Source organism: Euleptes europaea, chromosome 18, assembly GCF_029931775.1.
Source record: "Euleptes europaea isolate rEulEur1 chromosome 18, rEulEur1.hap1, whole genome shotgun sequence".
NCBI classification, from domain to species: domain Eukaryota; kingdom Metazoa; phylum Chordata; class Lepidosauria; order Squamata; family Sphaerodactylidae; genus Euleptes; species Euleptes europaea.
In genome coordinates, this window is record NC_079329.1 from 673,996 (window position 1) to 728,259 (window position 54,264).

Here is a 54,264-nt window from a genome sequence, read left to right on the forward strand (position 1 = left end):
ACACAGACACTCCAGGAGAAGCGGTCTGAACTCGCTTTCACTGCCCTGAAAAATAAAAGCTGCTCTGTCCTGCTCTTTCCATTAATCCCTCCCTGCCATCTTCTTTCCTCCTCATCCTTTGTCACCCCCGAAATAAAATGCCTCCCACAAACGTGTTTGAGCCCCCGCTCCGCTGCATCTATTCTCTGTCACTTGATTCCCTCAGTTTCTAAAATGTTTGCGGCCCCTCTCCCCTTCACACATTTATTTATTTGACTTTTTAAAAGATTCCCGCCCACTCAGGGTCTTCTGAGCCCCCCCCCATTTTCCCCTGCCGCCTCCCTCCCCTCCCCCGCTCATTCTCACCTAAATTCCTCAGAGGTTTTCCCGCCTTTTCCTCCCCCCTTTCTATCCAGCCTTTGAGATTTCCCCCATTTTCAGGCCTCCTAAGCTCCCTCTCTTGAGTAGCCTGAGGTGACTAAGGGGAACCATCACATCTGAGAGAGACAGATCAGTCTGTCACTAGAAAAGAGTAGGAGAGAGATCTGTAAAAGAAGCAAACAAAATGGCTGCTCTTATGCTTCTTGCCTAGACATACACACCCGTCTCATGCTTGGGCCCTGCCTAACACACCCACACTCCCTCTGCCCAGCATGCCCAGCAGTGTTCATGGGCGATATCTCTGTATTTCTCTCCCCTGCGCCGGATCCCTCCCTGGGAACGAGAGAGGTGCCCATTTCAGTATCCCCTCAGGTATTAGCGTGAGGAGCAGAAGGAACAGCGGCGATGGAGCGCGGGCCCATGTGTGTACTGTGGGGAGTCCTCACGAAGGAGCAATTAATGCCCATGCTGTCTGCCACAATGGGGGGCTGAGGGGGTACTAAAAGACTGTCTGTTAGGAGGAAATGATAGCACAGTTCTCTGGGGAGATACTTGGGCTAGTAGGATTCTCAGCCTCACCAACCTTTCAGGGCTGTTGTGAGGATAAATTGGGACAACCCCCCCAACTGCTACCCTGAATTCCTGGGAGAAAGGGCAAGGTACAGATAGGAGGAATATATAGGATTCGTAGGGGGCTTCTCCCTCCCCCCCCCCGCAAAGAATGTACTGATATATTGGAAAGGGTATTCTGTGTAATCCAATGGGCACCGGGGTGGGTCTGTAGTAGCGTTCTGGTTTCCTGTGAGTGCCAGCTACACCCTGTGGGGCAGAGTGGCCTGCCATACCCACCTGTTGTCCAAACAACTATGGATTCCAGAGGCACGGGGAGGCCGAAGACACGTTCCAGAGGCTCAGCTGTGATAGCCAAGTTGTCCTGAAACCAAAATGGCAACCAAAGGTCCTGAAGACAGGGAAGGGTCTTCTGGGGCATGTGGCCTGTTTGTCTGACCCTCTGTTGTTCGTTTTAGGCTAAGAGGAGAGTTGGGAGTGAAGCAAAAGGGGAAGACCCAAAGAGGAGAGAGACCAGCGAGTCTTCACCAGATCCGTCCAGAGATGGAGGAAGGCAGCGGCACTCTCATCCCTTATGCAAAGTAAGTTGGTTGGGTTTACCACAAAGAAGCTGTCAATTTTAGATCTTTGCAAAGTAATTACTACAGGATAACTTATCAGCCAAAAGGGAGGCTGCCAGCCAAGGAATCAGAAGGAGACTGAGACTGGGAAGGGCAGCCATGACGGAACTAGAAAAGATTTTTCAGTGTAAGGACGTATCACTGGAGACCAAAGTCAAGTTGATTCATGCCGTAGTATCCCTCATTACTATCTATGGGTGCGAAAGCTGGACAATGGAGAAAGCTGAGAGGGGAAAAAGTTGATTAGTTTGAAATGTGGTTTTGCAGGAGAGTGCTACTGATACTGTGGACCTCCTCAAAGACAAACCAGTGGGTTCGAGATCAAATCAAGCCTGAACTGTCCTTAGAAGTTAAAATGACCCAACTGAGGCTGTCATACTTTGGTCATATGATGAGAAAACAAGAGTGACTGGAAAAGACAATAATGCTAGGAAAAGTAGAAGGCAGCAGGAAAAGAGGAGACATGAGATGGATTGACTCAATCAAGGAAGCCACGGCCCTCAGTTTGTAAGACCCAAGCAAGGCTGCTAAGGATAGGACCTTTTGGAGGACATTGATTCATAGGGTTGCCTTGAGTCAAAAGCGACTTGACAGCACTTAACACACACACAATTTAGACACGCTGGGTGTCAACAGTGCCTTCACATGTTAAATGTTGCAGACACCGCACATGGGATACCATTACCATCCTTAGATGTGGATTGGGGCTTGATGGGTCTGCTTGCTGCCTTCCATGCAACAAGAGGCATCACTTCCTTGGCTCCTTGCCAGGTGCTAAGGGGGAACCCCATTTTTTTGCCTTTTGGAAAGCACCCTGGGCTAGTGGGCTACTGATGTTCAGGCACGTGTCAGCCACACAGTTCTTCCTGGCACTGGAAAAGAAAAGCACGAAGGCTCATAAATCAATAGTACATAATAGGAAATTATACACTTCACATCTTTTATTACAAGGCAATTCCAGCATTACTCCATGCTGTTGCCTGAACACAATTAAACACAATAGCAAAAATCCCCTAACTATCTAAGACAACCTGACAACATAAATCATACAAGGGAAAAGAATTGCAATTCGGAAACAACGCGAGAAGGTCCAAGTCAAAGACAAGCAACCGCATCTCTGCACCCAGTCTTGACCTCGAAGGTTCCAAATGGTGCCCAAAGGTCCAATTCCTTCTAGGGTGCAGAAAGGTCCAGGGGAGAGCCCCAAGGCAAAACAACACAACTTGAAGAGGAGAACGTGTAGCCAGCTGTAGCACGTTTCGCTACACTTCATCAGCTCATTCAAAGTTTATTGGCTCCTAATGCATGTCAATTTCATTTTTACTGCATGCTGTAGGATGCCTTCTGAAGGTGCAATAGAAAGCAAGAGCCCTTGCTATATGAAAACTGTGGGAACTATAGTCCCCTTGATAATACAGAAGCTTATTAACATAAGGCTAGTAGCCCAACATGCTACAGCTGGCTACACGTTCTCCTCTTCAAGTTGTATTGTTTTGCCTTGGGGCTCTCCTCTGGACCTTTCTGCACCCTAGAAGGAATTGGACCTTTGGGCACCATTTGGAACCTTCAAGGTCAAGATTGGGTGCAGAGATGCGGTTGCTTGTCTTTGACTTGGACCTTCTCGCGTCGTTACTGAATTGCAATTCTTTTCCCTTGTATGTTTTATGTTGTCAGGTTGTCTTAGGTAGTTAGGGGATTTTTGCTGTTGTGTTTAATTGTGTTCAGGCAACAGCATGGAGTAATGCTGGAATTGCCTTGTAATAAAAGATGCAAAGTGTATAATTTCCTATTATGTACTCGTGCTGCCTCTTCTATAAAGTATCCTTAATACTGGCACAGGTTATATATTTAAGATTGGAAAAGAAACAGCAAAAAAAACATGAAGCAAAGGCTGAAGAGAAGCCCAGCGCAGTTCTTTTTATACCACATTTGGGCTGCCTTGCCAGCTTTGCATTCCTGGGTGTGGCAAAAGCAAGATAAGGAGGCATTTCTGATAACTTTGCCTTCTTTTGTTTCTCCCGGGAGGTAATAACTTCACTGGCAGCCTCACATCTGAGAGCATTATTGCCTGTCCAGCTTCTGTATTTGACAGGGAGAGTGGAGTTAATTTAAAATCATAACTTGTAAAATATAAAGCAGGCCCGCCTTAGGCAAATAACAACCAGCAGGTGGCAGAGAGAAACCAAGCAATTTGAAGGCATTTGTACCAAGCAATCCGTTTATTTTGGCCAAGACATAATCTTATCCCAGGCTAGCCTGATCTCGTCAGATCTCAGAAGCTAAGCAGGGTCAGCCCTGGTTAGTATTTGGATGGGAGACCACCAAGGAATACCAGGGTTGCTATACAGAGGAAGGCACTGGCAAACCACCTCTGTTAGTCTCTTGCCATTAAAACCCCAAAAGGGTTCGCCATAAGTCGGCTACGACTTGAAGGCACTTTATACACACAAGTTTGCTTTTTAAAATCATCCTTGGGAAACCTGCCTTGCCCCCAGGCGTGGTACGGGATGATATAGCCAACTGAGTTAAGTCAGTCTGTCTGTCCCGAATCCATTGCCCATCATTTTCATTGGGTGCACCCAAGTTTTTTGGAAAAGGGAGAAAAACTAATATTTTTTGACTGTCACTGCCTCAGTCATAATTATATGTATGTTCCCCCTTAGTTGTCTTTTTTTCTAAATGGACAAAATCCCAGTCTTTTTAATATTTCCTTATAGGAAAGTTGCCCCCACCCCCTATTCATCTTGGTTTGCCTCTTCTGTATTTTTTCCAGCTCCGTGATATCCTTTTTGAGATAGTGACCAAAACTGCACACAGTATTCCAAATGAGGCTACACCATAGCCTCATACAGAGGCATTTCAGTATTGGCATTTTTATTTTCAGTTGGGTTCCTAATAACTCTCAGCATGGAGTTTGCCTTTTTCCACTGTTAACGCACACTGAGTCAACATTTTCATTGAGCGGTTCCCCATAACCCAAAGGTCCATTTCCCCCTAAGTTTCAGCAATTTCAGAAACCATTCACATATATTTAAAGTTGGGATTTTTTGCTCCAATTTACATCTCCTTACCCTTACCTGTAGGTAATATCTTCAGCAACAAGTTTGCCCCATTGTTGCCCACTTACCCAATTTGTGGAGAGATCCTCCTGGAGCTCTTCATAATCAAGTTTTCACCATCCTGAATAATCTTATGGCATCCACAAACATGGCCCCTAAACCGCTTACCACCAATTCCAGATCATTATGAATAAATTAAACAGCACTGGGCCCAGTACCAATCCTTGTGGGACTTCAGTGTTCACTTCCCTCCATTGTGAGAACTGTTCATTTATTCCTGTTCTCTGCTTCCTGCCATTTAACCAGTTTTTAATCCATAAGATGACCCATCCTCTTATGCCCTGACCGATAAGCTTACTCTGGAGTCTTTGGTGAGAGATGTTGTCTAAAGCCTTTTGGAAGTCTAAATATATGATGTCTACCAGATCCCCATTATCCACATGCTTGTTGATCAGCTCAAAGAATTCCAAAACATTGGTGAGTTCAGTCTTCTCCTTGCAGAAGCCATGCTGATTTGCTCCAACAGGTCTTGATGTGCTTAATAATTCTTTTTTTTTTTTTTTAGTAACGTTTCTACTAGTTTACTTGGGGCAGACATCAGGTTAACTGGCCTATAATTTCCTGGATCCCTTCTGGACCCCTTTTTAACAATCAGGATGACATTTGCTACTCTGGTACACAGGCTAATTTTAGCAACAAGTTTCATAAACTTGTTTGTAGAGGAACAAATTCCATTTGAGTTCCTTAAGAACCCTTGGGTGAATGGAATCTGGACCCAAAGACTTACTGGTTTTTAATTTCCCCAGTAGGTCTACCATCCTAAATCATACACATAAAATATTAATTTATATTAGGCACAAACAGAAAATTGGCATGGGTGGAAGAATGGGGTGGAGGAATGAAGAGAGGCAGCATATAAATTTTTCACACAAATAAATAAATGATGAGACCCAGCCTTTCCCTTGAGAAATAAATACAAGTCAAAGTCTTCTTCAAAGATTTATTTGAGATCTATAAGAACATTCTGTGTGTGTTTACTTACTTAGGGTTATTAAATTTAACAACCTAGTGCTAAATTCAAGGCCTGGGAGGATATGCAGGGAAGCCATTACAAGTATTTATGGTGTTTGTATAATTGCTTATCTTCCTAGAGGCCTTCCCTGACTGCACCTGAAAGCTAAACTCATCATACAATGATGTGCCAATCAAGTTTTTAAAATTAACTTTGCATTCTCTGTATGAGCTGCAGAGTGATCACGTCACAATCCGTGGCAACCCTGCCAACATCCACTGATTGTAGAACAGCCACTGCCCCCGTGACAGGCCCACATAGGCACAGCAAACCCTCCCTGACAGATGCAGAGCAAGGGGCTGGTGCTGCACGGTTCCACGGCCTGCTAAAATGCTGATGAGGTGCTTATGCTGTGTGGTTCTCTATAACATGCGTCTTCTTCCTCTGCTTTTCAAGGCGGTCCAAGTTGGTGAGCAGATATCCACCAGAAGAGGACCCAGACTTGGTCAGTGCTGACTGTGCCCATAGCGACTTTTGGGACAGGCTTGTCCAACAACAAAGGTACTTCAGTGTCACACCAAATCGTGCACCGTGGGCCAAAGTAGAGACCCAGTGCTTTGGGAGATCTCTCTCAAAGCTTCTTTTCTTTCCTTCCCAGTCCCGTACTGTTGGATGACAGCTCGAAATTGCCTTCCACACACCAGAAATAGTCAGGCTGCTTCCGTCGTCAGGTGACACAAGAATGCACAGAACCATGCAAATAGATTTGCAAATCCTGAACCACTTGCCAGGCCACTCTGGGAGCTGCAGGTTTTCTGCAGCAGTTTGAAAACCTGTAGTCAACATTTAAGTCCAACCATCTGTTTGTGACTCTCTGTGCCACAGCTAGCACTTCTTAAAGCTGAGGATACCATACCTCCAGCGCACCCATAAAACCTGCCTGTGGGTGCTTATTTCGCATCCTGAGAATCACAAACATAATTTTTAGGAAAATTCTTGACTTTTGTCTGTATGCATAAGACTTCCAGGGTTCAAGATAGTGGGTTTTAGTGTTCCTGAATAGTTCCTCAGGTTATCAGAGAATCCCTGTGCAAATATACCCAACATTCCTAATGTATGCAAGTCACAGAATCCAACTTTTCTTGGAGGATGGCTCGGCATGCAGAAAGCCCCCCCCCCTCGGGTTCAGTCCCTGGCATCTAGCCAATGGTTCTCAAGTAGGAGGGCTTTTTCTGCCCAAGTCTTTGGAGAGCCACTGTGGAGGTGGAGGGCCCATAACCCAGTAGCAGTATGGAGTGCATGCTGAGGGTCCCCAGGCCAGCCCCTTTTATCTCCAGCTGAAGGCTTCCAGGAAAGACCCTTTTCTGACTGAGCCCTTGGAACGTCACTGCCAGCTGGAGGAGGCAGGATCGAGCCCACCGGACCAAGGTTCTGACGGCATAAAGCTATTTGAGACATTTAGCAGCATTGCAATTGCATTGCAATTGTGTGCGTTTACAGCCTAAGCTTGTGAGAAGCCTACAGCTGCTAAAGCCCCCCCTCCCCCCCCAGGTTGTGAATTTATATTAACAAAGGATGGTATTCGGATGAACATTTATCTTTCAGCTCCCACTGGATGGAAGAATACCGTGAAGCACCATCCCTGCTGGTAGGTTTTGAATGGACACCACACAGCTCTGCTTGGAATGATTTGCTTTTCTTCAGTGGAACTAATTCCCTGTGTTAAAAAAGGAAAATGCAGTTCAGGGTTGTCTTGATTGATAAACTCTTTCTTACTTGCTCTCTGTGTGTGAGTTTTGCTGCAAACCTGATTTTCTTTCTGGAACCTGATATATTTTTGTTGTTTAATATTCCTCACACACCATGAAAACAAGGAGGATAATTATTTTACCTGGAGATTCCCAGACACGCTCAGCTTATTAATTAGGGTTAATTTGCTTAAAAGTTGGTTGAGCGGGAGGAGGGCAGAGAACTTGGTGCCTGAGGCGGAAAATCCAAAGGGCCGCCTCCTCCCGCTAATTAACGTGGCTCACAATCCCCTAAGAAGCACTCCTGGCACACGGAGTGGGAGTAGCACTTGGCCCCCCCTGGAGGGCTGGACCCTGGGAACAGAGCCCTGCCTGCTGGGCTGCGCTTTGGGCAGGCATCTGGCCCTGCTCGTTGTTGTCTTTGGAGCAGGGTCAGTTTCCATGGGTCACCCACCTCATCACTGGGTAGGAACATCCCCTGCAGACACAGACCGAAAGATGGGGAGGGGCCATGGCTCAGTGGTAGAGCATCTGCCTGGCATGCAGAAGATCCCAGGTTCAATCCCTGGCATCTCCAGTTAAAGGGACCAGACAAGTAGGTGATGTGAAAGACAACTGCCTGAGACCCTGGAGAGCTGCTGCTGCAGCTTCATGTGTTCATGCAAGGCAGGGCCTGCCTGCGAGGCTGCCTTTCCCCCCTTGCAGCCCCCAGTTTCCCCTTCTTGACATGTGTCTCATTCCATATGGCTTATTCTTGCTGCTTCTGTGCCAACAGTCCCACCCCCTCCCCCTTCTCCTGTGAATAACATTCTTGCTGCCCCCACAATTACAGGAATAACACAAAAGCCACACGTGTAGCAGTTCCCCCCCCCCCAAGTGACGGGGTAACCGCAGAACTGCAAGCTCTGTCTTGTTTTGTTTTTTTGTTTTTAACTGATTGCTTGGCAGTTCAAATTCAATTTCTGGTCGTCTGGCTTTGGCGGGCTCTCCCTCCACGTTTCCCTGAGCAGCGGGGCATTTTACACATCACGTCCAGTTTTAATCTGAATGGCATATCATGAAGATTTGGCCCTAGAACAAACTAAAGCCCACGTTCAGGGCAAGGGTTCCTCCTCCTCTCTGTTTCTTTCCAAATTTGCTTATTTAAAAGATTGATGCCCTGCCAGTCAGCCTAAAGGTTTTCAAAATGGCTTCCAAATAAAAACCACAATGAAAACAAATCGGTAAAGCAGGCCTCAAAACAATTAGTTAATCAAGCACCATTCAAACGGCAAAGATATGCGACTCGGTCTGCAAACATGGCTGTTCTGCCATCCCTGTGCTGCATGCCAGTCTCTCAGGAGGGGTGCCAGGCCAGCCCATCTGGAAGGGATGACTGGCATGATGACCGACCCTGACTGGCATGATGACCAACAACCTTGGTCTTGTGTGGATTCGGCTTCACTGTACTGGGCGGCATCCAGTCCATCACAGGTCATGAGACAAAACTTTTCCAAAACAGAGCAGCTTTCTTGAGTTGCCACTCCTTTCCCACTTAAACAGGCCTGTTCTGTAGGGAGGAAGCAGGTGAATCTTGGCTTTGAAAATAAACACAGTTCTGTGAGCTGGAAGAAATTCTTGCAGCTGGGTTTACTCCTCCTGACTTGGCTCCTCTAGACTTATCATCTCCTGGCAGGCACACATACCCCTTAAGCGTTAGGATTTCTCCACATTTGGTTCCCCGAGGCTTGCACTATCCCCTGAGAAGAAGGGGGAAAAAAGAAACACTCTTGGCTCTTTGCTGAGTTGAACTGAATTCACTAGGGTGAGGACTGATAGGCTTAACTGGTCCAAGAAGAACCCCCACCCACCCCAAGCCCCCACCATTCACTCTCCTTCCTGGATACATGCCATGGGGGGTAGCTGGAGTCAAGAGAAGATCCTGATCATAACCATCCACCTTCTGTACCTTTCTGTTTACAAGCCACATTTTGCAGGCTGAAGAAGGCTCAAGGTGTGTGTGTGGGGGAGTGGCACCTGTTTTGTGAAGGACGGAAAGCTCTGTTGACCCCCTAATAGAAGCAGTGGGTCAGCAAGCCACCCACATGGTTCACAGTATACATCCTACCCACACAGGCACATTGAGAATTCATTAAACCCAGAACAGACATGGGGAAATGCCACAGGAGGCTCAGGGAGAGGATGGGTGGTGTGATGTCGACCAGCGAGGGGGCATTGGGCATTGGGGGAGTGTGGAATGAGGGAAGTCAAGGGGGCAGTGATGTCCCTGGAGTGGGGAGGGGCAGAAAAAGGCAAAGATACCTCTGACTGCAGGTATCCCCCGTATGATACAGGCTCCAAAGAAAGCCTTCAGAGCAATGATCCTTCCTCTGCCTAATTATGGCCAAAGGCACACCACTGCTTTGAGCCGCATGGGCTAGCAATGCTGTGGAAATAATTCCCGAGAGCCATACTCTTGTGTGCTCCGAACCTCTCTGTACAGCAAGGACAGATCTTATTGCCTGGTGGTTGTCACTGGTCCTTTGAGAAATGCCGTATGAAAAATGTGTGAGTTGCATGAATTGTTGTCCCAAAGGGTTGTGCCCCCACTGCCTGGCTTCTTTGTGGGGATGGGAATGCTGGGCATGCATAGCCGTTCATGCACCATGTGCTACCAGGCACTGCTGTTTCACACAGCCTGCAGCTGCTGAATTCTTGAAAGCCTCAGTCAAAGAGCAAACACCTTTTTGACTTTTAAGTCCACACAGAAGAAAATCAGCACAATATTCAGCAGGTAGAGCACAACTGAGGTGGGAAAGTTCTGGCTGGGGCAGGCCGTACTCGCCCCACAAGCGCTTATCCTCAGGCCTTCAAGCGTCTCCCCAGTGTTTCAGGAGCACTCGCCCACCGGGCGGCAGGACTGGCTAGGGGCCTTCACTGGGAGGGTGCTGCTCCTGAAGGGCAGCCAGGAGCCACTGAGAATGGCAGAGAGGGCACATCTGGGAGGGTCCTGAGTTGGACGCTGGCTCTACAAGAGCTGCTGTCTAAGTCCGAGGCCTCAAACATGGGCCAGATGGGAGCTGAAGGCAGCTTTGTGCAAGGATCCTTTGCGTAAGAGCAACTACAAAATGTGTCCCTATTTCCCTCTGTGAAATGTTGGAGGGTGTGCAAATGTTTTCTTCCCCCCTCAGATGTCTGGCTGTGTAGTTCAAAGGCCTGCTGAGGTAGAAGGAGACCCTTTCCCCTGGCAGGTGATTTCAACAGAGCAGAAGCTTCCGCCACCCAAGGAACTGTGTCGGAGGAAGAAAAACGGGGCCAAACGGCAAAGGCTTGAAAGAGGAGGCGTCTTGTCCGTTTGTTATCATCTGGAGGAACTGAAGAGACGGCAAAGCAGCATAGATGAGTAGGACAAGAATCCTTCTTGGCCAAAGGGAAACGCAGGGCAGACCCAGGCACCGCTCTCTCTGCAGGGGAGGAGTGGAAGGAATGCAAGCAAGAGAGTTCCATTGTCTGGGACAAAAAATACCCCCGTTGCAAAACTTAATAGTTTTATTCTGTGGTTGGGTTATGCCCCAAATGCTCATTTCTTTACAGAAATAAAACTGCAAGTGGCAATGGGCTATACTTTGGGCACAATTGTTTAGTCTTGCGTAGGTGACAATGTGGTAAAAAAGAAACAGTTGTATAGCCACTTTGCTAAGCGTTCTGTCCAAAAAAGTGCTGTGGGGGTGGGGGGAGATCACCTCAGGAAATTGGTCAATGCTGTTTTTGATGGTTTTGCTTTATTTGATTTGTAAACTGCCTCGAAATCTCTGAAGAGGCAGCATATAATCTGTTTCTAAATGAAATTTCTACATAAGTACACAGAATGGTACAGGCCTAAAGGGAGGAATGGTCTTGCTTGCCCGACCACTCTTCCACACAGAACCACAGTGACTGCTGCAGATGAGCTACCTGAAGTAAAAATGGCATTTTCCCAGGAATTAAACATTTCTGTTTGAATGCTGGGGAAATTATTTCTGTCAACAGAAGCTCTGCACTGAGGGAACGTGTCTGAATGCCACATAGCAACTGAGTAATAATATCTGAGCTATGATTGAGTCGAAAATCTTGGCGGTAAAGGCCCTCTGTGCCCACACACCTGCTCTACCTGCTGTCTGTTTGCAAACCACCCATTCCAGGCTGAAGAGGTCTAAATGGGGTGGGTGTCAACCCCAGCCATTCCACGAAGGAGACCATGGCACAAGCACAGCTAACCCGTACCACGGAGCACCATGGAGCCCCTTCCACGTGCCAGAATCTGCTGCCCAACTCTATGAAAAAGAGGACCCCGTCTTCCAAAGACACAGCGATGAGCAGGTAAGCTAGGCTTATGAAGCCACAAGCAGCGTGTGTGTAATGGGGAAGGTTAATATTGCAATCCAGTAAGCATATTCTGATGTGGGTAACATTCAAATGCAGTTAGTGGTTAGAAACCTGATGGCGGGGGCGGAAGCTTCGTCCACTGTTAACAGTGACCAGAGCCAGATCAGCTGCCACCTCCTCTGCCTTTCATGATTCCAGCTTCTTCAGAGGAACCGTCTTCTTCTGCCTCACCCACCCTACCAATTCCTCTTGCTCCTGCCTTGCCCATCAGAAAGAAAAAAGCAGCTTATATCTCCTTAAAAATTGGCAGACTTACTGAAGCAGAAGCTTTAATGAACTCCTGGCTCCATCCACTGTCACATGCACAACATAGATTCTCAGCCCACAGAATATCTACATTGCAGAAGGGGTGTGTGTGTGGTTAAAAGGCTAAAGCTACAGGCGAGGGCTTTGGCTCAGTGGCACAGCATCTGCTGGGCATGCAAAAGGTCCCTGGTTCAATCCCTGGCATCTCCACTTAAAACTATGCGAAAGACCTGTGGAGGAAGGGCGGGATAAAAATGGGTAGATGCTTCACAGGCTGTTGTCCCTTTGCAGTGACTGTGGTTCACTTCCCTGCAGCTCCTCTATACCGAGAGGAATTCCGGCATGGGAGAGCAGCAGAGGATCCTTCCAGGAAGCCCGGTCTTCTCCTACCCCATGGCTACCTTGGGCAGATATCCGATGGCGGCGGCCTGCGTGCCTGAGGAAGGCTTTGGAGGATTCCAGCTTCAGTCAGAGGAGTGATCCTGCGATGCAGCCAGACACCAGGGCAGAAAAGCTCCTCCCAAAGAGCTGGCGGTCTGTGTGGGAGGGAGTCTGTTACAGACATCCCTTTTGGGCTGCAGTCGATCTGGGCATACAGAAGTAACCAAGGGAAATGGGCAGAAATGGGAACCTGTGATGTGGGGGTGAAGGCCCTGTCACCAAAAGAAGCATGTGCCTCTTTGAACCCTCCCCTTTGCTTATTTTTGCTGTGAAACCAGGCAGGGGAGAGGGAGCCCTTTTGGCTTCTTGACAAGTGTAGTCTCACTTTCCCTCCCTCCCTCCCTCTTTGTGCCATCAGCCAACCTTCCACTGTAGGCTGCAAAAGATGAGGCGGGGGGGGGGGAGAGAGCCAACACCACCGGAGACTTCACGAGGGTTTCCATAGTAATGCAGCACCCGTGGCAGAGGAGAGGCGCCTGCTGGTTTCTCGTTTGGTACTTCCCTCCTCCCTCGACATGCAACGTAGGTGTGTGCTTTGTGGTTCTCAAACATTTATTTAGAAAGAAAGAAAGCCTTGCAGGCAGCTTCTTCTGCCCTGACATCTTTTATCATTATCTGTAACTCTTCAGTCATAAAATAGATGACAATGTACACGGACCCTGCAGCATCCAGGCTTTGGAGGAGCTGAAGAGACTCCCCTTCCCGTATATCCCCCAACTGGAAGATCCACTTCTTGGCTTGGCAGCAAGACCCTCTGCCCTGGGCTCTTTTCTGGCTGACAACAAAAGACCCAGGATACCACATGGGGGGGTCCTTTTCTCCCCCCAGTAAGGCCCCCCTTTGAAGAGTAACTGCAGCAATAACAGGAGGATGAGCAGGGCAGCCAGTTGGCTCCCTCCAGATTCAGCAAAGATGGTTGCCAGCCCCTTCCCTCTCCCACCTCGGTTATGTAACCCCACTTCTTCCTCATCCACAAGAGGGATAAAACACTTGAGGCTGCCTTTAAATGGCGTGTCTGTGTGTGTGTGCCTGAAGTGATCAAAGGTGGTGGTGGTGGGTCTTCATCCTTCCACTGGTGGCTCATACCAGCGACCGGGCAGTGCCCAAAGCCCTATGGACACCCTGACTCTGTTGTGCTTCCAGATTGTATTTGACACGTTGCAGTATTTTAATAGGGAAAATGTTCCTACAAAATAGTTACTGTGGACTTTTAAGATATTGTTCTGTTAAGCTTTTAAATTCTGAAATGCTGGTTAACTTGCCATACAGAAGATTTGAGACTTTAGCTGTCGCCTCAGGGGCTCGAGTTCCTTATAAGGGAGAGTGTGCCACAAATCCTACTAGGGCTCTGTGGTCCCCTGTCTCCAGGGAAAGGGGTTTCATCCCCAACACACCCAGGAAGCAGTCTTTTCAGCTTCCCTTAAGAAACTGTGCTCTTTTTTGGGGAGGAGGGTCAGATCCCAGGCCTCCAAGCTCCGTCAAAGAGTGCGTCGCCATTGTTAATATGTTTGTGTGTTGTGGGCTCCGTTTACAAGAGCAGAAGGGAGAAATAAACCCGTTTCAGTGGCAGCTTTTCTTATTAATGGATCCTCTGGCGTGTGGGAAAGCTTAAAAAGAGGTCTGTGTTGTCTTCTCATGAACACATGTTGAAGTAATGTCAGTGTGCATGAAAATGTATTATAAAAGGACAGGGCATAAAAACATGGTTTACAGTTAAATTAGAAAACTTTTCATTAAACGTTTGGGTTACTATTTTATTGCTCTCAGTATGATGGGGAAAACAGGCCCAAATCTCATCTGTTCCATTTGCTTTGGTAAGAATATAAAGAGAGCCCCGCTGGACTACAGTAATCCAGGCCCTCTTTTAGCCCAGCATCCTGTTTCCCACATGGCCCGCCAGGTGCTGCTGGGAAGGCCACAGCGGGGAATGAAGGCACCCCCCTCCCCCGTATTTGTCAGATAGGCAGAGATATACTGCCTCTGAACATGGAGGTTCCACTTAGCTATCACGGCTAATGGAAGTCGCTAGATTCTCCCCCTCAAATTTCTACACATAAGAACTTCAGAAGAGCCCTGTTGGATCACACTAGTGAGGGTCCATCTAGTTCAGCATCCTGTTTCAGTCAGCAGCCAGCCAGTTCCTCTGGAGGTCCAACAACAGGGCACAGAGGACATCAATCCCTGTGCCCTCTGGCCGCGCATTCCAATTTCAGAGTAACCCCCTTGTAAAGCCATCTAATGACTTCTTGTGGCAGAGAATTCTTTACCTTAAGTAAGCGTTGTGTGAAGAAGTGCCTTTTGTGGTCTGTCCTGAAGGAACTCTCTTAAGGGGGGGATATTTGGGGCCAGCTATGGTGGTTTTGGCTTTGGCGGGTGGTGGTGGGGGTTTGCACCATTGTCGTCAGCCCCTTGACCCAGGTGGAAAGGCGGGAGAGAGGTAAAGAAACCGGGGCGGGCAGGAAGGCCGCTTGGCAGCAGGCGTCCCAAGCGCCACCCTGCTGAGCTGCAGAGGGGAGCCTGGTGGGCCCGCCACGCAGCGACCCTGGGCCACGCTGGGCCCGGCAGGCAGAAGGCGGCGGCCCAGCAGTGCCCGCAGGGGGGAGGGGGCAATGCCAGGGCGGGGCGGGCGGGCGCGGCGCTGCCGGCCGGCCCGGGCACTGGGGGCCGGCGGGGCAGAAGGCCGCAGCAGCTTGCAGCTGCCCGCCCGCCTCCTGCCGCCGCCGCCGCTGCTGCTCCTCCTCCTGCGCGCTGAGCTCAGACGCCGCCGGGCCGGGCCAAGGCGAGCTGTCAGCGGTCGGGGCGGAGCGGAGCGGAGCGGCGCAGCAGGGCAGGGCCGGGCCGGGCCGGGGCCGGGGCGCAGCCGGGGCGGGCGGCGGCGAGAATGGCGGCCGGCGGCGGCGGAGCGGGAGCGGCGGCGGCGGCCCCCCCAGGTAGCGCCCCCGGGCAGGCGGGCGGGGCAGCGGGCGCGGCGCGAGACGCCTTGGCCGTCCGTCGGTCCACGGGCGGGGCCTGGCGTGCAGGGCCGGCGGGCGGGCGGGGGCACCTGCGGGCGGGGCGGGGGCTGCTGGGGCGTGGCCGCGGGGGTGTCCGGCGAGCTGAGCCGCCTCGGCCAGGTGGGCAGGGACCGAGGGCGGGGGGTGCGCGGGATGGCGGCGCGGACAGGTGTGTCTGTGCGGGGGGCTGGGCGCAGACCTGGGGGCGAGAGGCGTGGGGGGGGCTAGAGAGGCTGGCTGGGGTGCGTGGGTATGGGGGGGGCTCTTATTCTGAGCCTTTGATTGGCGCGGGGGGGGGCGAGGCCTGGGGAGGCTGGTTCCCGGAGGCTGCCTTGGGGGGCTGGGGCAGCTGGGGGGGGGCGCGGCTCATCTGCTTGGGCGCGCGGAAGGTCGCCGGTTCCATCCCTGCCATCTCTAGTTCAACGGACCCGAGGCGTGGAGGGGATGGGAAAGACCCTTTTCTGCCTGAGACCCTGGAGAGCCGCTGCCCGTCTGAGTAGACAATATACTGACTCTGATGGACCAAGGGAGGGGGGGGTCTGATTCAGTAGGAGGCATCTTCACGTGTTCATGTGTGAAGCTGGCCACAGGGGCCAGGAGGCCAAGGTGGGCTCCTGCCGCTGCCCAGTGGTGTCTGGATGCATCTGTGTGTGTGGGGGGGGGAGAGACCCTGTTCTTTTGTGACACCTCCCAGAGGGTCAGATCGCCTCAGCCAGAACAGTCAGGAGAGCAGCTACCTGTCTGAGTAGACAATACTGACTTTGATGGACCAGCTTCATGTGTTCAAGAGTCTTGTGGCACCCTGAAGGTGGCCCAGCATCTTGTGGCAGAAGCTTCCCTGGGCAGGGGGCACGTGCCACCTTTGGGCAGGGGGCACGTGCTGGTCAGTCTCTCCGCAGCGGACTGGTGTGTGAAAGGGTAAAGTGGTGAAGTCAGCCTGTTGGTGGGGGCCCCCAAAAGGGCCCCCAGCCATCTGCGGGCATGCACCGTTGGCTTACTTCTGTGTTTCTCCCCTGCCATTTTGCTAAAAATTCACCACCGTGACAGCCGATGGACCTGGAAATGGTTTCCGGCAATAACTTCAAAATTAAGAGCAACCAAGAGGCTGACCAGTAAAGCACAAGAGACCTTTTCTTTCAAATGGAACCGAAGCAGATCGCCTCCAACACAAGGGGAAAGATAGGCTCGCCCAGGCAGCGGGGACTCATGGGGCCCTGCCAGGGCCCAGCTCTCTCTCCAGGGACCCCTCACCAAGCCCTGAGGGCACCCAGAGAGGGACCTGTGAAACAGACCTTCTCCGAGGGGCAGGGGACCGTTTGGGACGTGGTAGGTGAAAGCCGGCACTTTGGACGGGGCCTGGAAAGAAAGCCAAATTGGGTCGCTACGACCTGGCAGAATACATCCCCAGTAGCCCATCCTGGTGAAAAGGGTGGCTCTGGGCTCTGGACAAAGTTCCCAAACAGTCTTCAAGGACAGCCCCTTGTACAGGCCATGAGAGTGGTCAAGCCTGGTGCTATCAGAGCATAGAGCTCAGCAGCAAGATGGCCTCGGTCTAGGAACGGGTGCAGCTGCCCTACTGGCTGAAAGCGGGGAGAAGCTCCCTGTGCCCTTGAAATGCACCCAGCCTTGGAGCTGTTTCTTGTAACGCCCCCACCCCCACTCCAGCCACGAGCCTGATCCTCAAGGGGTGGCGGAGCCTCCTTTGCCGGAGGGCAGCCCCTGCCCCCAGGGCACAACTGACCAGCCAGCGGACTCTCTGCCTCGTCTGGATTGAGTTTCAGTTTGTAAGCTCTCATCCAGCCTATGGGCTTCCTCTGACAACGGACCGGAGAGAGAGAGAATGCAAAGTTGTGGGTCTCTGGGAGATTGAGATCACCTCGTCTCACCCCAATGATCTCGTCTAATGATTTCATGCAGATGTGAGATAATTGGGGGTGGGTGTGGGGGCAGAACAGAACCCAGAGGAGGCCCTGAGCACAAGGCGCCACAGAGCCGAGCGAGTTGGCAGCAGCACCCGCTTTGAGAACCTGCTCGACGGGTGAGAACGGAACCACTGGAGTGTGGTGCCCCGTCCCCAGCAAGCAGCCTGGGTGGACACTCTGGCTGACAGAGTCGGCAGAGTCACACCGGGCCGCCTCCTGCCAGTACAGGTTGTCCATCCGGTCAGCCAGAGCCATTTCAACTCCTTGAACTGGGCTCAAAGCTAGAGAGGAATGGGACTGGTTAACCGGTACCCTCCAAGAGAGTGCATGGAGCTCAGATACCACCACCCCTTCTTGAGTGCCTGGCATCCGGTGGGAAATTTGCCACCCTCCACGCCTGGAGGATTTGCTGGCTCTAGGGACAGCCCCTCGGAGACACCGGCAGATGGGAGCACCTCCTGGATGGCAGAGGCAGGGACCACCAGGGCCCAGGCAGCCAAGAGGGGCCTGGATCAAGAAGACGGGTAGCAGGCTGCACCTCTCCATGCCCTGAGGTTGTATGTCTGTCTTTGTGCCGTATGTCTGTCTGCTGCCAACATACCCATGACAGAGTGGGGTTGCTGCCCCTGGAAGCTTCTGCCTTGGCAACTCTGGACTTCTGAACTCTTGGTTGCCTCTTGTTCAAAAGTGGAAGATGGCGCATGAAGAGTGGGATTTGTGTGGGGGTGTACTGGTGCTGGCAGGCAGGTGGGGAAGGGGAGAAACTGCTTTGGTGGGTGGAAGAGGAGTCGAGTGACGGGGGCCGTTGGGGCTGGTGAGAAATCGCAGGGGTCCAGGTGGGCACAGGAGGGATTGGGCCCTGCATGCGAGTCGCTGCCATTACTCCTCTTCCTGTAACCCCCACCCTTCCCTCTCCAGGACCGATCCCAATCCTCACACGTCCTGATCTGAGCCCTCCAGGCCAAGAACTCTAACAGTGTCACAACACAGAATCCCAAAGATGAACAAGGAAACCACAGGGGTATCTGGTGAGTAGTTGTGAATGGCTTGCTTTGTGCAGGGAGATGGACTAGATGACCCTTGGGGTCATCTTTATGCTTCTTCATGCCGGGCAGCTTTATGCTTCTTCATGCCGGGCAGGGGGCAGCCCCACCTCTCCATCCCTGGACTTGTAAAAGGCTCTGTATGCAAAGCGACTTTTCTGGGCCATTTTGTTTGGTAACAGAACTCGGCCGGTGTGCCTGCTGGATATTTCTTCTGTTTAATCGACTGCTGCTTGGGGTTTGGGCTGTTGGAGGCATTTAAGTGTGTTTTTCTTGTGGCTTGTGGATTCTCTCATTGCTCCTGTATGTTGCTTTGAGTGCCTGTGTGGCCGAGAACACAACTCGCGATCTTCCAGGGCAAAGCCTGGATACCAGGACAAATCAATGCTGTTCCACCGAGGGCCCAGGAGGTCTTGATCCAAGCCTAGCAGGGGTCACGAGGCAGCCGCGGGGGGGGGGGAGGGGTTGCCCCACTTTGCAAGGAACATGGGGAGGGGAGGGGGGTCCCAATAGCTACTCTCCCACCTTCTGACTAGTATATAAGGACTCAGGGATCTCCATTCCGACTTGTATTTGATTAAGGGAGCTCTGACTCTCCAATGCTCGTACCCTGAAAATCTTGTTGCTCTCTGAGGAACGACTGGACTCGAATCGGGCTCTCCCTCTCATCCTCTGCCTGTCTCTCCTCCTCCCAGAGAACAGCCACCACCTGAAGGTTTTCCTGCCCAAGAAGCTGGTGGATTGCGTGCCCAAGTGCCCGGCTCTGCCCACAGAGCGGCTGCAATGGAACACCAACGAGGTGGGCGGCGCGTGGTGGGGGAGGAGGGGAGCCGCCCACCTTCTGGAATCCCTGTTCTTGACAGGCTGGTGGGAAGAGCTTGGGGACCGGAGAGCATGTTGCCCTCTTCTCGTGGCAAGGGGTCACCCCAAACCTGTTTTCCACTTAGGGCGCAGCATTGAGCATAAAATGCAATCGTGCAAATAGAGCAATCTGCTTCTTTTTAATTTTTTCTTTTTTTATTTCCTTCAAAAAACACAAGAAAAAAACAAAGAAAAAACTTTTTAAAAAGATACATACATAAAGACAAAAATATAACAACAGTGGTAGCAGATTTACATATATGTTTCTACACACGGTTTCCAAATATCGAAAAATAAGTCCATGTGCAGTGGCAGTTGTGTACATGCTGTGTGTTCAAATATTGGTAGGGGGTTCTAGAGCCAATGCGGTGTAGTGGTTAAAAGTGGTGGAGTCTAATCTGGAGAACCGGGTTTGATTCCCCCCACTCCTCCTCCACATGAGCGGTGGAGGCTAATCTGGTGAACTGGATTGCTTTCCCCACTTCTCCACATGAAGCCTGCTGGGTGACCTTGGGCTAGTCACAGTTCTGTCCGAACTCTCTCAGCCCCGCCTACCTCACAGGGTGTCTGTTGTGGGGAGGGGAAGGGAAGGTGATTGTAAGCCGGTTTGAGTCTTCCTTAAGTGGTAGAGAAAGTTGGCATATAAAAACCAGCTCTTCTTCTTCTAAGATCCATGGAGATAGCAGGTATAAACTTTAAGGGTTTGGCAAAATAGGGTGATCTAGCTCATTCCTGAGGCTCCAGCCATTTGCTTCTGAACATGTGCAGAGTGCTTCCTGCATCACTGAGTAAATACACTATAGCAAGTAGGTGGTGTTTCCACCCAGGCAATTCCAAAACTAAAACGACTAAATGGAGGCTATCGTACTTTGGTCACATCATGAGAAGACAAGATTCCCTGGAAAAAGCCAACCATGCCACAAAACGTTGGAGGCAGCAGGAAAAGCGGAAGCCCCAACGTGGGACAGATTGACTCAGTCACTTGTGGGAGCACCCCTGCCCACTCGGCAGGCCTCTTGTTTAGCAAGGCCGCCATGGCCTGGATTGGGCAAGTTCTTCAATTGGGGTGGCCAGTGTCATCCCACCTGGACATGCCTGCCTTTGTCCAGTGGGTCGGACTTGCTGTCCTCCTGGCCCTTCAGACGTAGCCCTTGTGGCCATGGGGTGCTGCGGCAGCTTCCAACGTTTCTCCCAGGGACCACTGAGGCAGGAGGCCAGGGGCTCTCTCATTTTTCTGCCCTCTTTCTATCACTGCAGGAGATCGCCTCCTACTTGATCACCTTCGAGAAGCATGAAGAATGGCTCTCCTGTTCCCCCAAGACCAGGTAGGGAGGAACGCTGGCTCTCTCCCACTTGGGGGACCCTCAGCGGGGCAGACAGGGGTGGTGCACGTGCCCCGTGAGTGGGAGTCTCTCGGAAAGGAACGTAATTGGCTGCCAAGACTGGATCTTTGTGGGGTGGTGGGCGAGGGGGGGGGCTGATGCCAGCAAGAAACCACCTAGATAGACTCTGTTTTCATTGTATCTATGCTATTTATTTAAAACATTTATTAGCTGCCTTTCTTCCTTAGGGAGCACAAGGTCCCTAACAACATAGACAAAATACATAAATAAAATACATGTTAAAAATAAAAACCAAAATTTAAAATCACAATTTGGGACCGCTAGTAAACTTAATCAGATGCGGCCCTCAATCAAACCGTCTTCTAAAGATTGCAAGGGAGGGGGCTGGGCGTACCCTCCTGGGGCTTTGTCATGGCAACTATTCCCCGGGGGGGGGGCATCTCTCACCACTGGGCAATTGCAGTGCCCCCCCCAGCATCCGGCACGTGAGAGTGTGCTCCCCACGCTTCCCTTGCCTCACCACCACCCCCGTCACGAAAACATTAACCCTACAATTACTGTGAAGCTAAATACTAATATAATTAAAGTTACTAGCATTGCTTAATCATATTATATATTATAACAAATCATAGTTTTAGTAAAATGCAAATCAGGTTTCAGCTTTTATCTCACTGCTTTTAGGGATTATCAAAAAGCCCAAGTTATCTCACCTGTTCTCCTTCGAGACTTCCAGCCGGAGAAATCTGATTTGCTTGTCACAGGAGTACATATTTATAGAAAAATATCAAATACATCTTTTTCTAACCCATCTGATCTTTTACAATCATGTGGTTATATCTAGATATCTGATTGGTTATAACTAAATATGAGATAAGCAACTTAAGTACAAATAAGCCAATCAGCAGGTGCCTGTGAGTTACATCTGATACAGCAAGATAAGAAGGCCCGTCTCAATTCTTAACCTCTATTATAAAGCAGTGAATCTTTTTTAATGTAACTCTTTCAACTGACTGTCCAAGATGAGAGTAGCTCTAAGCAACAGAGTTCATTGACAGTCGAAAAGTCCTTGATCTCTCGGTTAATTTGCAAACCCAGCAAGAAAAGAGTAGGGATATCATTGCTATTGTTACAGGTGGGACGTGCAGAAATGCACGTTTTCTTGTCCGCCCGGCATCCAAAGACAGCTGGGCAGCCATTGTTCCCCAAAATGCCATCCCAAACCATGCCCGCCCTTTTGGAAGGTCCCTCAGTGCCTGACCCTGCACCCTTTCCTCTCTGGCAGACCTCAGAATGGATCCATCATCTTATACAACCGCAAGAAGGTGAAATATCGCAAGGACGGCTATTGCTGGAAGAAGCGCAAGGACGGGAAGACCACTCGCGAGGACCACATGAAGCTGAAAGTGAAAGGTGTCGAGGTGAGGGTCGGGAAGGGCCTGATCTGATCAGGAAAGGAAGTGCAGAAAGGCAAGATCCAGGGGAGAGACAGTGCCGGGGTCAGGAGAAAAGGGAGCGGGTGGCAGAGGCCCAGGCAGTCAACACCGTCCCTGGTGGGGAGATCTGGGGCAGTCAGCCAGGTGGGGAAGAAATGGGTGGGGGTCCTGGAGGGGCTGGGCATTGTGGGTTTGCTGCAGGGAGGAAGAGGGAGGATCCGTTGCCCCCTGGAGCAGCTCCAACCATCCTCTGCCTCCCCCACCAGTGTCTCTACGGCTGCTACGTCCATTCGGCCATCGTCCCAACATTCCACCGGCGCTGCTACTGGCTGCTGCAGGTACCTGTCAGGAAACGGGAGGGGGGGTGACCCCGGAGGTAAGTAGGGGGTGGGCTCTTCTCCTCTGGAAAAAGGTGCCCGGGCCCGGCACATGGTCGAGCCATATTCTTCTCAGGCATGGGTCCCCTTTTCCCCAAAGTGACCACCGCCACCCCCAGGACCAGAGGCCAAGGCTGGGGGACAAAGTAAGAGGACCCCCACTGTGGCCTCGGCCCCATTTGGTGATGAAGAAAGGGCTGGCCGTGATTGCAATTGGGGAAGGTCAGTTTGGAGACCTGCCCCGTGGCATCTGCCCCCTGGGGGTGTGCAAGGGCCTTCCACAGGGGGTTGCCCCTTGGCCGCACTCTTTTTGCAGGATCCCTGGGGTTCTGGTCCACAGCCCCCCCGGCTCTATTGCTTACAAGGACTGATCCCCAAACCATCAGAGATGCCAGAGCCTAAACTGACCGGCTGGACTGATGGGAACAGGTGCTTTGATAATAGGAAAAGTGCAGAAAAGCTCCATCAGAGTAATCCAGCAGCTGGAACACCCTCCCTGCAAAGGGGGGGGGGCTGCATATGTTGGGGCTTTTTAGTTCAGTAAAACAACCATGGTGGGGGGCAAGATTGGTGTTGATAGAATGGCACACAGCATGGAGAAAATAGCTTTTCTCCCTCCTCGTACTAGAACTTGGGTCGCCCAATGAGACCCACCCCAAGGAGGCTTTGCTGCCGCCTGCTGCAGACAGGGCTTGATGGGGAACGAGGCACATCCTGGTGGAGAGCGAGAGGGGCCACTCTAGTCTCCTGGAAGGGAGCCTGGTGCCTGTCCCTTGGAGTTTCCGGCATCTCACAGGCCCTGGGAGGCAGGGGAGGAGCCGCTCGGCCTTGACCCGGGAGGGAGCCACGTTTTGACCCCTGCGAAAGGGCCACTGAACCGTGGCTGTTTCTTTTTGGGCGGTTTCCTTTGTTGAGCTTGTTTGTTCCTTTATTGTTGAATCATGGTTGAGTTTGACAGTAGCAAAGGAGTCTTTTAAGGGAATAAATAAAGTGTGCCCCTGATTTCCCCAGTTATTTAGGGAACCGACCCACCTGCCTTTTAAATCGAGCCGCCTTCCCTGGCAGATGACTAAGCAAAGTATTGAAGTCCTGGGAAGACAGGAAATAGGACCAGCCACGAAGCCATAAAAATAGCAACCGCAGGCTTGGAACCGCCAGCTGTGAGAACCGCAGCAAGGATCGTAGCCCCCGTTTGGGTCACGAGAGGGCCGAGTGGGATTGCCTGGCATCTGTGAGGGGGCTGCATCCGGAACCTGGGTGCCCCTGCAGGAAAGGCCCTCTGTCTGCTTGCCCTCCCCAGTGTGCCTCCAAAGGGCAGGGGGGCTCAGAAAAGCCAAGGACGAATGTCTGGCCTGTGCAGGAGAGGGCTGCCCAGTGGGTACCCTGGGCAATCATTTGTTGACTAAATGGAGCCTCCATGTTCAGAGGTAGTGTGCTTCCCATTAACAGTTTCGCAGGGACAGGGGAGGCTTTCGGCCCAGCTCGGGAGCTTTCTTGGGGGGTGGTTTGTTTTATTTATTTTATTTGTTTGTTTTATTTATTCCTTCATAGGGAACATTTCTTAGCTGCCTTTCTACCTTATAGGAACTCAAGGCGGCTTACTATGTAAATAAAAAAATAGATAAAAGAACACTAGTTAGAATCCATAATTTAAAACTGCTGGTATGCGGAAGTACTAGTCAAATGTGGGTCCTGAATAAAACTGCCTCCTAAGGATGGGAAACGAGGGGGCCAGGTCGCACTTCGCTTGGGAGGTTGTTCCATAATTGTGGTGGCTGCCACCGAAAAGGCCCTCTCTGGTGTGCCAACCAAATGAGCTTCTCTGATCGATGGGACAGTCAGGAGGGCCCCTCCCTGTGATCTTAATGCCAAGGCAGGAACCCGTGGGAGAAGGCGGCCCTTCAGATACCCCCGTCCCAAGACACGTAAGGCTTTAAAGGTCAAAACCAACACCTTGAATTGGGCTTGGGAGTGGATCGGTAGCCACTGCAATTGCTGTAGTATCAAGGTCCCACTCTGCACTAGCTGCAGCCTCCAAACACTCTTCAAGGGTAGCTCCAAGCAGAGCACATTGCAGTAGTCCAGTCCTGTGGTTGGCCACAGTAGGAAACAAAATGTCAGACTAGCTGTCCCCCCCCCCCCCCCCGGGGTCTTCGCGTGTAAGAAACCAGTGTTGGGGCTGAAATAACTGGGATAGCTGGTGGAAGGGATATGGGGAGAGGGCTGCCCAATTGGTGGGCTTGCCTTCCTAGAGGATGTGAGCCCCAGCCCCAGTTCTGAGAAAGCCAGCTCTGTCCTGGCAGCTTCTGCTTTCCCCTTTCCCACCCCAATGGCTTCCCTCTCTCCCCCCCTCCAGAATCCGGACATAGTGCTGGTTCACTACCTGAACGTCCCGGCCATCGAGGACTGCGGGAAGATCTGTGGCCCCGTCCTGTGCTCCATCAACAGTGACCGCAAGGAGTGGCTGAAGTGGTCGAAGGAAGAGCTGGTCGGGCAGCTGAAACCCATGTGTGAGAGACGGGGGGAGTGGGTGAATGTTGTGTAGTGGGGGTGGGCGGGATATGAAGGGAGAGCCTGGCAACCCAAGGCTGTGCAGGAGAGTGGGGGGTGAGACCAGCTGACAGGCCTCCTCCAGCTGTGGCCACTTTCTGTCTCCCCCACAGTCCACGGCATCAAGTGGACCTGCAGCAACGGGAACGGCACTGCGGAGTTCTCCATTGAGCAGCTGGTCCAGCAGATCCTAGAGAGCCACCAGTCCAAGCCCCCGCCCCGGACCCACGCCTGCCTCTGCAGCAGTGGCCTTGGTGAGCCCCCCCCCCACTCCTCTGCTTTGGGAGAGTTATTCCATGCCCCTCCAGGAGGGGCATGGAATAACTGAAAACTCAGGAGTGCAAACCCAGTACATAAAAATAGGAGCAGATGGCTCAAGAAATTAATCTGAATTACCCACTGAAATGGAAAGGGTTTTCACCACAAACAACACTGCAACCCCGGACTATGGAAACAAAAGAGGTCCGGGGTCTCAGGCGCTGCGTGCAGAAGCCCCAGCAGTCCGGGGGGCTGCGATACAGAGCCTGATTTCCCTGAGGGCCATTCTGTGTAGCGGGTTCCCAAAATCCCACAGCCGCTGTGCTGAGCAGGGTTTACCAGTCCAGTCACGAGTGGGTGATTCAGGATTGTTATCTACGTCCGGTTTTTGATACCTGGGGGTTTCCTTGGGTGGACCTTTTTGCAACCGGCTCAGCAGCAGAGGCTCCAATTTTTTGTTCGCTAGTGGGGAGCGACCCACTATCGTTGGGGGATGCCTTCCAAACCCCCTGGGTCATCTGTCTTATCCCTTCCCTCCCTCCCCACCCCTCAGCGGGATTCCCCTGAAGAGACCAGCAGGCAAAATGGGCTGCATCTTAATAGCTGTCGGGGTGCCCTCCCGTGGAGAACTGCGGTATTTCAGAGGCATCCCCACTAGCTCCGTTCTCTGGTTTTGGCTTCCTCTGGAGGGAGGCCTTGGGTTGAGGCTGGGCCTGCAGATCCTTCCCTATTGAACAGCTGGGTTCGAGTCCATGAGCACCTTAGAGACCAACAGGATTTTTGGCGTGTGCGTTTTCGAGAGTCAGCGCTCCCTTTGTCAAACAAACGTTGAAGAAGAAGAAGAAGAAGTTGGTTTTTATATACCGACTTTCTTCACCACTTAAGGAAGAATTAAACAATCGCCTTCCCTTCCCCACAACAGACACCCTGTGAGGTAGCTGGGGCTGAGAGAGCTGTGGCTAGCCCAATGTCACCCAGCTGGCTTCATGTGGAGGAGCCGGAAAACAAATCCAGTTCGCCAGATTAGCGTGCGCCCTTCATGTGGAGGAGTGGGGAATCAAACCCGGTTCTCCAGATCAGAGTCCACTGCTCCAAATCACTACACCACAGTTTGACTCTCAAAAGCTCATCATACCCTAGAAATCTGGTTGGTCTCTCAGGTGCTCCTGGACTCAAACCCAGGCTGTTCTGCGGGAGACCAACATGGCTCTACCCTCTGAAACTGCTTATTGAAGACAGACAGCGGGTGTCTTCTTGCAAAAGCTTCCATTTCTCCTTCAGCTCCTCCATGGTTTTCTGTTAATGCAAAGAACACCAGAAGAGCCCTGCTGGATCAGACCCCTGAGGGTCCTTCTAGCCCAGCAACCCGTCTCACCCGGAGGCCAACCACTTCCTCTGGAGGGTGTGGAGGCCGGGGCCTTCCCCAATGTTACTAATTTGGTTAATTTTGTTTTCCAAAATTAAAAAAACAGAAATATAAAAACATTGTCAAAGGTGGCAGCATTATCAGTGCTGAGTAAATGCAATTGTTATTTGTGGGGAAGGGGTCTGCTTCTTCCCTCTATATTTGCCTCCCCCACCCCCGCCACTTCTCCCTTCCAATGGCTTTGCTCTCTGCTTCACATAGCCGCCCCCCGCCCCCCAGTGGGGCTTCAGCAAATATTTTGGTCTGAACAAAAAAGTTGTGTGAGGGATAGAGGCCGATGGTGTGTGTGGCCCAGCGTCTTGCGTGGCCATGTGGATATTTCATGGAAGACTAAACTAGTTCTTGCGGCTTATGCTCACTGCTGAAGGCGGCTGGGAGATCCAGCCATTTCCCTGTTTACTGGGTTTTCTTACTTCTCTCTGCCTCGTTCTGCATTCACGTGTTTTTTCCTCTTTCTCTGCCGTATCACGTCAGGGAGTCCTGGTCACCTCCCGCACAAATGCAGCAGCACGAAGCACCGGATCATCTCCCCAAAGGTGGAGGTCCGCCCATGTCCTTATCCTGCTCTGACAGAGGTCCAGAACATCGCTGGCAGCGCCGAGACGAAAGCCGAACCTGAACCGGCCAAGCCATCCGGATCAGACAAAGATTCGAAGCTGGCCAAGGCCGTTCTGCCCAGCCTTGCCAACACCTGTCCTGAATCCGCGCAGCACTCGCCCAGCTTGGCGCAACCCAATGGCTTCCCCAAGCAGGAGCTGCCGTCCGTCACGCTCTCGGTCGGCCTTCCAGGGAGCACGATTTTGGTCATGACTGGCCTTGGAGGGGCGGAAAAGCCTCTGGTGCTCACCCCTAGCCAACACCTGGTCTCTGGAGATGGGAGCGGGGCGCTGCCCCCCCCTCTGGGGCTAGCCCTCTTGCCCGGACCTGGCCTGGTCCTGTCCCAGAACCTGGAAGCCACCATGGAGACGAATGAAATGGGCACCGAGACCTTTGACCCTGACTGTTTCCTGAACAGCCCCAAGCAGGGGCAGACCTATGGGGGCGGGGCGGGCCTCCAAGCCAAGCCGGAGCCCTCAGAGACTTCCGCCCCACCAACTTACTCTCTGTTCATGTCCACAAACCGCTTCTTTATCCAAGATGATGGAGCCAGACAAGGGCCAATCCCACCTTCGCCCCCAGCCGCTGAGGGGACGGAGGAGGCAAAGAACAACCCCGAGACCCCCATGGAGACCGCAGGAGAAGGGGGCTTGACGGCCGAGAGGGTGCTGGGCGAGAGCGAGGGCCAAGCTGAGGAAGCGACCGGGATGGCAGCCACAGAGCTCCAAGAAGAGCTGTACTCCATCATCCAGACGGCAGCTGCTGCGGCGGCAGGCAGCTCCTTCAGCCTCTCCTTCGACAGCCACTTCCCAGACCTCATGAGCGAGCTGATGACCGAGGAGTCTGGCCCCGGGAGCGTGCCCAGCGCCAAGGAAGGCCGTGGTGGCCCAGGGAGCCCCGTCTCGGCCCTGCCCGAGGCTCTGGCGCAGCCCTGCTACGCGACGGAAGGAGCCCCACGAGGCTCCCCCCGGCCTCTGGTGTCCATCACAGACTTCTCGCCTGAGTGGTCCTACCCAGAGGTGGGTGGGAGGCAGGGAAGCCACTGGGACAGGTGGCAGGCGGGACTCTTGGGCTTTCTGGAAAGGGAGGGGGCCCAGGAGGGGGCCTTCTGGCTTAGCCCAGGGGATGGGGGTGGGGCGAGGGGGGTCCAAGAGCTTCTGCCCAGCTTGTGCTGAAAAGGGCCTCAGCTGCCCCTTGCCCCGTGAACTCTTCTCTCTCTCTCTCATTCTCTCTCTCTCGATGTGGGAACAGGGTGGGGTCAAGATGCTCATCACCGGCCCTTGGGCGGATGAGGCGGAGCCCTACACCTGCCTCTTTGACCAGATTTCGGTCCCTGCCTCTCTCATCCAGTCTGGGGTGCTGAGATGCTACTGCCCAGGTATGGGGCCTAGGGTGGGGAGGGCCTGTCCTTGTGATGGGGGGGGGCAGGCAGGCATGCTGCCTGGCTTCCAGTGGGTGTGGGCATGGCAATTGGCTTTCCTGAGGGCTACTCTCGCTTTCCTCCCCCGCACAGCCCACGAGGCGGGCTTGGTGCCCCTGCAAGTTGCTTGCGATTCCCGGTTGGTCTCCATGTCGGTTTTCTTCGAGTACCGAGCCCGGAACTTCATGGCGCTGCCCAGCACCCAGCTGGATTGGCTCTCCCTGGATGGTGAGTGGGCTGTCTGTTGACGCGGCTGGGTTGGGGGCTTCATTTTTTGAGAGGGGGCTCTGCTTTTCGCAAGGCCAGAGGGTTCTCTTAGAGGGAAGCAGGAGGTTTGGCTGCTGGAACCAGGGCCGCCATCCCGCAAGGTGGGGAAGCTGGCAGGGCCCAGGATTGCTGGCGGGGGCTGCTGCTGCCAACCTTTTGCCCACCCTCCCACCATTGCCACCGGGGGAAAGGGCTGCAGGGGCTCAGGCGGCTGTGAGCGAGGGCAGTGGGAGGCCTGGCTAGCGGGTAGATGAGGGGCATGCAGGGGGTGAGAGGGGAGGATGGCACGAGCCAGCGGCTGATCACGGATGGGAGGGAGCCCTGGGCACTCTCTGCCCAGCCCACCAAACCTGGAGCCAGCCCTGGCGTGACCACCCAGCAGTTGGCATGGGTCTGGGTAGCCGGGGCCTTCGTGGCTTGTTCTTGAGGAGACATGCCTAGATGCGAAGCCGGCCTGTGTGATGACTGAGCCTGAGCCCCTTGGCACCCGTCCTGGCATGTCTGTCGTCTCTGCGCCCCCTCCCCTCGAATTTGGGAGTCCTGCCCCCTTGGGTGCCAGCCCCTGCCCTCTGAACGTGTGTGGCATTTGTGTCGCCCAACTGCCATGCACTGACCCCAAAGCTGGGCTGCCCAACTAAGGTCCGAGTGGCATCCTTGGCGGCGCGGCTGGTGCTCAAACCCTCGGGATTGTTTGTGGCTTACGGCTGGAAAAACCTCCTCCTGGCGGTGGAGCGGCCGGGTCTCGGGCTGGGGCCCCTCCAGGGTGTCACCTTACGGGGAGGGTGGTGTTCCTGGCATGCTGGAAACTGGAGGGCTGGAAGGAAGGAGAGGGTCACGACTTTCCATGACGGGGGCACAGCGGGCCAGGAATAACACCCCGGAGACCTGGCGCTGAGCCCACTCCCCTCCAAGAGGAGCCGAGAGTCCTTCACCCAAGTCCCTCCCCCACCTTTCTCAGGAAGAACCCAGGAGTCCGGGCTCCTGGAACGGATCCACGGCATCGCTGGGTTTTCCTTTGCCCTTGCCTAGGTTTGAGTCTGCTAGCCCCCCCCCATGCACCCCTCTTCAAGGGACCCCGGGCAGGCCTGGTTGTGTTGTGTCTCGGTCCGTGTGAACGTACACGAACCTGTGAAGCCCCGGAGCGGGACCCTCAGTCTACCTGACTGCACCTGATCTCCTCTGATTGGGTTTCTGCTCTGAAAAGTGTCTCCAAGCGTGCTGCCTGAGAGAGCAGGAGTTGAACGCGGGACCTGGCTAGGGTTGCAAGGGGCCAGAGTCCCAGTGTGGTTTGACTTGGTCCAGCCCCCTCTCCTAGGAAACCACCCCCCATGTGGCCTGGGGGGGTGTCCTTCCCTGTCCAATTTGGCAATCGATCAGCCCCAGCCCTGAAGCCAAGTTTCTCCACAAAGCCTCTGCAAGCAGACGGGGGTGGGGGGTGCTCTCTTTGCCTTCTTGAGACCTGAAGCCCCCCCACTGCACCCCTGGGATTGTGGCTTTAAGCCGAGAGCCAAGTGGCCAGCCTGCCTGCCTGCCTGGCACAGCTCTGCCCCTGCCCCACGCCAGCCAGGCTGTCAGTGCGCTCCGCTCACTCGCGTATGGCCTTAAGATCTCCTGAGGGCTTTCCGTGTGCCCTCCCCAGACTGGAGGCTATTTCGGGATGGAGCCTCGTCACAGTTTGCTGTCTGGCTGCTGCTGCTGCTTGGCTGCCTCCTCTGGTGGTTGTGGGGGGAGCTGGGGGGTCCCGACGGTGGTGGGGAGTGAGCCGGCTCCCCCCTTATTCCACTGCCAGCTGAGCAGGGGGGCCAGAACCCCTCCCTCCCGCCTCCTGGCTGTCACCGCATACCAGGCAGGGTTGGCGTGCTCTGCTCCGCACCCCTCCCCACCCAAGTGCCTGGCTGGGGCGGTGCTAACCTGGGCTTTCTGCGGGGTCTCTGGCCGAAGCGCTGAATCCCGCTGGGAGTGGTGGAGCCGAGCGCTGGGTGCTTTGGCCTGTGGGCTGGGGGCAGCCATCGCTTCCCCTAGGCGATGGACACGGAAGGTACCTGGCTGTGGGGGTGGGAGCTCTGGGGAGGGGGGAGAGGCTGCCGCATGGGGGTCTCGGATGATGGAGAGAGGGGTCGGGGGGGGGCAAGGGACCATGTGCTGGGAGTTCAGGTTTTTCTCCCCTCATCTAGCCTCACCCCAGTTTCTCCCAGAGGCTTGACTGGCCAGGAGCAGCCTCACTCGGAGGAAAGTCTCCTTCCTCTCTAGCTCCTCCTGTCTCCATAGAAGTCATGGGGGGAGGGCTTCCTGTTGCTTGCCCGTCTCTCCTGCTCCTCGCTTTGGGGGGGGGGGCTGGTTAGGTGGCATGCTCTGTTTGGGAAGCTGAATGAACTAACAGCGGGGGGGGGTGGGCATGGGGAAACGGGCTGGGATGGAGTGCGTCTCTTGAGTACCGTGGGGTAGAAAGAGGGGCATTATGACCTTGCAAAGGGAGAGGAGAGGCTGGCAGTTGTTGCCAGGGCAGGGTCCAGTTGGGGGCACAGAGCAGGGTGTGGCCCCCTTCCCCTCCCCCCATTGAGTTTGTGGCTGCAGGCCAGGAGCAACGGCTCCCTCCTCCTCCTCCTTGGAACTGTTTTTCTCTGACTCAGGTCTGTGATTTCTCTTGAGTGGGCTCAGACCATACAGGTGAGGGCTGACTGGTTCGCTGTAGGATTCCTGGTTCCTTTCCTGCCACTTTGCACCTGGAACCTGCTCCTCTGTGCTGATGGTGCCCAGGGCCCTCCCTTACGGACACATGCACACACACACCCAGGCTAATCTCCCCCCCCCCCCAACAAAAAAGATCTTTGGGATTAGAGGAGCCATTTTCCAACCTGGCTAATCGGCCTTTAGTCAGGATTAGCCCACCACCCCCCACCCTGACCTTCCTCTCCTGGCCCATTGAGCGCTGCGTCCACAGGGGAGCAGAGACCAGGGCAGAGGGGTCCAGAATCTCATGATTGCTCCCCTACGCCCCCACTCCCAATTCAGATAACCAGTTCAGAATGTCCATCCTGGAGCGTCTGGAGCAGATGGAGAGGCGGGTTGCTGAGATGACGGCTGCTGCAGCCACCCAGCCGCGGGGGGAGAAGCCGCCCAGCCAGGTGAGTTCCCGCGGGGCAGGGCAGGGAGAAGGCTATGGTGGCCGGGGTCTCCTGACCTCTGCTTCCCTCCTGAATCCCCTCAAATCGGTTTCTGGACTCTTTTGAGTTGCTTTGAGCTGCTTGTAGCAATCCCAGACTGTTATAGCAGACGTCTCACAGAGCTGCTCTCTGGGTCGGAGCCGGGAGATTCAATGGCTCATCCTTGCCCTTCGGCACCCGTGGGCCTTGACTTGGGGGGGGGCTGTCTGGCCCCTTCTCCTCTTTTGGGATCAACGGTAGCCCCATTCACAAGTTACGGTGAATGCACTCACACTCTGTGACCGGTGCTTTGAATAATTCTCATGCTCTGCAAATGGGCAGCTCAGTGTGGGATTCAGACCTCCATTCATCCTGGCCTGGGGCTCCAGTTTTGTGTGTAAAGTGAACGTACTTTGGCTCTTCCTTTCAGAGCGATGTAGGCACACACCTGCACACAGGATGTACGTGGAGGCCGGGCTAGTGAGCATCCCTTTGCATCTCAATACTGCAAATGGCTCTTTTGCCTGTCCCATTTGTCCCTTTAGAGATGCCCCACATCTGCTCCGACCTTCCACCGTGAGAAGTCCCTGGGTGCCTTCCCTGCCCCCCAGTGGGTCAACCTCTGGAGCCAGGGGCCCTAGAAGCCTTATGGGGTCCTCTCAAACGCTGCCGGCTGTGTATTGAGAGGCAACAATGGGGAGCCGGTGCGGTGTAAGAGTGTCGAACTAGGATCTGGGAGACCCAGGTTCGAATCCCCACTCGTGCCATGGAAGCTCACTGGGTGACCTTGGGCCAGCCCAGTACTCTCAGCCTAACCTACCTCACAAGGTTGTTGTGAGGATTAAATGGAGGAGAGGAGAACAATGTCAGCCGCTTTGGGGAGAAAGGCGGGGATGTAAATAAAGTAAATAAATGAATATTGAGTGTCCCTTCTGAGGGACACTGCCCCCCCCCAGTGACCTGTTTCCCTCCCCTGCCCCATCCATATCTGTTGCACTTTTAACTCTTTCTTGCCCATGGACACGGCAGGGAGTGAGTGGCTTGAGGGGGTCCAACTTGTTCTGCTGTCAGCGGTCAGGGTTTCCATCCCTGTCACAACGGACAGGTCAGACCAGCCAGCTGCTATAACGTGAGGAGGCCGCCACTGCAGGCTCAGGGAGAAAAGACGGCCCCCACTGGCCGACCCCATGGAGGCTCCCCTCTCCCCACAGAAGAGGGGCCCCAGAAGAGTCTGAGGCGGCCCCAGAGGATGCTGGGTGCGCCTGCCCAGCTCTTTCTGGGGAACGCCCCCCCCCCCGAAGATGCCCTGCACAAGAGCCCCACCCCGGCAGAAGCAACGCCAGCCCCTGCAAGGGAGGGGCTGGGGTGGACCCAGAGGCGAAGGAGCAGAAGAGGGAGGCGGCCGCCTGTCAGCCGGCAAAGGAAGAGGGTCCCCAGAGGAGAGGTGTGGGTCTTTGTCGAAGATGGAGGCAGTTTAAGAAGAAGACACAGACACACACCCCTCCCCAGGGTTGGGCTGGAAGGCGCACTTGGGAAGGTTTTTGATGCCTGTTTTTTCGAGAGAGGATGAAGGCAGGGTTGTTTGCTGCTGGGAAGGGTCACAACGCTCTCCTGCAGCCATCCGAGGTGAGCCACGGACAGATCCGGAAGGACCCCCGCCAAGCGCTGAGGGCACGGCAAAGGGGAGATGGGAGCGTCAGGAGAAGCCTGCGTGGATCGCCTCTCGGAGGGGGCTCTGTGGGTTGCCCCTCCCGCCCCACCTCCCTTTCTTTCTCTTTGTTGCCAGGCCTGGCGGACGGCCTGGTATATTTAGCCCTTTCTGTCCCTGGCGTCGGCTCTCATGTTTCACTGGGATTGGCACCTGTGTGGCCAGCCCGGCTATTCTTGGTTTCTGGGGGCTGCTGGAGGGGGAGAGAAGATCCCCGCTTCATCAAGGCAGGAAGGGGGATGTGGGGAGGAGGGCCAGCCGGCATCTCCCCCACCCTGTGCCCCCCCCACACATTCTTTCCATTGAGCTCAGAGGAGGAGGGCCGGCTTTGTCAGAGTGATGCACATGCCCCCCCCCCGCCACGACAGGGTGATCTTCAGCCCCTGCCATGCAACGGAGCTTGTGGCGCTGGGCCGGGAGGGGCAGGCAGAAGAGCCCCACGGGACTGTTTCCGCAGCACTTCTTCAATTTCTCATCATCTTAAAATCACAGATAAAAGGCCAAAAACTCCAGGAAATGCAGCCACCCTCCTAAGTGACAGAAGGAAGAACGCCCTGGCCTTCTCAATTCAGCGGAACAGAAATTGACTGACTTTGAACAAACGGAATCCTGCTCAGGCCAGCCTTATGCAGGGTCAGCCCTGGTTGGTACTTGGATGGGAGATCCCCAAGGAAGTCCAGTTTAGCCTGAGGAGGAGAAGACTGAGAGGGGATCTGATAACCAAGTACTTGAAGGGCTATCATATGGAGGAGGGTGCCGAGTTGTTTTCTGTTGCCCCAGAAGGTCGGACCAGAACCAACGGGTTGAAATTAAATCAGAAGAATTTCCATCGAGACATTAGGAAGAATTTTCTCACAGTTAGACCACATTCCTCAGTGGAACAGGCTTCCTCGGGAGGTGGTGAGCTCTCCTTCCCTGGAGGTTTTTAAGCAGAGGCTAGATGGCCATGTGTCAGCAAGGCTGATTCTGTGACCTTAGGCAGTCCATGAGAGGGAGGGCACCTTGGCCATCTTCTGGGCATGGAGTAGGGGTCACTGGGGGGGTGGGAGTTAGTTGTGAATGTCCTGCATTGTGCATGGGGTTGGACTAGATGACCCTGGTGGTCCCTTCCAACTCTATGATTCTATGATTCCAGGGTCGTGACACTGAGGCCAGCAGTGGCCAAACACCTCCGAATGCCTCTTGCCTTGACCCCCCCCCCGGCGTCACCATAGGTTGGCTGCGACTTGACATCCCTTTCCACCGCCAAGTTGGGGCTGCCATTCCCAGAGGGCCCTGTGTCCACTTCTGAGATGGTCTCCCCCACCCCCCACAGGGCATCTTGTGACCTGCCAGAAAGGACGGGCACAGGGGCTCAGAGTCACAGAATGTCTTGGGAGGGGGGACCTCAGGCACCAGCTGGGGCCCCTAGAAGCCCCCTTAAACACACTCAGGCAAAAGGGGGGCATTGAGAAGTCGGCCCCCTTTGCCTGGATGTTTTGATCTGAGGCTGCTCAGAGGTCCTCAAAGGACGGGGCGTCCACCCGAGGGGGACCATTTGGGGCGCATGCTGCCCTCCCCCACAATGGAATGGATACTGGGAGGCTCTGGAGGGGAGTTTCTGCCCCATGGGACTGGATCTTGCTGACCCCAAGGAAGAAGAAGAGTTGGTTTTTATATGTTGACTTTCTCTACCACTTAAGGTAGACTCAAACCCGCTTACAATCGCCTTCCCTTCCCCTCCCCACAACAGACACCCTGTGAGGGAGGTGGGGCTGAGAGAGCTCTTAAAAGAACTGTGACTAGCCCAAGGTCACCCAGCTGGCTTTGTGAGTAGGAGTGGGGAATCAAACCCGGTTCTCCAGATCAGACTCCACCGCTCCAAACCACCGCTCTTCACCACTACACCACGCTGGCACCAAAGTGCCCATTTCCTGCAACAGGGAACCTCATTGATAATTGGTTTGCTGTGGGGCGTTGGGGGGTCGCGTGAAGGGCCAGACGGGTGGGGATCACTGTCAACACGGGCCAGTGCTGGGTCAGTCTGACCCGGGAAGAGGAGTGATTCTTGGAGGTCTCTGGCCGGGGTGTCTGCCAGTGGATGGAGCTGGCATTCCGGCCTCTCCAATTGCTGCCCGGGTCTGGACGCTGCGGCATCCTGCTTGGGGGTAACGTGGGGGGCTCCCACACCCTGGGCAGGCATGCAGCCCTCTCCCCCGCCCCGAGTGCTTCCCCGCCCCCCCGGCACTGAAGTCATCACTTGTCTGATTTCAGCTTCGAAGCCTCCCGTGCTGTTCTTTGCACACACACCCCAATGCCTCTCTTTCCTGGGTGTTTGTAACTGGCCGTTTGTCATTGTGGCATGCATGGGGGGGGGGGAGCCATGTTCAGCCTGGGGTAATTCAATGCTTGGCAGCTGTTTGGCCTGACCTTTGATTGTTGCTTCTTGCGCCAGGAGCCTTTTGTTGCAACCGACCGGGCGCCGGGCAGGAGTTCCGTCCAGGGCAAAGCCCCGGGTTTGATTGAGGGAGGGCAGCGGGGGCTTGGGAAGGGGAGTCGCTTGCATTTTGTCGCCCTGGGGTGACCGTCTCCCCCCCTGCCTCCCCCCCTCCAGGCTGCTTCTGACTCCTTTGAGGACCGCATCGTGGCTCTGTGTGAGAAGATGATGTCTCGGTCCTGCTGGCTCCGCTCAGAGACGCTGGTCCACCACGTCAGCTTCCGGGGAATGACCCTGCTGCACTTGGCTGCGGCGCAAGGCTACACCCGCCTCATTGAGACCCTCATCAAGTGGCGGTGAGTCCCCCTGTCTTGGCAGTATTTATTTATTTCAGTGTTTTAACTTGCACCCTGGAGCTTACCAAGTGAAACACTTGCATGTACCGCATAATAAAGACATACAGCCCCACATGCCCTCTTTACGTCTAGGGAGGGGCCGTGGCTCAGTGGGGGAGCATCAGTTTGGCATGCAGAAGGTCCCTGGTTCAGTCCCCGGCAGCATCTCCAGTTAAAAGGGCCAGGCAGGAAAAGATGGGAAAGGCCGTCCTCTGCCTGAGCCCCTGGAGAGCAGCTGCCAGTCTGAGCGGACAAGACTGACCTCGATGGACGGAGGGCCTGGCTCAGGAGAAGGCAGCTTTGTGTGTGTGTCCGCGTGTACACCTTTAAGCAAGGGCTGAAGCACCAGGTTGGCTGGGGCTGGTTCTGGTTCTTCGGGCCTGGTTTATGCAGGGTCCCTCCTTAGACCCAGCGGGGTGGGCGCTCTGGTCCGGCTGGCTCAGATGCTCCCAATCCTGCCAAAAGGGCCTTCCCCTGCTTCCGGCCGCTGTGTGGCCCAGCTTTGGCTTCTGGGCCCTCCTGACCCTTGGCGGTGCTTCAGGGCCCACAGCAGAGAGAGCAGCCCGGCAGTGATAACCGAGGCACGGGGGGATGTCTCAGAGTCAGGCCTGGATTGCTCCGACCTGACTCCGAGCAACAGCCGCCTGTCACACTGCTGGGAGCTCCTCAGGACTGAAGCGGGGGGGGGGGGAGCTGCCCCCCTGACCTGCTTTCCTGACCTGAAAGGGCCTGGGGGAGGGCACCGTTTGCCCTGTTTTGCGGGAGCTTTACACGGATCGATCGTTGGGCTATATACAAGCAACCTCCTTAATGGGGTTAATTGCACCCCTTCCCCGGGCTGTTTCAGATCTGGAAAAGAGCATGGTGGTGGGGGAGGCTGAATCCCCTTCTTACCCAGTGCCAAAGTCCTGCTCCGGATCAGGGCCATGCATGCTGGGGAGACGAGTTCCCAGCAGTGTTCCGCATGGCTGTTGGTGTGGGCGTCGGGTTAGAGTCTGGGCCAGTCGCTGGGAAAGTCCTCTTGTGCATTTGCTTGTTTGCCATTTGCTTATTATGTCGTTTCTGCCCTGCTCTTCTTCCCAGTGGGGACCCCCCCCCCGCACCTCCCATTGTGTGGAGGTTGCCGAAAGGGATGCACTTTGACACTGCTCTGGTTAGACCTCATCTAGAGTTTTGTGTTAAGTTTTGGGCACCATAATTTAAGAAGGATGTAGACAAGCTGGAACGTGTCCAGAGGAGGGCAACAAAGATGGTGAGGGGTCTGGAGACCAAGTCCTAGGTGGAAAGGTTGAAGGAGCTGGGTATGTTTAGCCTGAAAAGAAGAAGTCTGCGAGGTGATATGGTAATACCTTCAAGTACTTGAAGGGCTGTCCTATAGCGGAGGGTGCTGAGTTGTTTTCTGTTGCCCCAGAAGGTCGGACCAGAACCAACGGGTTGAAATTAAATCCAAAGAGTTTCCATCTAGACCTTAGGAAGAATTTTCTGACAGTCAGAGCGGTTCTTCAGTGGAACAGGCTTCCTCGGGAGGTGGTGAGCTCTCCTTCCCTGGAGGCTTTTAAGCAGAGGCTAGATGGCCCATCTGTCAGCAATGCTGATTCTATGCCCTTAGGCAGTTCATGGGAGGGGGCGGGCGTCTTGGCCAACTTCTGGGCATGGAGTAGGGGTCACTGGGGTGTGTGTGGGGGAGGTAGTTGTGAATTTCCTGTGTTCAGAAGGTTGGACTAGATGACCCTGGTGGTCCCTTCCAACTCTTTGATTCTATGCTCCACTCCCTCCCCTCAGGAACACCAATGCTCAGAGCCTGGATTTGGAGCAAGAGGTTGACCCCCTCAACGTGGACCATTTCTCCTGCACCCCCCTGGTGAGTGGGCTTCTGTGGAGGCGAGGGCCCACGCTCTGCAGGACAAAGGACAGTTCTCCAAACCGAGGAAGGGTCTGTGGAAGAAGGGAGGGGCTGCGGACAAATAGCGACTTTGATGAACCAACGATGGTCAGATTCAGTCTAAGGCAGTGTCATGTGTAAAGTGGGGGGACATCTGCTGAGCTATAGAAAGCCTCCGTTTCCCGCCCCGGCATCTCCTATTTCAAGGATCGCAGGTATCAGGCAAGGCTTCTCTGTGCCCGAGACCCTGGAGAGCCGCTGAAGGTCCAGGCAGACAGTAGCAGGCAGGAGGGGAGGTGGCTGGACTCAGGAGACGGCAGGAAAAGCCCAACACAGGGCAGTCCGTTTGGGAGGTTGAGCTTTGGGACTTTCCATCCAGTCTCCATGGGAAGAGGAGGAAGAGGGGCTTGTGGAGGGAAAGGGTGTTGTGGGAGGGAAGGTGGCACTGGGGGTGGTGGTGGTAGGAAAATGGATGTGGTCACTGCTGAGCTTGAAAGCCAAACTCTGCCTTCCCAGAAGGCCCCCCTCCCCCAAATGCCTCTGCTGTCCTCTGGACCGAAAGCCACATTTTCAGGCTTCTTTTACGAGGAGGACAGGAAGTGGTTTCAAACAGGAAAAGCAGTCGGAGCCCCTGCAGACGGGTGTTTTCTGGGTTTCCAGCCAGACCTTAGAAGCCTTAACTTTGCGTCTCTGCAGTTTGCCCCAGTTGCCATCGTGCAAATAACCTTGGTGGGGGAGGGCTTTCAAGGCGCAGCCGACTTATGGTGTCGCCTCAGGGGGTTTTCGAGGCCAGCTACGTCCAGAGGTGGCTAGTCGTTGCGTAGCTACCCTGGACTTCCTGGGTGGTCTCTCTGGGCTGAGCCTTCTTAGCTTCTGAGATTGGGCTGAGGTGGGCCGGTGGCCATAGGGGGCGGCAGTTCAGAAGGCCTCTATTGCTGGCTTAGGGGTTTCCTTGAGAGCATCCAGCTGGCCCTTGTGGGGAAATAGGATCAGACGCTTTTGATCTCATGGGGCCCTTCTGAGCTCCGAGTCTCCCAACGCCCATACCGCCTTTCTTTTTTTCTCTCTCTCTCGCCAGATGTGGGCCTGTGCCCTTGGCCACCTGGACGCTGCCCGGCTCCTCTTCCACTGGGACAGCCGGGCCCTTTCCATTCCGGACTCTCTGGGCCGCCTCCCGCTCACCGTGGCTCGCTCCCGTGGCCACGTCAAGTTGGCCACTTGCCTGGAGGAGCTGCAGCGGCAGGAGGAGGGGCCCTCTGAGCAGCCAGGCCTGGATCCAGAGGCGGAGGCTCCGGGGGGCTCTGTCAAGGCCACCCCTGGCCCCCGGCGTCCTGCGGAAGCCCTGCGCATCCCCTCCCCGCTCTCAGCCAGTCCAGACACAGGTAGGGGCCCTGGCGGGCAGAGAGGTAGGGAGGGGCCATGGCTTGTGGGTCGGGACAGCTTGGCTAAGGAAGCTGCTGTCTGCCCCCCCCCCCCACTTGCTGTCCTTTCAGCCTTTCGGGTTTCACGGGGGGAGGGGGCTGGGCTTCACATCTCCCTCTCCCCCCTTTGGTGGCCAGAAGGCATCCCTCTGCTTCCCTTTCCCTCAGGGCTCAGCACCGCCAGCGGTGTCTCATCCCCTTCCGAACTCTCCGAGGGTTCAGTCTCCATCACCTCGGCCTACTCCAGTGGGTCGGCACTGCGAGAGTCGCCTGCCTACAGCCCCGAAGCCGAGGGAGCCATGGACATCTGCCAGGGCACCCCCGCCCCTGGGAATGTTGCCGGCTGGTACCTGCAGGAGAACGCCAACCCCTCCGGCCTCCCTCACACCCCCTTCTTTATGGACTACGATGAATTGGGGGCTACGGAAGGGCAGGTGGGAGGCCCCGAAGCAGACCTGGAGCCAGAGTTGCTGAGCTATGGGGAAAATGCAGAAAATGAGGACTACCTGCCCACTACGGATGTCCTGCAGGTAATCAGAGGAGGGTGGAAGCGCACCCAGACCCCACTCACCATGCCTTTTAAAAAAAAAAACCAGGACACCAATCTCCACTAACCAAACTAGAGAGCCAGAGTAGTAAAGCGGTTAGAGTGTCGGCCTAGGACCTAGGCGACCCAGGTTCGAATCCCCACTCTGCCATAGAAGTTTGCTGGGTGACCTTGGGCCAGTCACGCTCTCAGGCTAACCCACCTCACAGGGTTGTTGAGAGGGTAAAACGGAGGAGAGGAGAACTGTGTGAGCTGCCTTGAGTCCCTGCTGGGGAGAAAGGCAGGGTATAAATGAAGTAAACAAACAAATCCAGGCTGGTGCCTCTGAGAATTCCAGAGCCCTGGCGACCCCCCCCCAACTCTTGCCCTGGATCTTAGTCAGAGCGGTTCCTCAGTGGAACTGGCTTCCTTGGGAGGTGGGGAGCGCTCCTTCCCTGGAGGTTTTTAAGCAGAGGCTAGATGGCCATCTGTCAGCAATGCTGATTCTGTGACCTTAGGCAGATGATGAGAGGGAGGGCACCTTGGCCATCTTCTGGGCATGGAGTAGGGGTCACTGGGTGTCAGGAATGTCCTGCATTGTGCAGGGGGTTGGACTAGATGACCGTTATGGTCCCTTCCAACTCTGTGATTCTATCTGGAGCCACTCCGTCCCCCAGAGGCCCCTGTTCGGGGGGGGGAGCAGCGGCACCACATCTTGTTGCCCATCTCTGCTCACCTGGGCCTCCTATACTCCACTCTCTTCCAAGGACGAAAGAGTCCTGAGGGGGACCCCGGTGTCCTGATGCCGCCGCCACCTTTCTGTCCCCCTCCCCACAGGTGGACATGATCACCCTGGCCAAGCAGATCATCGAGGCAACTCCAGAACGCATCAAGCAGGAGAACTTCAGCTCCGCCGAGGCCCCGCTCCGAGAGCGGCCGGGGAACCTGGGCCTGAGCGAGACCATGTCCTGGCTGGCCGGCTACCTGGAGAACGTGGACCAGCATCCCCACGTCTCCCCACGCAGGTCCGGGAGCGCCTTCCCTGTCCTGCGGGCCGCGAACCCCCGCGAGGAGGAGGCGAGCGAGGCCTGCTCACCCCCGGCCTTCTTTTCCAGGCCCTTGAGCGCCTCGCCTGCCAGCCACTCCTGCCTCAGCCCCCTGCCCTCCCCGCTGGGGGAGCTGTCCTTCGAGCGCCTGCCCCCGCCCCCCACCGTGGCCAGCTGGGCTGAGTTCCTCAACGCCTCTGCCAACGGGAAGATGGAGAGCGAATTTGCATTGCTGACGCTCTCCGACCACGAGCAGCGTGAGCTTTACGAGGCTGCCAAGATCATCCAGACCGCCTTCCGCAAGTACAAGGTGCGCCTGCCGGAGCCCTCCCCTCTTCAGGGGGCGGCTCGCACAGCCCTGCCCTGCCTAGGAGGCTCCCTGGGGGTGATGGGGGAGGGTGCCCCCCTGCCAGAGGAGCCTGTCTTCTTCGGCCACCTGGCCTGCATGCTTTCGTGGCTCTGGTGGAATAGCACAAACCTCAGCTTGAGAGGTTTTTTAATCTGCAGATTTTCTACAGCCAGGGTCATAGAATCATAGGGTTGGAAGGGACCACCAGGGTCATCTAGTCTAACCCCTGCACAATGCAGGGAATTCACAATTACCTCCCCGCCCCCCACACCCCCAGTGACCCCTACTCCATGCCCAGAAGATGGCCAAGGTGCCCTCCCCTCCCATGAACTGCCTAAGGTCACAGAATCAGCATTGCTGACAGGTGGCCATCTAACCTCCTCTTAAAGGCTCCAGGGAAGGAGAGCTCCCCACCTCCCGAGGAAGCCTGTTCCACTGAGGAACCACTCTGACTGTCAGAAAATTCTTCCTAAGGTCTAGACAGAAACTCTTTTGATTTAATTTCAACCCGTTGGTTCTGGTCTGACCTTCTGGGGCAACAGAAAACAACTCGGCACCCTCCTCTACATGACAGCCCCTCAAATGATTAAAAACCATCTCTTCTTCTATATTTTGCCAGCGCGGTGTAGCACCATGGGTGGAGAAAGGTCCCTGGAGTAGGCAGGAGGAAGTGAATTCAGCTTTTGCAAGGTCCGCTGCTTTCATGGGGAGCCTGACCTACACTTCCCTCCCTTGCCCCCGTCTCTTGCAGGGTCGCCGGCTGAAGGAGCAGCAAGAGGTGGCTGCTGCAGTCATCCAGAGGTGCTACCGCAAATATAAACAGGTACAGCCTGGGAGGGGGCCAGAGGATTGGGGGGGTTGTCTTCAGAATTGTTGTTTCTGTCCAGGATTGCATGCGCTGCCCCCCTCCAAAAGCCCCCCCCCCCCAAAGAAGGGCATCTCTAGGATCATACACTCTCTCGCACCCCCCTGCCAACTAACCAATGCCCCTCTCCTCTCTCTTTGTCTTGCAAGCTAACCTGGATTGCGCTGAAGGTAAACGGGCGCAGCGGGGTGGCGCTGATTTATTCTGCTGGCACAGGGCCTGGGTCTCAGGGTAGCTTTAGTTTGCCCCTTCTGGGAAAAGTGTCTCTCTCCTGCTGGAGAGCACAAATGGGGAAGAGTCGGCGGAGAAGGGGGAGGTGAAGAGAGAGCCGGCACCTCCAGGCCCTGCTGCAGATGAGTTCCCCTCTGGCTCCAGCTTTAGGGTCGTGGTATCTGGAGGCCAGAGGGCGGGCCTGCTAGGGGGAGGGAGGGAATCAGGGGAGCTTCCCCCCTTTATCCCCAGGTTTCTTCCTGGTAGGGTACCTGTTATGCTTGTGGGCAAAGCTGTGCAGGATGCCAGGTGCTCTTGGCTGTGGAGGAGGCATGCTGGAGGGCACGGGGGGGGGTAGGGAATGCAGGCAGCGTAAGCCTCCAGTGGTCGGGGTCTGAGGGGTGCCTTGAGCCCCAGGTGGAAGCCCCTCCCTCCCTCCCTCCCTCGTGAACTAACGCCCCCTCCCTCCCGCACAGTACGCCCTCTACAAGAAGATGACGCAGGCGGCCATCTTGATCCAGAGCAAGTTCCGCAGCTACTACGAGCAGAAGAAGTTCCAGCAGAGCCGGCGCGCCGCGGTTCTGATCCAGCAGTACTACCGCAGCTACAAGGAGTATGAGAAGCTGAAGCAGGGACACCGGGCCTCGGCTGCCATGCAGCAGAAGATCAAGTGGGTGCTCGGACTCCGGGGGCCTCCCTGGCAGAGCCTGGGGGCCGGGAGCTCTCTTCCCCTCCCCCCCTCCCCAGACCTGCCTGGCCCCGTCTCTCAGCACGTGGCCTGCTGCACTCCCCAGCTGCCTCCCTGCCTGCACTGGGGGGCGGGGTGTGTGGCACTTGCTGCCACGGGGGCGTCTCTCTCTCTCATGCTGTCTAGGGAACCTTGGCCAGCTCCCTCACCCCCCCTCCTGCCCGCCAAAGAAAGGCAGGGTCTCAGATCCCCTTTCCTGAATTGGAGGGGGGGCAGGAAACTGAGGCCCGTCTCAAGAGCTCAGCACAGCAAGGTGGGGAAGAAGTGGAGGGCAAAGAGGCTGCAGATGGAGGCAGGCCGCAGCTTCTCGGGTGGTGGTGGGGGGATTCCCTGCTGCTCCAAACACCTGCTGGCCTCCAGCACCCTTGCAAGGACGTGGGACCGGACTGTCCTTGATCAGACCTAGTGAGGCACGGGGTGTGTCTGGACGCCTCAGATTTGGCAAGCTAAGCTGGGCCGGCCCTGGTCAGTACTTGGATGGGAGGCCACCGAGGACGTCCAGGGATGCTATGCAGAGGCAGGCGATTGCCAGCCACCTCTGAAGGTCCCTTGCCTTGAAAACCCCTTGGGGGGGGGACATAAGTTGGCTGCGGCTGGACAGCCCTTTCCACCGACACCCGGGGTCTAAAAGACTCCCTTATTTCTCATGTGTGCAAATCTGTCAGGAGCTCCAGCCATTTCTGCAAAGAATCCCAGACGGCAATTGATCATTTTTTGGTAGCCTGTTTAGTTGTTCCCTCTGTACAATGCAACAACCCTGTGGGGCAGGCCACTTGTTCCTATTTTGCAGATGGGGGAACCGGAGCTGTGCCCTTGGCCAACATGCAAGGAGTCTAGAGCAGAGGAGGGGTTAGGCCCGTCTGACTCTCTTCTGGGTGACCCTGGCTTCCACGAGTCCCCCCCCCCAGCCCCCCACCTCATCTGTCTCTCCTCTCAACAGGGGAACGTTCCTAACAAAGAAGCAAGACCAGGCCGCTCGCAAGATCATGAGGTTCCTGCGACGTTGCCGGCACAGGTATGGGAGCTGAGGCTGGAGAGGGAGGAGAAATACTTTGGTCCTCTTGGGATCCTAGCAATGGGTGGGTGGGTGGGTGGGGGGTCAGGGGTCCTTGTATGCCTCTCTGCCCTGGGTGGGTTGCATTCAGAGGCTGAAAGCTGTCTCCTTGGGCGGGATATTTTGGAGGGAGATTTTAAAATACTGTTATTGTTCATTTTAAGCGTGACATAAGTTCCAGAGACCATTTCTGCACCTGTCTGCATTACAATAAGCAATACAGGTCAACAGAGGAAATACCCCCACCCTATATAGCCAGCCTAGCTCTACTGCATGATTCAGGATCGGGGCCCTTTCCCAGCATGAAAATCCTTCTCCTGGGAGAAGTCCACACACAGCAACAACTGCTGCTGATTCTCCAGGCCACCGAGGGAGGGGCCATCGCTTTGAGGGGTGATGGGATGAGAGCCAGGGCCCAGGGCCGGAGCCCCGGAATGGCAAACTCAGGCCCTAGTCAAGGGGTGTGTGTGTGCGCAGTCCCTTGTTCTTGAGATTGTGTGATGACCGAGCTGCATATTCGGGGTGGGGAAGCCCTTTGGCCCCCCTCCCGTCTCTCTTAGGGGGATGTGCGCAGCTTGGCTCACTGGCTTGAGTCATCTGGAATTGTTTGCAGAGAGGCCCTCCTCCCCCTTTGCGGTCTTGCAGGTGGTCTCCTCTGAGCTGGGTGGGCTGTCGGAGGAGAGCGCACCCCCACCCCCCTTTCCAACTCTCGTGTTCTTGCCTCCAACGCAGGATGAAGGAGCTGAAGCAGCGGCAGGAGTCGGAAGCCTCCCAGAAGCGGAGTGTGGCCACTTAGCTGCCGCTGGACCACGCCGGGCCACCGCTGAAAAGTCTTAACCCCAGCCGAGGCCCCTTGGAGGATCAGAGCTCGGGGCCAGCTGCCTCCCCGCCCCCCCCCGGACTGTGCAATAGGGACTGGCGAGGGAAAGGAGTCCGTCCGTCTGTCCCCTTCTCTTCCTCCCAGGAAGTTGTGTGGGCGCAGAGGCCCCCTTGCCTGAACCCCAGCACTGAGACCCCAGGAGGGGCCCTGCACCCCCCTACCTCCGCATGCTTTGCCTTTCATCCGTGCCAAGTCTCCTTCTCTGCCCTCTCTTTTCTGCCCAGGGCCTGCCTGCGTGGGGGGGGGGGCTCGAGGATCAGGTGTGGGGCGCACTGAAAGGGGGGGTGTAGTAGTAGTTTTCCCAGACACTCCCTTGACTGCACCCTCCATGAGTGAGTGAGCCATCTGCGCAGGGGGCCCCGCCGGCCCCTTCCCCCACCCCACCCCCCCACCTTGGCAGGCTCCCTTATTCCCTGCCCTTTGCCATGCACTTTTGACCCCCCCCCCCGTTTGCTCCCTTCCACTCCATTTCACACCTGTACATAGCTGGGGATTTCCAGGCCCTTTGGAACCCCCCTCCCGGCCCCCACTTGAGCCCCCTGCTGCCTGCTCCCGCCCCCCCTTCCTCCTGTACATATTTGTAACATAAAATGTTATACTTCAGAATCTATTCAATGTGGCGACCTCTTGCCTCGCACAAGGGGGGGGGATGCATGGGTTTTAATTTGAGGGTCGCTCCCCTCCCCCCCGGACTGCAACCCGCTCGGGCCGCCCCGGCCCCCCCTTCCCCTCCCTTCTACATTTTTGCATGGTTTTGTTTTTGTTTGTACAACTTTACATTAAAAAGCAGGGGGGCAAGAAGCGAGTGCCGGGCGGTGCGCTGTCCTCGTCGTCGTCGTTCCTCCAAAAGGGCCGGCGGAGTTGGGGGGGGGCGCAGCGGCCCCGGAAGCAGCCTTTCAGCACAGGGGCGGCGCCTCTGAGCACGTGCAGAGTGCGGCCTGGCCCTTGCGGCGCCCTGCGGGTCTGAGCGTGGTAAATAGCGGTGGTGGGGGAGGGGGAGGGGCCACCCACGACCCTCCCCGGAGCAAGCGGGGCTGCGGACGGGGGCCCCTTCCCGGTCAGGCTGGGGGGCCGGGGGGGTGCGCGCCCTGCCTCGGACGGCGCAAACGGTCACCGGTGATGGAACCGCGCCTGGTCCCCCCCACCCCCACCCCACCCCACCCCGGCTGAAACTGCTTCTTAGTGGGGGGCCCCCCAAGCCTCCCCCTTCCACGGATCTGAGAACTGCTAAGTGGTTACATAGAATCATGGAGTTGGACCCCCAGGGTCATCTAGTCCAACCCCTTGCGCAATGCAGGAAATTCACAACTACCTCCCCACACACACACAGTGACCTCCACACACACACACACACTCCATGCCCAGAAGATGGCCAAGGTGCCCGCCCTCTCATGAACTGCCTAAGCTCACAGAATCAGCACTGCTGACAGATGGCCATCTAGCCTCTGCTCAAAAACCTCCAGGGAAGGAGAGCCCGACACCTCCCGAGGAAGCCTGTTCCACTGAGGATGAGAGCTGAGAAAATTCTTCTTAACATTTAGTTGGAAACTCTTGTCATTTAATTTCGACCTGTTGGTTCTGGTCCGACCTTCTGGAGCAACAGAAAACAACTCCGCGCCATCTTCTATATGACAGCCCTTCAAGCTTAACTTGGGAAGACCTCCAGCACGCCCTCCCCCCAGCAGCCCTGGCCCCAGGGGGTCTCTCTCTGCTTCCCCCTTGCCCTGGGGTGCAATCCAGGTGTCCCTGGGAACAAAGCCGGAGGGAGCCTTGACGCACAGGCCCAGGTCCAGACCCCTTTCCCTGGGGCGTTCTGGGGGGTCCCGGCATCCGTGGGAACTTGTTGGGGTTCCTGAAGGAGAAGATGAGTCTCCTGGCTTGGTTCAGATCTGGGCGGCCCGAGTTCAAATCCCTACTTTGCCCTGAAGTTCACTTGGGCCAGGCACTTTCTCTCAGCCTAACCTTCCTCACAGGGCTGTTGTGAGGATAACATGAGAAGAAGAGAATCACGTGTGTCACTCTGGTGTCCTTGGAGGACAAAAACACCCTGGACAGGCAGGTCGACAGAGGCGGTCCTGAAAGACGCTTAAGAGAATGAGGGGAGAAGAGCCCTGCTGGATCCAGCCAGTGGTCCCTCCGCTCCAGCATCCCGGCTCACCCAGTAGCCGACCAGTTCCTCTGGAGGTCCAACAGCAGGGCAGAGAGGCCAAGGCCTTTCCCTGACATTGCCCCCTAGCTCTGGGTGGAGTCAGCGGTTGACTGCCTCTGAATGTGGAGGCTCCCTTTAGCCCCATGGCCAGGAGCCACGATGGAATTTCTCCTCCAGGAATCTGCCCGATCCTGCAGCCGGCCTGCTACTGCTCATGCCATGTTTACTTGGGGGGGGGGGAAGAGGGAGAAGTCCCATGCCCTTTCTGGCTGCTTCCTGGCCCCTTCAGCACCGGAGGTCCCCATCCTCCTAGCCAGCCTCAATCTGCCAGATGCTAATGTGTGTGTGTGGGGGGAACCCAAAAGTTCAGCCAAGTTTGAACCGGGCCTCCCAGATCCTGGTCCGGCACTCTCACCGCATCACCACAGCTGGCTCTGGGTGACTTTGCTGGGCATGGGCATCCCCGCCAGCCAAGGTCCCCCTTCACCCGTGACGTTGCTGCCCTGTTTCTTGGCTGTTGTTTTCCAGGTGTCTCTGCAGCTTCTGCCTCTGCTCCAGGCAGGGCCCAGCGCTGGCCGACCCCCCTCCCTCCCCAGAGCTTCTGGCGCAGCCCCTCTTTTGGTCCATCTGCAATGAGGCAGGGCGCCCACTGGAGTCCGTGGGTTTTGCTCTGTGGGGAGGGGGACGGCTTCCTCCGGCCTATCTGGACTCACCCACCATCACTGGGTGACTACAAGGTCTAGTGTTGTGGGAGGGAGGAGAGGTTCTCCGCACACACACAAAATGTAATCTTTTGACTTCTGTCAGGTCCCCCCACAACTTCCCTGAACTAGACAGTCCAAAAGGCAGGACTCCCCCACACACCCCGCTTGTGCTTGTGTATAAAACCACTTCCAGCCCAGGCCGAGTCCCGCTTGGTGTCCAGCACAGGTGAAGAGGAGCTGAAGATCCGCCCTCCTTGTATCTTTACACCATTGTCAAGCAGCCTGTGGGTTTCCGAATAAGAAAGAGGTCTTCTGGTCCAAGAAAATTAAATTAAATCTCTCACACTTGCCCAACCCAGGCCATCTCTCCCCCCACCCCCCAAGGCTCTCAAATTCGGGCCCCGCCCTGGCTTCAGCACTCATGGGAATTAGCTACAAATGGCCTGTTGCAGACCTGCGAGGCAGGTGAGCAGAATCCCACCCGATAAGAAGGGCCCTTGGTGGGCGGGGGAAGATTCTGGCTCAGAACAGTCCGGAGGGCCTTGGGCCTGGACCTCAGCTCCAACCAAGGTAGGCCTGGCAGTGGGGAAGCAGCCCACCCTGGTCGAGGAGATGGATCCCTGGCTCAGTTCTGGGGCTGGGGGGTGCCGGGTGCATCAGCAAAGGGAAGGGACGGGGGGCAAGGCTGAGAGGTTCCCTTAAGAGGAGCAAAGTCCTTCCCAGGACTGGCCACCAAGGAATAAACCTTTGCTCTGTTTTGTCCAGGGTTTGCAAAAATGTTTGACTTACAGCACAAGCTCTGGGACATGGAAGAAGAGGAGGAGGAGGAAGAAGAGGAAGAGTGGGAAGAGAGTTCCTTCCCAGAAGACTCTTCAGCAGACTCCGGGGAGTCTTGCTGTGAAGACTGCCAGGAATGTGGCAGAGGGTGAGTGGGAGCCTGGCTCAGGCAGCCTCTTGGACCGCAGCTTGGCGGCTCTCTGGGGCAGGGACCACCTTGCCTCTGGGGCCCTAGAGAGAGAGAGAGACCCTGTGACTCAGCTGTGCCATGGCCCCATGAGGTGCTGGGGTGTCATCCTTCAGCACTCTCTAGAGGAGAAGGGTTCCCCATCTCTAGTGCACATGTGTGTCCCGGGTTGTGCATGAGCAGGGTCACCGGGGCATTTTGCAGCGTATAGTTCACAGCTGGGAGGTGTATTTTGGACTGAGCGCTGAGTCTGGGGAGGCTGAGAGACCAACCCCTTGGGGCCTGCCTTTTGCACCCGTTCAAGACAAGCTGTGGCCTGTTAAATACACAGCCTTGAGTAATGGGGGGGGGGGGCAGCTCAGTCCGTGCTCTTTGCCTTGAGAATGGGGCTGCTACAAGGAGCCCCCAACTCTGGTTCTGTGTTGGAGGCTGTGTAGATCTTGGTGTGCCCAAGAACTGAACAGATGCAGAGAGCCCGGGTTTGGTCTTTACTCCATTTTAACATCTGTGGTGGTGGAGGGGAAAGAACAGGCAAGACGTGGTGAATTGAGAAACCAGTGGGTGGTGAAAAAGTAGGGGGGGCAGTCAGAATGCAAATGTGTGTTAGCAACGGTGGAGTCAGAGAATGGGGAGAGAAAGATCTGTGGTTGGTATCCAGGAGAATTAAATCTGGATGAAAAGCCTGGGAACTGCTTGCGTCTGTGATTCTGGATTCCGCTGAGAGGGAAAGAGGCTTCCAGGTCCTAGTGTATGGCTCAAGGAAAGTGCCAATCTAGCGCACCTCAGTGGTGAAAAATGGCAAACTCCATGGTGGGGGGATTGTTAGGAAAGGGGCTGGAAATGAAACAGATGATATTATCATGCCCCCGTATGGATCTGTGTGCAGTTCTGGCCACCGTATCGCAAAAAAGGATATTCCAGAGCTGGAGAAAGTGCAGAAGAGGGCAACCAAGATGATTTGGGGTGGGGTGGGGGTTGGAGCCCCTTCCCTAGGAGGAAAGCGTGAAGGGTGAGGGACTTCTCAGATTAGAAAAGAAGCAACTAAGGGGGGGACATCTTAGAGCTTTATAAAATTATGCACGGAGTGGAGAGTCAACACAGAGAACTTTTCTCCCTCTTCCAAAGTATTAGAACTCGAGGACATCCAATTTAATTGATGGGCGGTAGATTCAGGATGGACAGAAGGAAATACTTCTTTATGCAACAAGTGATTAAAATGTGGAATTTGCTGCCAGAGGATGCGGTGATGGCCACAGGCATAGTCAGGGGATTAGACAGATTCATGGTGGAGAGGTCCATCCGTGGCTAGTATACATGGTGACTAGAGGCTACCACGTTCAGAAACAGCCACCCTCTGACTCCCCGTGCCAGGAGGTAACATCAGGGGAAGGCCTGGGCCTCGGTGCCCTGTGGTTGGCCCTCCAGAGGAACTGGACGGCTGCTGTGTGAGACGGGATGCTGGGGTAGGTGGACCCATCCAGGCCTCTTGGAATCCTCTTTCTGGATCAGGGAACCCTGACTGCTGCCCTCCTTTCTCCACAGGTGGCAGGATCCAGCCGTCCACCCCCCCTCGCAGTGGCACCCACACGAACTCCGGCGCTGTCGACGGAAGCTTTTCACCCCCTATGACTTGCAGGGTGGCCGTTCTCTGCACTGGATGGGTAGGCGGGGGGGGGGAGTGGGGGGGGTCCACAGTCTGGTTTCTGAAAAAGAGAAATTGGGGTGTGGAACCACCTAGCAGACAAGTGTGCATTGGCTAGTTGTTGTGAGCTTTGTGCATCAGTAAAGGAATGTTTTTGGAGGGGGGTATCTTTCTTTGCCCCTGACCTGGATGGCCCAGGCTAGCCTGATCTCGTCAGATCTCAGAAGCTAAGCAGGGTCAGCCCTAGTTAGTATTTGGATGGGAGACCACCAAGGAAGTCCAGGGTTGCTGTGCAGAGGAAGGCACTGGCAAACCACCCCTGTTAGTCTCTTGCCATGAAAACCCCAAACAGGGGTCGCCATGAGTCGGCTGCGACTTGAAGGCACTTTACACACATCTTTCTTTGCACTCAGAGAAGGTTTGGGGGCTGAATCCCAGTGCAGTAGAGAGGGTATGACAGATGGGGCTGTCTGTGGGAGTCTTTTGCAAGACTCTTCCTTCCTCATTTACTTTGGCTCAGCCTTGCTGGTGTTTCCTATCTCTCCCTGCTGGGCTGTAGGGCCCAAGGGTCTGGATTGATTGAGGACTTTTTTCCCTTTGTTTTTAGGGCCTAGAAGGGGCAGTGGGGCAGAGACCCCTCCTTGGGGGAGAGGGAGCCCACCTTGGGACCCCCCTCTCAGGTCTTGGGTGCAAGACACAAGAGCCATCTTCCAGAGCAATTGGCACCTGGAGCAGGTATGTATGAGTAAGCAGTTCTGGGAGGAAGATATTCTGGGGGTCTGGGCCTCAAACAAAGTCCCTGCTTTGACGGGGAGATGAGGTACCTTCAGGGAGGGGGAGGCCTTCGTACAGCTCAAAAGCTCGGCCTCCATCTTTGAAAGACTGAACTGTCCCCGCCCCGCCCCCCCCCCCCGGTCTTTGCACCTCCTGGCCCCTTCCTTTCTGACCTCTCCGCTCTCCTACCAGTAGCTCTTTCCATCCACTCTGGAGCAAGAGGGAAAGAGACCCACCCCAAATAAATTGCCCTTAAGAATTTATCCATCTTACCGAGCCTTAATTGGGGTCCCTGATTGCGTTCCCCCAGGAGCCCCGTGGACCTAGGCACCAATTGGATGTGATTGCTAGATTTTATTGTTAGAATTGTGTTGAATTTAATGTTTACATTATGTGTTTGGTGTATTGTATTTTAATAGATGTTAGCTGCCCTGAGTCCTGCTCTGGTCAGGATAAAAGGAAGTATTTTTTCACACAACACATAGTTAAATTTTGGAATTCCCTGCCCCAAAATGTGGTGATGGCTGCCAACCTGGAAGGCTTTAAGAGGGGAGTGGACATGTTCGTGGAGGAGAGGGGTATTCATGGCTAGTAGTCATGATGATGCATACCTATTCTCTCCAGGACCAGAGGAGCAGGCCTATTATATTGGGTGCTGTGGAACACAGGCAGGATGGTGCTGCTGCAGTCGTCTGGTTTGGGGGCTTCCTAGAGGCACCTGGTTGGCCACTGTGGGAACAGACTGCTGGACTTGATGGGCCTGGGTCTGACCCAGCAGCGCCTTTCTTATGTTCTTATGATAGAGGGATATAAGCTGAAGGGTTGCTTAGCTCTCTTTTAGGGATCTTCAGACGCGTAATAAAGGGCCTCGAGGGGAAGCTGTGTCTGGGGAGGGCTGCCGAGGGTGCCCGGCCACCCACCTGTCTGTCTACCCGCCCGCCACTGCCCCTCTCTCTGGCTTGTGCCTTGCAGGCGGCTGCCCCCCCCTCCCGGATGCTCTCCCACCCTTCCTTCCAGACCTTCTTCGCTGCCGTCGCTGCCCGCAGCAGCCCTTCCTGCCAGCCTGCCTCTGGAGGCGGGGTGCCACTCCGGCCCAGCAGAGGTATGAAGAGGAAGGTCTCTCTGGGCTGGGGAGGGGGAGGCGGTGGTGGCACACGCCCAGCCCTGCCACACCCCTCCTGACCCCCCTTCCCTCTCTCTCCAGGCCCTCTTCCCTCGGTGGACTGCAGCAGCTTCTTCTACACAGACCCCACCATGCCCCCTGGATGCCGGATCTACAACTTTCTCTCTGCCTCCTCCCTGGAAGTAGGTGCCTTTGCACGCCTCCCAGCTCCAGGGAAGGGGAGGGGGCTCCGAGAGGGGGAAACCTGGATCCCAAAAACACAAGCGTGAGGAGGGAAAACCGTTTTAAATCATGAGGCAGGATGTTCCAGTAGTGAACACCCCCTCGTGCTTTTAGTTATGCCTGTGGTTGGTACGGAGGGGGATAAGGACCTTTGTGGGGGCGGGGGATAGGTTAGTGTGCTTTTCTGATAATACCCCAAGGAAGTATAATTACCCCAAGGATAATACCCTAGGGAAGGCATCTTGGCCATCTTCTAGTCTCTGGGTGTGTGTGGGGGGGAGGTAGTTGTGAATTTCCTGAATTGTGCAGGGGGGTTAGACTAGATGACCCTGGTGGTCCCTTCCAGCTCTATGATTCTAAGTAAGGCTCAGTGGTGAAACACATGTGCTGCACGTGGAAAGCCCCTGGTTCAATCCCTGGCACCAAAGACCCCGAAGAAGGACTTCCATTTGAAGTAGACTGTTGGGAGGGGCTGACTCTATCTCTCAAGGCAGCTTCAGGGGCTCAACTAACAACCTCCCCCCCCCCAGCTATGTTTCCAGTGACTCTCCTGCAGCAGGTGGGTCCCACGTCCCAGAGGGGTCCCGGTTCTGATGCCTCTGTTTTCCCCCTTCTCCCAGGTTCTCCACAGCCTGCAGCTGAACACTCCCGCACCCATCATGTGCAGCCGGCCGGCTTCTTCTCCTGGCCAACGCTGGCTGCCAGATCTGGAATGTGCGGCAGCCTCTGCTCCGCTGGCCCCGCCCGCCGGCGCTAGAGGTGATGCCAGCCCTTGCCCGGCCCCAGGAGCAGCAGACTGTGGGGAAACGGGTGCCCTGGCAGCATATCAGCAGGCTGGGCAGCAACTGGAGCAGCCCTTCTAGTAGCGGGGCTGTGCCAGCTACTTTGGGGGAGCTGGGATGTTTGTGCTGTTTTTGTTGGGGGTTTGATTCTGTGGCACAGATCCTGCAGTATTGTGGATGGGAGGAACTGGCCATTTCTGCACTTGAGAGGGGAGGAAAAAGCTTGCCAGGAAGATCCTTTGGCTGGAGCAGGGTGTGTGTGCCCACAGACTGGTGTTCTTGAAGAGGAAGGGCAAAGGGGCTTCCCAAAC

At 55.2% G+C, this 54,264-nt stretch overlaps 1 protein-coding gene across 1 annotated transcript; it reads left to right on the forward strand.

Moving 5' to 3' along the window:
- The first annotated feature begins 18,289 nt into the window (after positions 1 to 18,289).
- Positions 18,290 to 45,535, forward strand: CAMTA2 (calmodulin binding transcription activator 2). Its single transcript, XM_056863594.1, has 22 exons — positions 18,290 to 18,403; positions 19,114 to 19,217; positions 20,537 to 20,604; positions 21,905 to 22,040; positions 22,322 to 22,393; positions 24,789 to 24,942; positions 25,096 to 25,236; positions 27,141 to 28,282; positions 28,515 to 28,641; positions 28,777 to 28,911; positions 31,963 to 32,075; positions 36,395 to 36,573; positions 38,395 to 38,473; positions 39,573 to 39,876; positions 40,084 to 40,445; positions 41,279 to 41,466; positions 41,557 to 41,797; positions 42,588 to 42,659; positions 42,851 to 42,871; positions 43,388 to 43,581; positions 44,600 to 44,674; positions 45,446 to 45,535. Exons 1-22 carry the CDS (start codon positions 18,376 to 18,378, stop codon positions 45,507 to 45,509), a joined length of 3,999 nt encoding a protein of 1,332 aa, XP_056719572.1. The 5' UTR covers positions 18,290 to 18,375; the 3' UTR covers positions 45,510 to 45,535.
- The last annotated feature ends 8,729 nt before the right edge of the window (positions 45,536 to 54,264 follow it).

Bases quoted from the DNA above. Each gene is read 5' to 3' on its own strand.
- CAMTA2 (XM_056863594.1), top strand. From the start codon at position 18,376: ATGAACAAGGAAACCACAGGGGTATCTG. The intron at 38,474-39,572 runs GTGAGTGGGCTT...CTCTCTCGCCAG, and splicing joins ATTTCTCCTGCACCCCCCTG to ATGTGGGCCTGTGCCCTTGG. The intron at 40,446-41,278 runs GTAATCAGAGGA...CCCTCCCCACAG, and splicing joins CCACTACGGATGTCCTGCAG to GTGGACATGATCACCCTGGC.